The sequence below is a fragment of the Plecotus auritus genome (assembly GCF_963455305.1).
Source record: "Plecotus auritus genome assembly, chromosome: 5".
NCBI classification, from domain to species: domain Eukaryota; kingdom Metazoa; phylum Chordata; class Mammalia; order Chiroptera; family Vespertilionidae; genus Plecotus; species Plecotus auritus.
Window position 1 is genome coordinate 7,194,744 of NC_137776.1, and position 72,089 is coordinate 7,266,832.

Genomic DNA, 72,089 nt, shown 5'->3' on the forward strand with positions numbered 1-72,089 from the left:
GCGTCCATACACGTGGCAGGCCCGGGGACAAGTGTATGATCTACGGAACTCTCCTTCCTTCCGGGTGCTGCGCACACATGCACTCTGTAGTTTACCCCTCTGGCTCCTTCTCTCAGGGAAGAGCCCGGCACGTCCGCCACGTCGACCATGAGGTCATCACTTCCCTTCAGGGGAATTCGTAAGAGCAGACACGACTTCAGAGCACTAGGCATGAAGTTGGCAAAGACAACAAGGGAATCGACCAGACCTGTCAGTCTCAGAAAAGACAGCCAGACCCTCGTTAACGGACGCCAAAAGGGCAAGGACCTGAGGAACCACGGAGAAGTGGGGACCCTGTTTAGGCAGGAACATGGGGGTAACCCTCCACAGGCAGTAGTAGCTGAGAGGCTGTGAGGGATCCAGATGCAACGGCAGATAAGCCGGACCCCAGAACATTCCTGGGCTCTGAGAAGGACGCCAGTTCACGGGTGCAGCGTGGCATCACTGAGCCCTAAGGACTCGAGAGGTTTTAGGCATTGACAGCAGCTACAGCTACAGGATGGACTCTACGGGCTGGGCATACCTCCGCCCCAGTTTAGGCTTCCTGAAGGCAAAGACACCTAGCTCCATGTCCTCCCTCCTGCTCTTCCGGCTACAAGTGAGCTGAAGTCTGAAAGGAAGTAGAAATGTTATTCTCTTATCTGTCAAACAGTAATCACCTTGGCAAATTAATATCCCGTCTGTTGAACCTTGTGGCTAAAGCCCCCAATTTATCCAAGTGTACTGTTTATACTTATGCTGTTAATGGGGTCACAGTTTGTCTGTTACTCCATTAATATTATAATTGTAGGCATCAAATGTGGTGCTGCACTTGATCATGCGAATCCCCCCCCGCCCCCCCGCCCAGATAGTCAAAACTGTGCAAACTTAAGAGTTTTTTCTGACCACTGAAATATAGTTCTTTTAACACTCCTTCTTGACCTGAGGCACTTTTGGCAACCATGGTCAACGGCTAAACTGGTCAATCAAGTGGTATAGATTGAACACGGACCTGCTATCGCGGCCTCATATTCACCAAGAATAAAACTAAGATCTGCATTTTGAAACGTCACGAGAAAATCTCATTACGTTTTGAGTTTGAATTATGTTTCCATCCATCAGTGTTGCATTGGTCTCTAAGAAAACGTGCCTCCTTAGAATAAAAAGGTGTATTTCCACAGATGTAAGAAAAAAAGATCTACGCTGTTCGCCGTAGCTGCTGAGAATTAGTTGTGGCCACTTCATTTTTGAGAAACCACACAGCTGTGGATTTCATCCATCTTTTAAGATTTCTTTCACCATAGCGCACTGTGGCAAACACAAAGTAACCCACTGCTCAGAAGGAAGTTGGATAAAATGAGCAGAAGCGTCACCTTTTCTGAGTGTTTAGCGGACGATCCCGACCCGCGTGGCCAGTCGGACTAGCTGATGAGCAGACAGGCCCCACAGACCGTGTCCACCCTGTCCTTTTACTAATTAAAAACCAACGGCTAGTGCACAGATGCCACACCACAGAACAAAACCATGCTTCCGCGACGCTCCGCAGGCATTACAAAACTAATCTCCCATCTTCAACGTTGTGAAAATAGACGCGTCTTCTCCAAAGGGTCTTGTCCACGTCGACGGATCTGCGCGGTCCCTCTGACCGCGGGGCCCAAAGGCAAAGGTCAGACTTATTGCTGCCTTCGTCCTCCCTCACATAAAGTTGCACAAGGCGTGGAGTGCGAGAGGGATGAAGACGAAGCAGGGGACCCTGTACACGTGTGTGGACCCAAAAGCAATGACACCGATAGCCAGAGGAAGCGGGAACTGGGAGGCAGTCTTCAACAACTTACTGTGAAGAGAGAGAAACACACATCACATAAAGCACACGCCGAGCAAACACCAAGCGTGCTGGTCCTGGATGCAGTTTTGAGCAAGCGTTCTCAGTGATTTTAGATTAAGCCGTTTTTCACGTAATGAACTCAACTGTCCATAATTTAAAAAATGATCCATCCAAGCCGTATTGTGGTTAGAAAAAAGAAAAAATATTTCCATAAAGTAAGTAACTATAGTTTTGTTTCATTTTTTTTCTTTTAACAAAAGAAAAATACTAGCTGGACTTTCATTCAGCGATTCTACCTCTAGAAATCTATCCTAACAACAATAATCAATAATATTTATACTAAGACTCAGCTACTGAACTATTTAACCCTACTTAAAATAGCAAAAAAACCAAAAACAAAACCCCACCAAATAAAAAAGGAACCATCCTCAATTCGTAAGAGGAGCATATAAGACAAGACATAAATATTTTTAAAAGGAAAATACTGCTAGTCCCTGACTTACGATGGTTAGGGTTATAATTTTTTGATTTGTCGATGGTGCGAAAGCAATATGCATTCAACAGAAATTATAATTCGAATTCTGATCTCTTCCTGACTGGCAGGAGGTGGTAAAAAGCCCTCTGGTGATGCTGGGCATCAGCAGGGAGCCATAGTCCCCTCCACCCCCAATATTCTCTGGTTGTAGTATTAAGTGCATTTTCCGCTGACGGTTTTCTCAATTTGTGCTAAGCTGGCTTATCACGACGGAACCCCATCATGAGTCAGGGAAGCATCTGGACAAGCAGTGTCTGTTCTATCAGGAAAGACCTTTAATTTTGCAAACAGAGAAACTGAGGAGTAAGAGGGGTTAAGAAACTTGCCTAAGGATACAGAGCTATTCGATAGCAGAGCCAAGACTAAACCCCAGGCCCGCCTGATTCTAGAATATCTGCCAGGATCAACAGAAAAGGCTCTGAGCACAAACAACCAGCCAATGAAAAGTCAAGTTTTACTACAGAGTTTTAAACATAAACAGACACAAGTAGACTAATGGTACAATGAACCTCATGTATCCAGTTTCAACAATTATCAAGTCATGGCCAAAGTTACTTTACCTATATTACTATCCACTTCCACTCCCATATTTTTTGGAAACAAATCTTAGACATCTTATCCTTAAGGGTTAACTTTTTAAAGAAAAAACATTATTATATCGTAATAAGTAAAACCCATAATTAAGAAAACAAATATAATATACTTTCATATAAACTATATTTGCATTTATACCATAATTACTATTGTAGTTTTCCCTATAGAAATAGTCAACATATTAGGAAGAGCATGCTCCACACTTTATCAAAGAAAGGGTGATGAAGCCAGGAGTAGATGGGAGAAAAAGAAAAATTAAACAATCATACCTTGATTTTATTGAAACATTGTAAGTATTTCCAAGAATTGCCATAGTTGGAATAAGGATAAATGCCAAAGGTTTACATGGATCAGGATTAAGTTTAAAGTAATACCTATATCAAAGAGAAAAAAAAAAAAACATAAATCAACAAGGCACACCTGAGCATCTCACAGGATCAGAGTCAATCAACTTCAAAATATTTCAAAACATTCCAGTAATAGAGGCACAAGAGAGCTCTAAGCAGCTCATGAAATCTTTGATAAATAATTTTTTTCTCTAGGTCATCTTTATACCCAAATTTTATATGGAGAATTATGTTCAGAAACTACTACAGGAAATAAAAATATTCATTATGAATGCACTTCCTTTTTATAAGTATATGCCTGAAAGTTCATATAAAAATTTTATAAAACAAATTACTGAAAATTTATTAAGGCTGCTTAGAAAGAAAGATGAAATAAAGGTTTATATAAAGTAATTGTTCCTTATCTTTTTAAAATTCAAATTCTCATCTCTCATTTATTGACAGTGAAATGTCTGTAGCCTTTCAGAATCATAAATTTGTGCTCCTTCAATAACTCTCCCCAACTATGTGAACAAAAATCTGATCTTTGACTAAAAGTAAGTACAAAGGAAGGAGGTTAACATCTGGTAACCTGTGATTTAACTTATCACACTTATTTTGTTTCTATCAATTAAAAAAACAGTATTTCCAGTATTTAGATAATCTAAAAGTTTTATATAATTTCTGAAAACTATATTGAGTAGAGGTTCAATGATTAGATAGGTAGCCTATTTTTCTGAAACAATTTATCAATAACTAAATGTCCTAGAAATATCTTAGAGGACATTTCAAATTCTTATTGACCTAGGACACTTATCAAGGTAGCAAAGCAAATGATGGTTTTCATTAGTAAGACAGCTGATCATTTATTTTAGTTCAATGTTTGGGCCATGTTAGAGAAATACACACTTCTTTCATTATTTCTAGTATTTTTAAATGGAAGGATTTTTCTTCCCCCCAAATTTAAGAAAACGTGAAACTGACCCTGGGTTGAAAAATACATGGAGCACTAGCAGTCTGAGTACCTTAAGGCAACCAACCAAGTGAAGCACGTTTTCGCATGCCTAGATCTAAGAAGGTGAACGGTGACCATTTCCTCTCTGGGGGACAGGGTTTGGGGAAGTTTATCTCCCCAAAGTCTATATTCTCACGGAAAGGGGGAAATGTGACTGTACTGAAAATAAGTTCCAGGGGCTGACAGCCTCCTGCCCCTGAGGGCCATTTGTGTTTGAGCCCGTCCGCGAAGGTCAGTGAGCAGCACACACCGCAAGTTCTTGAACCAGTAGACGAGCGAGGGCACGCAGAGCAGCACGACCCAGGCCAGCAGGGTGGCCACGGTGATGTGCATGCGCAGGCTGTCCTCGGCCTCGCTGGCCGACAGGCGAGGCGGCTGAGCCGCCGCCTCCTTGTGCTGATTGCATCTCTTGTCACTCCTTCGAGAGTGTTTCGGATTCTGTAGAGCAATCAGGTAAAAACATCAAGACGTTACGTAAAATTTAAGCTTACTTTATGTAGAATCAGATTCAAAGACTCAGTAGCTAAATAAATAAATGCATCTGTCTATCACCAAATGGATAGAAAATACTGAAATCACCTCGTTGTAAAGAGGTTATCAGTGATCAAACTTTTATTCCTTCGACTTGCCATTTCCACTGTTGAGAATATATTTTCTAAGTAATTACTTAAAATAAAATTTAAAATATAGTTTGTAATAACAAAAATGATACTGACAAATTAAATTAAACTTAGAGAATGCAACTCTATTTTAATATTCATTAGGTTCACTTTTTAAAAAAATATTTTTATTGATTTCTGAGAGGAAGGGAGAGGGAGAGAGAGATAGAAACATCAACGATGAGAGAATCATTGATTGGCTGCCTCCTGCATGTCCCCCAGTGGGGATGGAGCTTGCAACCTGGGCATGTGCCCTGACCAGGAATAGAACCGTGACCTCCTGATTCATAGGTCAATGCTCAACCACTGAGCCACACCAGTCGGGCCATTAGGTTCACTTTTTATAAAATTACTTAAATTTATAAAATCATTTAAACAGTGTGAAATCCCAATATTAAAAAAAACAACCTAATCTTTAAAAATTTCCCATGTTCTTATATATGTCCCCCATATTAAAGTGATGTAGAGTTTTGAAAATAAAACTTACCACAGTTTGGCTATTTTTAAAATTTGTTACACTGGCTTGCAGATGAACAATCTAGGAAAAAGAAATGATCATTTAATTTTGCTTTCTGTTTATATCAAAATTGAGAAGCACTGTAATCTAAAATTTTAAAAAATCTAAACGATTAAAAATTCACTTAAACATTTAAATTTAAAAGTATTCTTTCAGAAAAGATAAATAATAACTACACATGCTTGCTACCATGGATTAAAAAACAAACAAAATAATACAAACTTTCAGAGTATGTTGGGGCCAGGATATATTGTTATACCTCTTAGACTCAGAAGTCTCTGTTTAAATGCCTTGCTGCAGCAACTTAAAGTGTCTTGTGAATAAAACATCTGATTATATTCAGTATACTATAAAGTGTAACATGTTTTATATATTGCAAATCTTTGAAAATCTGAACTCAATTATATTTGGTGGTGCAATGTTTCTAAGAATCTGATAATGTTTGTAAGTTTAATTTACTAGATTTGCTTAAGTAATTTTTAAAATTCTTTATTGTTGAAAGTATTATATATGTCCCCTTTTCCCTTCACTGTCCTCTCCCATACTTACTAGTAAGTATTTGAGAAAGTTTTGTGTACTGGGTTAGTTGTTTAAAATATTCAATTAAAAACTCAAAATATTATATTTATAAGTCAGAGTAGTTCTAAATAGTTTTTTCTGATGAAAATAATCTATAATGTGCATGTATTTGCATGAATTAGTGTTAAAAGCAGATGCAAATGAACCTTTGTTTACAAAAAGAAAAAAAATATTATCTATTCTGGAGTCAACCATCTCTACATAAGACTAACGTGAAGAGTATGCAGTGTATATTTTCCTGCAAAGCTATCAGCTTTCCTGAAAGTGTTACGTCCCAGTAGAATTATCAGCCAAATTATTTTTATCATCGTCCTCTGATTCTTCAGCAACATATGTAACATTATGCAAGATTTCAGCATGACTGAAAGCTGGATCCTACTGACCTAACGTTTTGTTTTGTGTATAGCCCCTGTTGAGAGGGGGGTGTGAATAAAAACTGCTCTAGTGAAATGTTTTGTACAAGTTAACATTACTTGCAAGAGCAGGAAGCAGTTTGAAACAGATCACATCTTCTCCCCCCCCCGCATTTTTTTAACTAACTCAACTCAGACTAATAATTTCAGTTTTACAGTTAACTATATATTTTAAGTACCAAAGATGTTAAAAACCTTTACACTTCAACCAGTTACGCAACTGAAAATTACTGCAGTGGCAATTAGGAGTGTTTGTTAACAACACACACAGGAAAGCGTACGGCTGCCTGATACCAGGCCCAGCCACTTGGCCGTTACGGGTCTGCTGTACCTTAAACACGTAGTAAAGGTAAGTGAGAAGTATGGCAAATGCCCCACACGTCGCCCAACTAATTATGATCAAGACAGTGGTCAACAGGGGCAAGTCTGGCGAGAGCATCTTGATGTCTTTAGGAAGTTCGGAGGGCCTGGGAAGACAAGGAAACCTCCTCAGTTATTTACACAATCACACACACGCAGCAGCCAGGACCGTCCTCCGCCAGGCTTCCCTGCTTAACATGCACGTGCCATAAGGTTCAGAGTAAGCTCTCTTTTAATACAGGCAGGGGGGACACATGTTTGATTGCACATTCTGTCATCTACCGTGACAGCTCCTCTTCCGTTTAGATTCGGTATGGCCGACCTTTGTACTGAGGAAGAAGAAAACGTTGCTAACGGTAATCAATAATTACAGGCCCCGTGCCACACGTTTCGGATCTGGACAGGTGGAGAAAGCAGCATCACCCCGCAGTGCCCTCGGCGGCAGCGAGTCACGGGACATGTTTGGTGAGGGGCGTGGCAGAGGAAACCAGGCCAGTGGTTTATCAGAAAAGCCTACCTGTCCTTTCACATCACGTCGGTGGGCCTACAATAAAGCCACAGGCAACGCTGTGGGAGCTCTTACACACCTCATCTCACCGGAGCCCAATCTATCGATGGAGTCTGCTGCCCCCAGGGCTGACTGAAAGTGAGCAGGCATTACTGCCTCCTTAGAGAGAGTTTTAACAGCGAAGTTTAAAAACACGTGTGCCATCTGCCTAACATTTTTTACTAACTCAAGCAATAAGGTACAACGCAAATGTAGTGTGTAACTTGCAAAGATAAAGTTATCTCTGACAATGACACAACTTTCAACCCGAACCCACACTGTGCTCGTTATAACCTCTTCCTGAGAAAGGACAGGCTAATGGAAGCAGGTTAACGTTAAGGTTCCTCGTCAGAGAACAGTTTTCTTCTTCATTAGGAGCAGCGAGAAAGCTTTCCCTGTTCCCTCTTTACCTCTTCAAGGCGAGCCACAGCGAGGACAGGAGCCTGACGGCCGCGGACGAGAGCAGGCCACCCCAGTAGGCGGTGCACGTTCCAAAGAGGAAGAGAATCAAGGAGACCAGGGGGAAACACATGCTCTGACTGGTCAGGACGATGACATCTAACTCTGGCAACAGGAAGACATCCCATATTTCCTTAAACCACGTATACCTGTGGACCAAAGAAAACAGACACGTAAGAGCGAGAAGTGAAAATAAACATCATCAATGACATTCAAGGATCCAACAGGGGAGGTGTGTGACCATCCCCTAGAGTCCCCACATTGCCATGATACTGGATTTGTCATTACACGAAAACACACTTGAAGTCATTTATCTTCCCAGTGAGTCTGCTGCTCTTTCTCTGAGCCATGAGTCTCAGTGCAGCATTACTGCTCTTACTGCTCCTTGTAATGAAATCATCAGTGGTGTGTGTGTTTTTTTAATGTTAGAAAGCCAATAGCTGGTTTTAATGACAGAAGAAAAAAGATCTAAGCAATGGTTCTTAAGCAAAAACCAAATTTATATAAATTAAGAGCAGGATGTTAAGTAGGGTAGAGAGATCTACAATGTACTTTGTATGGGAAGTAAGAAAAAGTAATCTGGCCCCATCTCATCAGTAGCCTACAATGGTTTACTCATGATCTGGGCTATTCAAAGATCATATTCATCCCTCCACAAATGTTACAGGCCTGGTGTATTTAAGTCTAAATTTATATATATATATATACATACACACACACACACACACACACACACACACATGTTCAATGATTATACTATTAAAGTAAATGTTGATACACTTATCAGGCCTTTGTCTAAGAGAAAAATCCCATTTACCAGAACAAGTCAATCGCCATATTTGTATGAAAAGGTATAATCCACTATGGAAACAAACATCATGTTTCATATACAATACAAAATTAAGAGCATTACCACAGGTCATAAAACTTACCCCAACAGAAACTTAATCATAATTACAAAAGGATCAACTTTGTACGGTTTGGCTTCTTTATCCAACATAGTAGCATATTCTAAGCAATGACCTGAGGATTTGAAGACATTACAGGTAGTGAAGCATTCATGGCAATTACAGGTGGGACACGCTATCTCCCGCACTGTCGGTAGGAGCACACACTGTGTGGCTGAGAGGCCAGGTCTGCACACACCCTTTCCCATTCCCACCCGCAGTGCAGGAACGCCCCGATTCTCCACGCCTCATTACCACTGAAATCATCTCTTTTTCTATTTACAGTCATTCTAGTGAGCACGGCCCACGATAATTTTTGATAAACATTCTTGGTTCAGAATTACTTCTGTAATTGGTTTGAGACATAATCCCATACATAAATCCTCTAGATTAACATATATACACTGAGTGGCCAGATTGTGATGATCTCTGAACGCGTAGTAATCTGGCCACTCAGTGTATATCCTATATAATAAAAGGCTAATATGCAAATTGTCCCCTAGACCAGGAGTTTGACCAGCAGGCAGGCCGGACAACTGCCCATGTCCCCTCCCCATGGCCAGGCTGGCCGGACCCCACCCATGCACGAATTCATGCATCGGGCCTCTAATATATACACACGCACTCTGAGTGGCCATATTATTACGCGTTCAGAGATCATAATAATCTGGCCACTCAGTATATATATATGTATATATCTTTGGGGTCTCTATGAACTCTCTAGAGCAGCCGTGGGCAAACTACGGCCCGTGGGCCGGATCCGGCCCGTTCAGCTGTTCTATCCGGCCCGCGGAGCCGAAAGAGCGGAGGGTTCTCTTGCTCTCCCCTCCGCTCCTTTACTTTGAATTTATATTAGTTCACACAAACACTCCATCTATGCTTTTGTTCCGGCCCTCCGGTCCAGTTTAAGAACCCATTGTGGCCCTCGAGTCAAAAAGTTTGCCCACCCCTGCTCTAGAGTATGTCTGAGAATCAACTATCAAGTCACTTAAAACTCAGAAGGATGAGACATCGCTTTCAAACTTTCTAAAAATATTTACATTCAAGTATGGTGATGTCATATTCCCAAAATAACCTCTTAACTGAAAGACTGGACTGGGCGGAGCGCAGCGAATGTTGCTGCTTTCTCCCTGGAATGTAACTAAACCAGGTTCAAACAAACACTTAGAGGCAGACTGGAAACTGTACCAGGCCACGTTAAAGGGGACGAGTCCCTGCGGAAGGCCTTGGCATATGGAAACCAGGGAGATCTCTGACTGCTCCTATGTATTTTGGCCCTGTCTTCTTTTCCTCTCGCTTGCCTCCCTTGATTACTGTCCAAACACAAGTGTGTAAGGACCTTGCGAAGGTGAGTCTCCTGGGAAACCATCCTCATGGCTGCTCGCTGTGGAGGCCTGTCCAATGCACTATATATTTATTCTACATTTGCCTCCCCAGGTCCAGTCTCCGCTCCACTTGGCTCTGAACGCTGGGAAGCTGCCTTTCATGGACTGGCTTCCACGCAGGTTCAGTGAATGAGAGGCGCTGGCAGACAGGAGAAGGGGTGGAAACAAGGTTAGTGTGTTTGCTTCCCCGCCTGTTCCCGGCGGAGACCCAGCGTTCCTGTCCGCAGCCTGCCGCTGCCGTCATGCTGTCCTTCCTAAGCTCGCTCGTCTGCTCTCTCCCTGGCCCCGGCACCCACCGTATCAGGTGGCTCTGTTGCTCATCTGGCACTTTATCATGTTCTGTTACCTGCACGTACTGGTACCTTTGAAACATTACACTCTCAATTATTCCATTCAATGTGCCAGCACCCAAGTAAGAGTTGATACAGCTCCAACATTACACTGAATGCCTACTATGCGCCCGGCACTATGCTAAGTACCAGGAACAGAATGGAGAACAAGATCCCTGCCGATAAGCCTCTACAAATGGAGAGGTCCTCGGAACAGAGGGAAGGACTCGCAGGCACAAGGGTATACGATGGAGAAAACAGGTAAGACATTTCCTGGGTATCTGAAAACTTAGAGGATCTCAAATCCCTGTAAACATGAGAGAAATTATAAAGTATCAAGAAATGGATTTTCTTCCTTAGCCACATGAAAGATGAAAAAGTTGTAATGAAGCACAGAGGGAGGGAGGAGGGGGGTGAAGGAGGAGAGAGGGGAGAGGGAGGGGGGAGGAAGGATAAGATTCTTACCGGCTGAGAAAAGGGAGTATAACTGTCCTCCGTAAGCAAGAAGGATGCTCGACACAACGTAAGCAGGAAGAGCTCCACCGTGAAATCGAACGACCTAGGAAACAGGCAAATCCATGAACAACTTCTAAGTCGTCCGCCAGCACAGTAAGTGTACTTTCACACGAAATAAAAATGTCGTTCTGCACTTGATCTCTCTCGTGACGTGGCCACGAAGGTGTCTCCAGTAATGGGTATCAAACTCTACGTAAAATAAATGTTAAAAACATATAGTACACTAGAAACGTGGTATCTGAGTTTCTCATCAGAGGCATGATAAGGAAAATACATAACTGAGTCATAAGCACACACTTCTTTATAAGGCACGTTTGTTGAGCATTTATTTCAGGCACGGTACTCAGCATCTTGTATGCATTATTTCAAGCTCTCCTCCCGCAAACCCTGAGGTGGTTCTTATCCCGATTTTACAGACGAATCTGAGGCACAGGGAGCGCGAGTAACTTGCACAATTAAAAACATAACACAAGCAAGTGACCAAGAACTGAACCGGCAACCTTTCCGTATTCAGGACAACACCCAACCAACGGCGCCTCACCGGCCACGGCTGGTCTGTCCTTCTCACGTAGTGATGCTCGGCTACAGAGCACTGAACTCACAGACTTTTCTTTGTCACTACCCTAAATTATGAGGCACCAGAATGACATGGGAATGGAGTATGTTTTATCCTCAGCCCATACCTCCAGGCACAGGAACATGCCTTTTGAGCATACTAAACATATGATAGCATGGATTCCAAGAGATAAATTTTCTTAATAATTGATCCCTTAACATTTTGCTTATTACAACTCTCCATGATGCTATTTTCCAACTTGTACTAACATTTAATCTTCTCTTCCTAATGTAGCACAAACTTTTTACACTTAACTTGTAATTTTCTAATGTTCACAGATTTAACAATACTTACAATCTAGTTCTCATTAGGTTGTTGTGAGGATCAAGTGAGATATTGCATATACTAGTAAAAAAGTTTCTAATTTAATTTCGACTTGTAAGTTTTATTATCATTATAGGATTAAGTGATTTAAATTAAAAATATTCTGCTATGCCAGGATGGCAAAACATAAAAAATAAAGTGAAAGTAATAAAAGGCACAATAAAAATGTTAATGAATTTTAAAATTATATAACTTCTCTGACAAATCAGTATTATCTATTGTACAATTCTGCAAGTTAGGATGTTGAATCATAATATAGCAGTTCTGCTACTTGATAAATTATTTTTGTAACACTATTTACCTATGAATTATAGAAAGACACTCTCCAAATAAATTTAGTATTTTTCAACATGTTTACTGAATATAATTTACTTTTCACCTTTTACAAACTGAGCATGCACAAAATGAAAAGTTCTTTGAAAATGTTCATTTATATGACGGAGTCTACAGATTTTATTAGGCTACGAATTATAATGTACGAGCAACACGAAATCTTAGTATGACGTCCACTGAGCCAAGGACATGAATTTGTGTGAGAACCAGGAATCAGCCCTCATTTCTAGGAAGTCTCAAACAGGAAAGCGCCCTTACAGCCAGGGCGGCCAGTGTGGCCCGAGTGCCGACAACGGAGTGTAGGTTCCATTAAGGTGGGAGGAAGAGAGGAAAGGAGGAAGCGGCAGCAGCAGCTTCAGTGGTGCTGGCCGCAGCCAGAGGCCAGGGGTGGTCTGCTGAGCATTTATCCTCTGGCCCTTTCCAGAAGTTTGCAACCCCTGCCTTATAGTTCCTATTCACAAGACAATCAATAATCAAACAGGGGTCTCTCTTACCTGTCCGAGTATTTGTGGAAAGGAAGTCTTAATCGTCACCTAGTTTAAAAAAATCATTAAGAAAAATGTTATTTTCCCTAAAGCTTCTCCGGGTCACGTTTTATTAAATTGAGCATTTTATTAAATAAAAATTAACTTTTTTTTATGGTAATAAACCTAAAGGCACTCAAGATCTCAAAAGAATCCTCTGAACCACCACCATTTAATTTGTATCAAGGGCAATTTTACTGTTCAGTAAAATATTTTCCCATATTCTAATTCTTTGACAACTAAATAAATGCCACGGTATACATAGTAACCCTTTACTAACTAAAGTACTTAACTAATTAGAATATCAATTACTCGATCAGGCAAGCTAAAGGAATTTATTAAATGACTGAGTGCAGTTCAGTGGAAGCAAGATATTTCACATAAACTAGAAACCTGTGATGTCACCACAAATGGCTACTTCAGCCACGTCCGTCTGGAGTCCTTAGAACCTGGCCTGTTCTGATACAGGGAGGGACTCTTTTGGTTCATGAACCCGTAGGTTAATAACATGTTACCCTGGAGCTCTATTTCCCTTCCCTCAGCCCAAGGAAATCTACACAACAGCACTAAATTGCACGGATTAATGACTAACAGAAACCAATATAGTTAGTGAAAAGCAAAGGAGGTCCTAAGCTTATCCAAGAGCTAGGAACCAATGTGCATCATGCTGCTTAGTGACTGAAACACCACAGCTGCTTTCAGGATGTTCTTCAATTTACAAAGGACTTTTGCTCCCAAATTGAAAAGGTTAAGCTTCAGTCGCAACTTTAATTTTATTTTCTCTTACTTACTAAGAGGCATACTTTCAGTGGTCCAGCTAAGAAAATACTGAGGTGGTGCTAACAGGTAAAACGGAGAATATTTAAAGTAATATACATATCTATTTATTTTTTATGAATGTCTACTTCCAGTGCTTACTGCCTTCTGCATCACCATGGATCTGAAGCTGCGATAAAATACATCTGCCGTTTATTCTGTAACTAAATCTTAGAAGCAAAGCCAACATGCAGCTTACCTCATACTGACAGTCGGACGACGTGTACATCTTTAACAATGCTACGTGGCTGTCATTGTCTGGCTGGGCAACGTGGAGTTTCAGAGAAATTTCTGTTGACGATGGGACCCTGAAAAGTAACTTCAATTATCAATTTTCTCAAATACAGAATGCTATTAAATAACAACGGCTAAGCCAGTCCTCGGCCCAGCACAGCGTGGTAATGGAGAGGACGCTGGGTGTGAGACGCATGGTTAGGGAGGGACACTCCCGGCATGTCACAGGTGTCTGAATGCTCCCTCGGGGGCAGAGGAGTCGGGGAGAGGGTGGGAAAGGGTTCATGTTTCAAGCAATTGAGGTTTACATTCTGTATCAGTTAAGTAAGAATACTACACATTATATTAACTTATGGGCACAATGCTACATTACGGAGACCTACATTTTACTAAGAGGCACTTTAATGATTCCACTCTGATTTAAATAAACTTAGTAGAATGTGCATGATCAAAAAACAAAAGTTTAAGGTAAATTCTTTCATATACTTACTGTGCAATGGTTAGCGAATCTTCATAAGACCAGGGAATGTGAAATTTATAGATACTAGTTATTTCTTCTGTGAAAACAAAATGAAAACATGTATTACTAACCTTATGTCACACCAAATGTTATATAAACTACTATAATACCTAACTAATTATAGTAGTTATAATTACAGTAGTTCATAAGAAACCAGTAAAGAGTTACATCACATAATAGAAAATTATGGAGAATGATTAAATAATAATCTATATATATATAAAAGGCTAAGTGACTGACTGGTAGCTATGACCCACAATGACCACCAGGGGGCAGAGGCTCTGACTGGTAGCTATGATGCTCACTGACCACCAGGGGGCAGACGCTCAACGTAGGAGCTGCTGAACTGTGGTGACTTGGCAGCGGCAGTTCTCGGGTGACGCACCCTGGAACCAGAGAGGAGGGAGCCCGATTCCGGGGTGCATCACCTGAGAACTGCCCTCTCGCAATCTGGGACCCCTCGGGAGATGTCGGGGAGCAGTTTTGGCCTGATCCCCGCAGGCCAGGCTGAGGGACCCCACCTGATGGAGGGACCCAACTCACTCTGTACACACCCTCTGAGCCACAGTGCCACCCCAGGTGCGGCCAGCCAGGGAGGGGCCGCGGGAGGTTGGCTCCAGGGCATGTTCAGCCTGCCTCGCCCAGTCCCACCCCGCTGGCCACCTTCTAATTAATATCCTTTCAATGTGCATGAATCCGTGCACTGGGTCACTAGTGTTTTATTATATTAGACTTATAAAAGGTATTAGAGCATACGGGAAGGACTAAGAAACTGGAAAAACATTACGCAGCTAATCTGAATTACTATTATAATAAAACAGCAAGCTAGGCAGTATTTTTAAAATGTGGATATTTAAGCCTGGGCTGGTGTGGCTCAGTTGGTTGAGTATTGTCCTGTGTACCAAAAGGTCACCGATTTGATTCCCAGTCAGGGCAATGCCCAGATTTCGGGCTCGATCCCCAACCCCCCGTTGTGGTACGTGCAGGAGGCAGTTGATCAGTGTTTCCCTCTTCCTTTCCCTCTCTCTGAAATCAGTAAAAACATATTTTTTAAAAAGTGGGTGTTAAAACTAAAACAGATGCTTACTATTAACACATTGTGGACGGATCACAAGAATTCTCGCTTCATATTACACAGTGTTTTACAAAGTATCACACTTTAAAAAGGTATTAGCTTGTAAGAACATGTAATAAATAACTTCAAAATGCAATGGGTATTTAATTTTAAAGCGTGCCTTTAACATTTATGTGAAACGTTTTTTGTACTCGTTCAATAGAAACTTATCTGGCCACTGGGTAAAGCTACCAATAAAACTACTGGTCGCAATGTGTGAAGAAAGGGTTTCTGTTAAATCCGTTGGAAATATAAACAGCTTTTCTATTATTACATTAAATTTTACTTCACATAAATATAGAAAATTCAAATGAAAACCTGCTGATTCTTCAAATGACAATACCTTTATATCTTATTGCAAAACACACTTACCTTTGCCTCCTGAGCACTTGCTGTCTACGTTGACTTGAAAAGCTTGGTATATCTAGTAGAGTTTGACCACAAAAACAAAAGCAGAAGTTTACTTGTTTGTTTAACTAAACAGTAAAGTAAAATCAAATCCTCCTTTATACGAGGGATTATCACCTGTCCGAAGTTCAGAAGCTCTATATTATAGAATAGGCCGCTTGTGTTTAATTTCACTTTCCTTGAAGATAATCCTGTTAAATTAAAAGTACCGAATTGCTTAGAATACCAAAGAATAACCAAAGTACAAATTGCTTAAACAACATTAAAATTATGCCAACAGATTTTTAATATTAAAAAAAGAGCTTATAGGTTCTGACTTCTGACATGAAGGCATGAACTCCTAAAAATCCAATCCTCCTTCAAAAAACCCTGGATAAAACAAAACATTTACAATGCCTTTCAATCACATGTATGTGCTTTAAAAAAACCAAATACATATCTCCAGTGTCGATATGGTATGCTTTCTTGGTAGATCTCATTTCATAAACTTGCAATCTTTAATGAGCTAAGTGATCGAGTTGCCATTTCTGTACTGTTCTCAGTGTTTTTCTACCAAAAAAAAAGGTAGAGGAGGGATAAAAATCTTACAGGAAGTTTCCTCTATCAAGTAGAATAGATTCTTTTCATGAATGGCCTAAGAGCCAACCAAAATAGAGTTTCCACTATCCAAAGCCAGAAAAACTTAAACAAACAAGAAAGTAAAAATAGTATTGGATTATAACCCAATGAATAAAATAAATATGCATGGGTCCACTACTGACATACATAAAAATTAAATGAATAAATAAATCAGGAAGAAGGGACAACTTTCTCTTAGGAAGAATTCTAGTAAATATAGAGTGTCAGTGATAATTGCTTCAGACTAGGTGAACTAATGGATGCTAATATTAGGGGGTTATTTTGAAGAAAAAAAAAACAGGTTACTCACAAAGTATCTCCCCCAAAATATTTATTAATTACAGTAACTTCACAGTAGAAAAACCTGGCAGACACCACCTTAACCAAGTGGCCAAGGTTAACAGCACCGGTGATCAGACACAGTGAGTGATAAAACGTGTCCTCCGATATGATCCATGGAGAAGTACTTATCACTTCTGTGATATTCTTGCCAAAAATGCGTAACACCAACTAACAGGAAAGCTTTAGACAAATCCAAATCAAGGACTATTCTACAAAACAACTGACCAGGGCTCTTCAAAGGTGTCAAAATTAATAAAGACAAGGAAAGGCTGAGGAACTATGGGAAGATTGGAGGAGAGGGAAGAGCCATAAAAACCCAAAGCAACGTGTGCACCTGGGGAAGAACAAAGGTGGACAAGCCCACGAAAACCAGAGACAGCCGGCGGCTTGGGGAGCAGCAAGACGCTAACGCCAACTGCTGAGCTGTGACAACTGCTTTGTTTACGAGGCCAACATCACAGAAAGATGAGTGACGGGTACACAGGAACTCTACGCTTTCTGGAAGTCTAAAATTACTTCATAATAAAATGCAAACATTACATGTATTTAGAGAAATCCTGAAACTGTCACAGGGCAGGCAGAAATTTACACCTTATAATAAACCTTTTGAAAAAAGGGCCAATACTGAGTATAAATTCACCCGAGAACACACACACATACACACACAAACCCATGTGATCACGGATACATTTATTTTAAAGTTCCTTCTCAGAAGATGATGGCTGGCCCAGTATTAAATAAGAGTCAAACGATTGAACACATCACATGCTAAGTCTAGGACTACACTTGAAATACACAATAATACTCTTTTACATGGTTCTGCTTTATTGAAACAGCCGTGCGAAAGAAATCAGCACTGTTAAAAAGAAAAGCAAGTCTTAAGATTTCCAAAATCAAAATACTTACCGAAGGAAAAAAGATGGGTTACAGGAAGCTGTATGGATCTTGTCTCTCTTTTAAAGAATTCACAATCTACAACAAACTGAAATAGAAACATTGATCTATTAGGAAAAAAATAACAACAAATTTTAGTAAAACATCTCGATGTTTGAGTGGAAAATAAAAGTCGTCAGCTTTGGGGAAGGTATGATGTGCCACACCCTAACTCTGGCTACACTAAAATGGCAAGCATTTCTCAAAGAGAGATGCTAAACTAAGAAAATTTGATGAGCAAGCTTAATTTAATAAAAATTATTAGTGTATTTTTGAGTACCTCTTTTATTCTTACTCTGCCCCCTGTTTCCAAATATATTTCTCTTCCCCTACCCAAGTATATTTTTAAGAATGGGGTCAGGTTCTTCCTCGTTTGTGTGCTTCCTATATAATTCCTGGCATAGACTCTTGCATATAAAATGGTCTCAATAATGAATAGATTTTGAAAGACTGATGTTCCCACTTGGAATAAAGAGACTTGGGTTTATTCTGCTTAGTTCAAGTTAGACTGGTCCTACCAGTCTTAGGTGGATCACTAAACTGGCATTTAGACAAGCCCTATGCTAAAGAATTCATCAAAAAGGAACAAATATTTATCAGGAGTGGCCCCAAAACATTCTGATGATGACTTTAATCCATTCGTTACCTTACTTCCATGGATAGATGGTACATAAACAACAAGATGAGACAAAGACGGATAGTCTTGAAGTCTTAACGTCAGAGACTGAAAAAAAGGTGGAAGCACAAAGCTGATTTATATAGAGCTTAAAGCACTTTAAAAGAAAAATAAATTACAAACACTATTTCTTATTTAACACGTTATAAAAAAACAGATTTCAAGCTTTATATTCAATACTTCATAAGGTACCCATGTTTATATTTTCAGGTCAATAATCCTGCTGAAAGACAAACTCCTAATAATTATGTGAATATGGACTACCAAAACAGTCCTGCATCTCTTGAACTGTATCTGTCCCTTCCTGTAAAACAAATGACATTTAACACTAAATTTAAATATTTTACGTAATTATTTCCAGATGCTCTTTCCTTTTATAATTTGTCTATTTGTTTCAAACAATGTTACAGCATTATCTCTGCATTTATTTTGGTAGCATATGACAGAGGCTCAACAGTTGATGAATGAATGGATGCTAAATATGATGGAAGAGTTTGGAACCTAATCTCAAATGATTCTGATCAAGCCCAAGCAGTAAAGAGTTGCTGGCTAATGACATATATGAACATCATCCCCTGATTATTCAGTAAAATGGCATGAAGACACAGCAAAGCAAGACTAATAAGGTACCTCACCAACTAACCCTCTCTTCTCAAAATTAAGACCATATCCTATATCAGCCGCGGGCCGGATCCGGCTGTTCTATCTGGTTCTCTTGCTCTCCCCTCCACTCCTTTACTTTGAATTTATATTAGTTCACACAAACACTCCATCCATGCTTTTGTTCCGGCCCTCCGGTCCAGTTTAAGAACCCATTGTGGCCCTCGAGTCAAAAAAGTTTGCCCACCCCTGTTATCCATACTTTGAGGAATAAATAGCTAGGAGACGCATCTATTATTGAAAAGCCAAGTCACCAAATAGTTGTGAAAGCCACTTTTTTCCCTGGAAGTACATGCAGAGGCGGGGCAGTGACCTGTTGCTGCAGTTGGCATGCGCTGAGACATTGCTGCAGATAACTTTCTCCACGGCACAGCAGGGCAGCTATGTGGGCGGCCCCGAGAGGTTCTGAGGCTGGAGAGCTGTCTGTGAGTGGCCGTCTAAGAAGCCAGTGAGATTCCCTCGGGAGAGCGTGTTAAACAAACTCCCGGGCTTCTCCTCAATGTACAGCAATGTTTCTGCAACAGACATCTATCTTATCTCTCTGTATAAAAGCCCAGCGACTGCAATGGCAGAACGACCGAACAACCAGAACGATAGGAACAACCAGAACGACCGAACAACCAGAACGATCCGAACAACCAGAACGACCAGTCGCTATGATGCACACTGACCACCAGGGGGCGGACGCTCAACGCGGAAGCTGGGCTCACGGCTGGTGAGCGCAGCAGTGGTGGCGGGAGCCTCTCTTGCCTCTGCGGCAGCACTAAGGAGCAGCAAGCCAAGCGGTAAGGAGTGAGCAGGCGGGTGGTTAGGAGCAAGGGGGTCCCAGATTGCGAGAGGGTGCACGCCGGGCTGAGGAACCCCTCCCCTACCCTTCCGCCCCCGTGCATGAATTTCATGCATCAGGACTCTGGTATAATATAAATGAAAGGGCCTTGAACCTACCTTCAAATCGAATTTTAAAAATTTACCCAGCTCTTGGTATGATGCAATAACACATACATTTCATTTTATTTAGAGCATTATTAACTTAATCGTTTTTACCTCTGAAAACTAAAAAAATACATTCTTCTCCATTAAATTTCTCCGTTTCTAGGGAAAATATTTCTAAAATGCAGATGAACAAATCTTAACTTTATGAAATACCTAGATGGATTAATAAAATATCGTATTCTAAAATGCCTATAGGCTCAAGTATTTTTTTCACCTAAAGCCACAACTTACCTTAATTGTTGGCAACAGTTCAGCTTTCCATGATAAGTCAACCCCTTGCTGGCTATGGAATAAACAGGCAAATATAATTAAAGGACACACATATTAAGCATCAGAAGACAAAGAAATCACCCACAGAGCTACCAGAGAGAGTTCTAATGACATGAAGTCTAAAACGTTCTCACCCTTTTGGAACCAAAAAACTGTCTTGCTAGCAGCCAACTATTTCAATGTTTACAAAACTTACTGCTATGCTAATTTCCTTTTTCACTTTAAAACCAATACTTTAATTTAGTATACAGAACTAAAATGAGCTTAAAAATGTTTAAAGCTATTCTGAAAGTGTAATCTGTGAGTGTGTTTATGTTGAGAAAAATGAACGATGGAAGGCCATAGATTCAAAAAACTTACCACATAGAAGTGCTGTTTATGCAGCCAAAAATCCAACTATTTGTATCCTGTTGATAAATGACACAAGCAAAGCACACTAAATGATGTGGAAAACAATTATGCAAAACAGACATCTTCAATGTTTTACTGTTGCCTGACAGGGCCAAGGGCACAACAAAAATATAAAATAGCTACTTATTATTTAGGAATGTATCCGAGCTGGTCTAAACAGTGGTCGGCAAACTCATTAGTCAGCAGAGCCAAATATCAACAGGACAATGATTGAAATTTCTTTGGAGAGCCACATTTTTTAAACTTAAACTTCTTCTAACGCCACTTCTTCAAAATAGACTCGCCCAGGCCGTGGTATTTTGTGGAAGAGCCACACTCAAGGGGCCAAAGAGCCGCATGTGGCTCGCGAGCCGCGGTTTGCCGACCACGGATCTAAAAGTCCAATAGGTCAAGGGTAGGCAAAGAAGTCTACAGTCAACAAGATAGGGAAGCAAGTCACCTGGAGTAGCAATGTGAGAAAGAGTAACCCAATGGGCACCTCTCCACAGCACATCACCTAAGCATTTCTAATTTTTAGAAAAATATGTTTTTATTTATTTTAGAGAGAGAGGAAGGAAACGGGAGAGAAACATCGACATGAGCACGGATTAGCTGCCTCCTGCATGCCCCCTACTGGGGGGATGGAGCCCAAACCCAGGCATGTGCCCTGACTGGGGAACTGAACCAGAGACCTTTTGGTACACGGGATGATGCTCAATCAATCGAGTCACACGGGCCTGGGCAAGCATTTCTAATGGTTGAACCAACACCTTGACTTTGGCAATGTTCATAGTTTAATTATGTAGTTACACAGTAAGCTTCCTACATTTTCAGAAAAACGAAAAAATGAACAACTGGACGTGGACTTTTTATACAAAAAAAATAAAAAAATCCAGAGCCAAGTTAATTAAAAAATAACAATTAATCTAAGTATAGCCCTCAGTTGATCATCTGAGTTTGTATTTGACTACCCAACAGGTAACGTCTACGCAGCTGAGAATGTGTTGGGATTGAAACACAACCCAAGGCTGAAGCCAGTTACTGTTTAGTCAGTGCAGCACGGAAATACTGCAGGGCTGGCTGTGATTTTTTAACTCTAGTATGGGTTTAGCTTCAGTCATTTAGGAGAATTCTGACCTAAGATCACTCCAACTTCTAAGGAAGTAGTAAGAGCAGCGCTTCAAGTCTACTGCGATGACCCAACTACTGAAATCCTACCAGAGCATAAGATAATGAGAAACGCTGCTCAGACGGCCACACAAATTCTTCCTTCGTCTACACGTAGGACAATGAAAAAATCAATCCTCTCCTTAAACTAATACTTATAATTTATAAAGTCCATTCTAGGGCCCAGGAATTGTGCCCTTGAGGAAAAGGATAAACCAGGCAGACATGGTCTTTGCTCTCATGAAACAAATGAAATTTTAAGACGTTTTTCCAAGAATACAGAAAAGAAAGCTGAAAGGAAACAAACAAAAAACCATATGGTGTTTTCCTGCCCTCCACGACTGCCAAAATGCCTGTGGGACTTCCGTATCAGCTGCCTACACTTCGCAGAACCCTAATGTGCCCTTCTAAAGCAAGGCAACAAAACAGACCTGCACAGCCTAGACAGAGAACATCTAGAAGCCTCTCAATAGCCAGCCCACTTTCATCCTGGGTTTTTGCAGCTAATAAGGGAGCGTGTCCTCAAAGATAGCCCTTATTATGAAGATTGCCAATATCCCACCACCACTCATTTCATTCAGTGGGCAGGGAATTCTGAATTGAATAAATATTATCAAGCCCACCCTAAAACAGCATTTTTATGTAGCCTAGAAAGTGTCAAGAGAACAATTTCAGGTCATCTAGTAAACATCCCTAACTAATTACAAAAACGGTATTAATAATCTTAGGAAAAGTCACTCAGGAATTGCTAATTCCAGGAAGAAGAAAGAAAAGAAAATGCCACGAGATCATACAATGTATAGTTCTTTAAAAAAAAAAATCTGTCTACAGCCCTCAGGGGCTGCTAGAATCATTAGGTGAAAGATTGTTTGGGAATGTCACGATGGACAGATCACACTGATACCACCTAAGTCCCTGATACGTCTGTCTGCCACGAAAGGTGGGGCAGCCAGCCGGGATATGCCTCCTGATGAGGGAAGTGCCCAGTTCTACTTGTAAAATGTTTTTACCAAACACAATTAATCGGAGTCTAACCGAGATTCCAGATCTAACTACCAGTTTACAAAAAACCGGAGGGATGGAAATACGTGTTAAAAGATACCACAAGAACACAATCGGCTAAACCCACAATGTAGGGAATTTATAGAGCACATCGCCTCTCTTTTATTTATTTATTTTTTTACAGAGAGGATTTTTTTACAGAGAGGAAGGGAGAGGCAGAGAGAGTTAGAAACATCTATGAGAGAGAAACATCGATCAGCTGCCTCCTGCACACCCCCTACTGGGGATGTGCCCACAACCAAGGTACATGCCCTTGACCGGAATCGAACCTGGGACCCTTGAGTCCGCAGGCCGACGCTCTATCCACTGAGCCAAACCAGTTAGGGCACATAGCCTTTCTTGAATAAACAAATGGAAAGAAAAGGGGGCTGTTACAAAAGAGTCTTAAGATCCATGAATCAAATCCAATGTATGGACTTCAGATTCTGATTCAAATAAATCAACTTAAAAAGTAAAACCATCTTGTCTAAAGGCTTTATTCTATATCAGCATCTACCAACTCAGTGATGTAGTAGATCCTGGTATATTATCAGCTACAGAAACATTTGGAGGAATACTTTTCAATAAAAAAAGCTCTTCTCCAGACAAATATTTTTCAACGAATTAGATTCAGTCCTAGTGCATAGCTAAGGCAGAGATCTACTAGATATTTGCTGAATTTAAAAAGTGAGCCGTTAGCCTTTTAAATTTACACACAATGTACCAATCATCTTACCAGCATGGTGCTCTGACAATAGGCATGAGTGTAGATTTTTCTATGATTTGCAAGAGGAAATGTAAAATATATTTTATCAGATTCCTGAAAAAAAAAAAAAGAGGAAAAACACAATAAAATGGTCATAAAAATGGATAATTTCATCCTTCAAAACTCCAGCTAAGGTGATCAGTAATTATTCTGTTATTCCTGGTAGTGTTGAAGACCAGTACCCTAGGAGTGGGAAGAAGAAGAGACAGATGTGAGATAGAGAGATCAGGTATAAACTCTGTAGTCCTGAACTCTGTCTTGAAAGTATCGGTATGAATGCATGTGCTCTGTTTTGGTTTGGTTTTGGCCTTATGATGAAGCTAAAATACCTTTCTTAGCTCTGTCCACGGAAAGGCCTAGAAATGCTAACCCACCAGCCGTAAGTATTGCTATTGCCCTGATTATGGATTTCAGGTGCCATTTCCCAAATACTGGGAGACTTCCTTAGAGAAAAAAGCTAATTCAAGGTCTGGGGCGGGGAATATACAAAACGGACTGCAATGTCTTCTCATACTAGATAGAGAGTGAGAAAACTATCAACGACAGCTAAAGAGCAGCTATATGGAAGATTCTGGAGCCTAACTTGAAATGGCTACACTGGTCAAAGATAGAACAATTTTAATATTTTAGTTTAGATAGAAAGACATATATGCTTAAATACATGAGTTCATAACAATATTAGGGAGGAAAAAACTCAAAACCTCTTTCAGTCACTGTCTGTGAACCAACTCACTATTCTGAAAACCAGTAAATATTAAGATCCAAAGGTCTAAGCAATTAACGTATTTTTCCTTTATGATTTGTTCCATTTTTGATAACTTTACTAGATGAGTTTTTCTATGTAGTGTTCCAATTAATAAAGAAGAAGTAATCAAATTAGAGTATATTTTTGCATCCCCTAAATGAACTGACAATAGGCATTATTCCTCAATACTAGTAGCTGCTAATATAAAAAAAAGTCAGTTCCTTAAAAAAAAAAAAATACTAGTATTCCTCAATACTAGTAGCCGCAAAAACAAACACCTGAATCTGATCGAGCATCTAGACCCAACTACTATGTCCCAGAAAAAGAGAAGGCAAAAGAACATGTTGAATGACACGATAGCAATGCAATCAGTTAATCAAGACTGTGAAACTTCATAGGACAAATGACTTGCTTTTTTCAACAAATAAACTGCAAGGGAAAAAAGGTGGTTAAGTAAGTATTAGAGATTAAAAGAATAAGAGATATATCAACAAATATTATGTGGACCTTGTTGTATCCGGATTTAAACAAATTAAAAGTAAAAGTAATTTAAAAATTTGTTATAAAATTGAAAAACTGAACACCAACTAGATACTTACTTAAAAATTATTGTTTAAATTGTTTTAATGCGGCAAAATGATCTGTGGTTATCTTTTTTAAAGAGACGTTAACAGTTAAAGATAACTACTAAATTTATTTAAGTAAAGGAAGACCCACGGGTGGTATACTTACATTGTAAGCCACATAGGTCCACTTTGACACTTTGACCGGAACCCACAGCGGCGTCACTAAGGGAAAGGAAATTCATTTGTTTAGCTTGGCTTTTTATATTAAATAATTTATCTTATTAAATAGTGGTGAAATATTTCTCAACCAGCAGTTTTTGAAAAAGTGGTTTCCTGAAGACTGAATATTTTAAATTAGAAAGTCTCGTGAGATAGTCTCTATGTGCTCATTACTAACTAGCATTCACATCAAATAAAGCACTTTAAATTGACTTGGTGTCCTTAACTCTAAGGAAGTATCAAGAGAAGAAAGTCAATATTTCATTTCCCAAACAAGACAAGTAATGAAGTACAGTATGACAGGTATTACATATAAAAGCAAAATTTACCAGCTAAAGATATGCCTGTTAATCCAAAAGAAGGTCGAAGAATGACTGATACTGAGAAACTGAGCAGAGCACTTATGTTATGCCATTGTCAGGAGAACAGAGACACTGAGCTTTAGCTTTAAACATTTTCTACTTGTTATGCTATTTTCAGGACAAAAATTTTTTTTACCAACAACACCTTATAAACTGCTTTTCTACTTTTTCCCTTCCCTAACTAACAACCTCTTAGGAAACCATCTTAGAGACATTAATCCTATGTAATAAAGAGGTAATATGCAAATTGACCATCACTCCAACACACAAGATGGCTGCCCCCATGTGGACACAGGATGGCCACCACAAGATGGCCAGCAGGGGAGGGCAGTTGGGAGGGACCAGGCCTGCAAGAGAGGGCAGTTGGGGGGTGACCAGGACTGCAAGGGAGGGCAGTTGGGGGGAACCAGGCCTGCAGGGGGGGGGGGCAGTTGGGGGGTACCAGGCCAGCAGGGGAAGGCAGTTAGGGGTGACCAGGCCAGCAGGGGAGGGCAGTTAGGGGTGATCAGGCAGGCAGGGGAGCAGTTAGGGGTCGATCAGGCTGGCAGGGGAGTGGTTAGGGGCAATCAGGCAGGCAGGCAGGCAAGCAGTCGGGAGCCAGCAGTTCTGGATTGTGAGAGGGATGTCTGACTGCGGGGTCCCAGATTGGAGAGGGTGCAGGCTGGGCTGAGGGACACCACCCCCACGTGCACGAATTTTGTGCACAGGGCCTCTAGTAAAATATAACAGGAATACCTGAAGTATCGCAGTTTCAAAGATTTTTGTCTGCTAATAACAAATTTACCTAAAAATAATAATTAAAACTCTACTTAAATTTAAAAATATGAAAACCACTAACCTGTTAAGTCAGAAATTATTGCTGGTTTTTCCTCAAAGTGTTTTGCTGGGTGTCTTATAAAGTGGTGATTCAAAACCGACAATTTCTTCTTGGGATTTTGAGTTATCTAGAGAGAACATGGATACATTCTGTACCCTTTCATATCCTGGTGATAATTCAAAGAAACTTTGCTTCGAGTAACAAAGCTAAGAGCCAACGGTTCCTTCCTGTTCTAAGTGCTTAACATGTGAGCGCTCTAGGAGACAATAACCTTCTTATCTGTATTTTAAGTGTGAGGAAGTGAGAGCACAGAGAAATATTGGAACCTGCCCACGGTCACGCTCCCAATGAGAGCTTGGACCAGAGCTCACACACAGGCCGTCTGGCCCCAGAGCCCGTGCTTTGAACCATGATGCAACAGTGCTCTCCAACAACAGAGGAGGACGAAACACATTAACATGTACAGAACCAGAGGGGAACGCCAGGGGTTCTCCAGTCTAGTGAATCCAAGCCCCTAGTTTCCCAGCGCAGATCAGTGCCAATCTCACAACACAGAAGTCAAGTGGTCACTAGAGAAAACAGAGCTGTTCTTCCTTGGAAACTCCCCTGCACTCGGTTCTACTGACTTCCCCTGCGTCAAAATATCATGCGTTTCATGAAACGAAAATGCAAGCAGACAACAGGAACTTGCCTGTTGTTTTAAAATATCCCAGCACAATAAAATGTCGGCCACTTTGTATCAGCCCCTCCCTTGAAAAAAATGTACTGGGGCATAAAATTCCTCTGGAATCTACCACTATTCAATTCTCTAGCTAGGGCCTGAGGCCCCGACAGGGAAGTGATATTCTCAGCAACCACACAGTGACCGGATGATGAAGAAATGACGGCGAGGAACCGGGTCTGTTCAGTTCCTCAGAAGGCACTCAGTATTTGCTTTAACGTTTTGAACTCAGTACTTTCCCAAAGAGTACATTCCAATTGTAACAATTCTTACCAGGAGAATGTCCTGCCCTATGTAGAGCAAGTACTGACTCCTTGTTGCTTTGATATATTAGGTTGGGGGACAGTCCTTCAAAAAATTAAAGACTGTTATGTCCCTCATCCAATAAAACAATTCTTGTATAGATCGAACAACTTCAAAAACATCGAGTGTTTTGCACAGAACTGTTTCAGATCCCTCTCCACTTTGCCTGCCTTCCTTCCCGGGATAAACTCAAGTTTGTTAATGTCCCCCCCTTAAAATAGGATGTACAAAATAGAATATAATTCTCTCGGTATTGTAGAGTGGAGGAAAGTGGAATTTAACTTCACTGATGCAAACGCTATAGTTCAATCAATTCAGTCTAATACAAAATTAGTTTTGTGGTTTTTTTTTTTTGTTTTTTTTTTTTAAGCAGCCACATCTGATTGCAATCAATTAAAGCCACAGGTCTTTCAACCAAAATTTCAGTTAAGTCATCTCTCCCATCCTTATTCACTCTCTACAGGGGTGGGCAAACTTTTTGACTCGAGGGCCACAATGGGTTCTTAAACTGGACCGGAGGGCCGGAACAAAAGCATGGATGGAGTGTTTGTGTGAACTAATATAAATTCAAAGTAAAGGAGCGGAGGGGAGAGCAAGAGAACCCTCCGCTCTTTCGGCTCCACGGGCCGGATAGAACAGCCGAACGGGACGGATCCGGCCTGCGGGCCATAGTTTGCCCACGGCTGCTCTAGAAGATCCATCCACTCACGTTCTCAGCTCCGATGTGTCTGCAGATGACCCTCAAAAATGACACTAATTCTGATCCTGGGGACCTTGTGTTTGGGAATGATTATGGTGTGAGTTCTAGTTTCCCTGTATGCCTGCTTTTCCTCCTAGATTACATCCTTCCTGACTAGCAATCATATCCTAACATCTTACTGTCTAACATGTAGTCCAGTCCATTATATATAATGAGTTTGTGAAACAGAACTCCGTTTCATAATATTTTGATTCTTAGCATTATTAGTTATCAAAAGCTTCTCATTTGTCCCTTAAAATGTGTCTATAATATACTTATCCTTACAGAATTATAATTTATTATACACTAGCATTAGAGTTTTCTCATCTTAGAATTTAATGGAACACAAGATTTGATTTATTCAACTGTAGATCTTTGGATCCTATCAGAAAGCTCAAGATGCTTTCTCAAAAAAAGTTAAACAAAAATGTCTAATATGATAGATCTTGAGATCTATAATACATTACTAAAAATGACAAAATAGCTAGTAATAAGTATTTCCCTTAATTAAAGCTAAAAGACTATATATAAAAATTTAAACAGTAAAGGAGCAGAACTGGGGGAAGATTTAAGGAATTTTTTATTTTCATTGCATTTTTTAAAAACTTTTATTGCATTTACTTGGGAGGGAAACATTGGTTAAAGAGGACCTATGTTTCAAGTGTACAATTCTATAATACATCTTCTGTATATTGTACTGTGTGTTCACCACCTACAGTCAAGTCTCCTTCCATCACAATGTATCCCCCTCACCCACTTCTACCTCTCCCACCCTCTTTTTCCTCCACTGCATTCTATTATTATTAGTGGTCAAAGTATTATCAGATAAAAATAGAGATATTTCCATTTTGAAAGTCATTATAAGTCATCATAAGGTGTAGGCTTCTAGTTGCATCAAAGTATAAAATGTATTAATTCCACCACTGCTGCCACCAAGCTCTCACTTTACTGAAATCATTGTTAGTTTAAGAATACATACTTGCTTAGTGTCAGCATCAATCAGATCAAAGAATGCTCGAATTGTAGTCAACTGCAACTGTTTACACCTAAAGAATAAGATGTGTTACAAAGAAAACTTTCTTTAAAAATATATTTTAGATGAAAACACACATAATTCCATTATTTAATCAAATATCTGTGGTTCCTTTAATGCTGTAAACGCTAAAATTATTTAAGAAATAATTATTATCAATCACATATCTTAAAGTTGAAATGTATAAAAATGAAGCAAATTAAATCTTTCTGAATGTTTGACCGTAGACCTGTTTGGGTCCTTCTATCTCCCCTACATTTCCTTGTCTGCCCAACTATAGGTGTATTCTACCCATCTTCACACGCCTGCGCTGGCTGGTTCTTGCAGACACCACTGACCACAGAGCCAGAGGAAGGTGAAAAAGAGGATCTTTAAGCCAAAACACAGAGAGATAAGATCCTAGGGTCTAGGTCAAGCATGTCAAACTCACATGCGGCCCACAACGAATGTTTTTGCGGCCCAACCAATATAACGGTATGTAAGAAACGTTTTAACAGGACTTTTACAATATCCTGTTATACTAACTAGAGGCCCGATGCACAAAATTCATGCAAGAGGAGGCCTTCCTTCCCCTGGCTACCGGCACTGGCTTCCCTCTGGCACCTGGGACCTGGGCTTCCCTTGCAGCCCCAGCTTCGTCCAGAAGGTCATCCAGAAGGATGTCCGGTCTAATTAGTATATTATGCTTTTATTACTATAGATTATTAATAACTCACTACAATGTTCGCTAATGACTGATTACTATAATCATGTTGTATTCATTTCCCTGACTCACCTTACACACAGGCGCACCATTTCTCTCCACTAATACTAGTAGCGAATATTTTAGTAGCGAATATTTTGTGTTTGGTGTGCACAACAGGAAATACTTCGCTTTTGGAGACCAAGAAAAATAGGTTTATTTGTGTTATGCTTATTAATTTGTGCAGTTATTCAGTGTCTGGTAAGAATGTTCAAGAAGAAATATTAATTTTTATTAAAATGTTCTATTATTTTATGTTAAAGATTACTCATTTATTTCAGCCCTTTGTAATCAGTATGCCTCTATCAAAATAAACCTACGTTTCTATGAAAATTGAAGCTTTTGTTTTTTTTGCGGCCTTACACCTTGTTTATTTGGCCTGTGTTAGCCTTTGAGTTTGACGTGCTTGGTCTGAGTATTTCCTGACCTATATTTAACCTCTTCCTTTATTATGTTAAGGGTAAATCTATTTCCTACTAGGTGTTCATGTGCTACTCTAGAATAACCAATGCTGCATCCATCAAGTCCCTGAGTTTGGTGACTGGCCGAGAGCTCCAATGTCCTACAAGTGCCTTTGATTCTGCCCAAATATGACAAACTAAAATTTTGATATTTGACATGAGCTTCATTTGAGACTGATGCTACTGGTTCTGAGATGATGACCTAGATTGTCAAGGAAACCCTGGTCACACTGAGACAAGAACCAAGTTTAGAGTTCTAAGCCCCTAAATTGACCTGTCTCCCAAAATTATCTATACTAATAAAAGTATAATATGCTAATTAGACCAGATGTCCTTCTGGACGACCTTCCGGACAAAGCTGGGGCTGCGAGGGAAGCCCAGGTCCTGGGTGCCTGCCAGCAGCCGAAGGGAAGCCTGGGTCCTGGGTGCCTGTCGGCGGCCGGAGGGAAGCCTGGGTCCAGGGTGCCGGTGGCCAGAGGGAAGCCGGTGCCAGCAGCCAGGGGAAAGAAGGCCTACTCTTGCACGAATTTCGTGCACTGGGCCTCTAGTTTATGAATGAAGCTCTAAGATCGTTAATGAGCTAATCAATGCACCGCTGAGAAAAGAGGACCACCATGAGCCCACAGAGTACGTTACACTGACATACCACACAATGGAGAGGTGGTCTGTGGAGACCCAGGTCTTAGGCACTGCTGAGCTCTGAAATGAAAGAGACAAACAAAAAAATCTAACTTAAGAAAAGCACATTCGTTATCCTCCAAAAGGCTTGAGATGCTTACAAGCTAATATTTAGAAACATGAAGCATTAGTTTCACTACGTTATGATGCACAGACATTTTTAAATGATGCATTCTTTGTAAAAGATGATCCAAAAAATATGAAGGTATCTCCTGCATAAAATAATTCTCTGTCATTACTGCTTAGTCACACTTACATTATCCTTTAAAAATTATTAAAGCACCCAGATTCCTTTCTGAGTTTAATGCCTAACTCTTTTACTCTAACAAGAGGCCGAGTTTATGATTCTTTAAAAATCCTAGTTTATGGGTAAATTACAATAATATTGTAGTTCTGACTAGATTACCACTTGGTAAAGTCTAAGATGTTACTTCTTAATCAGAGTGTGCCTGAGAAATGCTTAAGCCTGAGAGATTTTCCAAAAGGCATAGGTCTGAGATCACAGTAACAAAATTACCAATCAGACTCTCACAAGTGGGGTCCAGGCTTACTTATACTGAAAAATTCACTAGCTGAATTTTTACTCATTAGAGACACAAGGGCAAAGGCTGCTAAAAATGTGCTATTTGCAGAAGGCTTTCTGACAGTGCCATAACACCCTTCAATCAGGCTCTGAAGGGGGAGGAACCTATAGCTTACTTGTTGAACCTAATAAAACATTAGGTATCTTATTCACGAATTCCTGCTGGCAGCTTACTTAACAAGTTAAGAGTTCACTGTAGTTCTAAGACAGTGGTCGGCAAACTGCGGCTCGCGAGCCACATGCGGCTCTTTGGCCCTTGAGTGTGGCTCTTCCACAAAATACCACGTGCGGGCGCACACGTACAGTGCGACTGAAGGAGTACCCTAATTAAGTTAATAACAGTGTAACTACCTAAATAGTTTAAGTTTAAAAAATTTGGCTCTCAAAAGAAATTTCCATCGTTGTACTGTTGATATTTGGCTCTGCTGACTAATGAGTTTGACGACCCCTGTTCTAAGATGACGCTAGGTGCTTAGTAGAGTAAGAACTCAGAGTAGACAGCAACTCAGCACTACCAAGAACATAAAACGGGCTCGCATCAGTGCTGGAGCTAAAAAAGGGAAAGGCAACACAAACCATAAAGGTATTTGCTCATGATCTTGTTGAAAACTTCTGAATGTCTACCCAAATCCATTCCTGCCTTCTTGCACAGCTGGCTAGATACACCTCTTGGCCTCTCCTACTGTAAGGTGCGACTAATTTTCCTCTAATAGCATGTGAACAGGAGTGATGTGTGCCATGTCCAGGCCTGAGTGCTCTTCTTCCCCCTTCTGTGGGTGGAATTAGTGACGATGAGAGCAACCTCAAAAGTAAAACCTTCAGGCAAGGGGTGGCCACTGTCAGCCTAGGTCCCTCAGGAGGCTGGTGCTCCTGGTTCTGAACACCACCCACCAACTTAAATACACGCCAAGGGCAGTTACAGGAGTAAATGTAAACCTCTACCAGGTTGACGTGCCATCCATCCCTGCACGAGTATACATAGCAACAGGTTAGCCTCCCCTACCAATACAGCTGGGCTCTCAAACTTCAGTCATTTTCCTAGCCCCAATGGATGTAAACGTCACTGAACTGTTCTTGAGATAACCATTAAAACACGGTTACATCTTCATAATTGTTTTTTAAGTGAATGTACTTAAAAACCCTAGACTATTTGGGAGCTAAAAAACTAAAGCGAACTCAAGTAATAAAATAACCAGCTTTGAGAAAATGCCCTAAGAGTAAAAATATTTTCTACAGAAATACAAGCTGCCTTGAAAACAATACATTATCAAATGGGTTAGGGAACAGGGAAACACACACACCCACACACAACCACATACACACAGTTGGAAAGACCAAAGCCCTTTACAAAATAAGCTGCAGGATGTGGTATCAGTACAGCACCATGGGCCAGACCACGCCCAGGAAGTAAGCTATATGGTATGACTGACGACTACATCTGTGCTTTACAGAGTTGACATTTCATGTTTTGAGGGATTCCAGCAAATATCTGCCCCAAACATTCAACATCAAAATAAGATTCATACCAATAATGAGGTGTGAGAGATTTACCAATTTTGTTCCAAAGCTACTATGGCTAAACCACAACTCCAGTTATAAGACAATGGTGGGTAAGAGCAGATGAGCTTAATGATTTCTGTTCTAGGTATGGCAGGCACTCAGTAAATCCTGCTTCATGAACGCACAGCAATCTAAGGCAGAGCGAGAGGAGCCGAGCAGAGGGGATCTCCGAAGGGAACGGCCAGGTAACAAAGCAAAAGGAACTATGGATATTTGTAGAAACTAAGTTCTAGTTGAAGATGGCATGTATACTGAGTTTAAAAAGTCAAGATCTTAACTGAAGACTTCAAGGTTAAAAATACAAGAAATAAGTCCTAAAAGGAAACTTGAACTCACTTACAGAGGCTACGTGTCCCAGTTAAAGACCACGTACTTGAGGTCCTAGCAGGGAAGAATAATCAGCAAATGAATTAATCAGGGTTCTGTTTATACTTCAAAGCTAATTTTTTATTTTAGAATTGGTAAAACGTCATTCAAGCTCAGCAATCCAGAGTATGTGGTGTGTTTACTATTCCACTCCCACCGCAGACAGCATAGCACCCATATAACAGAGGCCCTGGGACATCAGTTCACACTTCCTGAAACTTACAACTCTCATCAATGGATGGGCTCTTGTATTTTGAACAAGATGCAATTATTTCTCATAAATAAGAGTTCTTTTCATAAAGTCTCTAAGGTCGTTCTTAGTTTCTATGGACATAGGCATCCATGCCTCTGCCTTCCCAACATGTCATATTCATCCATTCATCTTCTCTGCCTCTGTCTCTCTCTCCTACTCTCTCTCTCCCCCCATCTCACGCACACGTGTGCGCGCGCGCGCGCGCGCGCGCGCGCGCGCACACACACACACACACAAGAGCACAATGGCAGCACTACGCCAACCCAGCAGTCATTTCCAAGCAGCACATGTTACTTCTCCATTCATGCCCCACTGCGTTCACCATGCTACTATGTCAGTAGAGTCTTTAAAAAAGATTACCACAACAGATAAGGCACTGGTATGATGGCTTAGTTTTGGTAGAAAAGTCAGTCCGGAACGAACTTGGTAATCCCGGAATCCTCCAGCTACAGAAAGCGTGGTTAAATTTATGTGTCTAGCATTTAGAATCCAATAGTTGTTTACAGTCATATAAAAATCTGGTAGGAAAAAAGACACATTAAAAATTAGTGGCCATTCCCTGCAACAATATACACTGTTATATCCATTATATGTCTTTAATATTAAGATTAAACAGAATTTCTAAGCCATCTGAACTATAAATAAAAGTTTTACCACAATTAAGATAATGCAAATTTTTATAGGGTAAGAAGTAGAGTAAATTTACTGATCGGGAAAAGAATTATTTCTCTCTGAAGATTTTCTTCTATTCAGATAAAATTGCAACAAGCAGTGAAGATACTATTTGACTTTAATAAAAAGGTGAAGACAGGCATTTAATTCTTATCCCGTGACACTATTTGATTACATGACAGCAATCATAAACTTGTACTGTTCATTTACAATTCCCTGCAACTTTATGGCATTATCCATATTTTATTTCTTCTATTGTAATAGGGTATCTAAATTAAGAAGCAATATCTTCTATAATAATAAAAGCGTAATACGCTAATTAGACCGGACAGCTGGACAACCTTCTGGACGAAGCCGGGGCTGGAGGGCTGAGGCAGCCACCACGGCTGTGAGGGTCGAGGCCCTTGCACAAACTCCGTGCATCAGGCCTCTCGTAGCAGATAAAGTTAAGGGCACAGGGCCAGGAACGAGTCCACCAGGGTCGAGTACCAGCTCCACTATTTTCTTGCCACGTAACTTTAGGCAAAAACGTTACCTTGGGCTTTTTTTTTTCTATCCATAAACAGGGGGATAACAATGGTCCTACCTCAAAGGACTATAAGGATTACGTGACAAATGGACACATCAGGCGAAGTCTTTAACACAATACCCCAAACAGAGTAAGAGCTCAATAAATATTAGCGATTGTACCTCACCGCATGCAGTGTTAGCAGAACTCTTTGTTGAAAAACAAGACATCCCTAGTATTTTACTTAAAAATAAGCTTACTTTGAATTGAATCCTGGCAACTTAACCAAACACAGAAGTTTAAACAAACTTTAAGAGCCAGGGAGTCATCCTTAAGGATAACTGAGCAGAAGCCTATTTGCCTAGGGACGACCAGACCTGCCATCACGTTAAGGTGCCACCGACAGAGAAAACGCACAGCAGTTTCAACGAGGAGCTGAAGCTGAAAGTCAGAGGCAGAGGAGGAGGTGAGCTGCAACAGCTGCTCCCACAGGGATGCACCGGTAGCGCACTCTAAAGGGAGCAGCTGCACGGATTTGTGTTCATGTCAACGACCCAGGAGGCCAGTCAGTGTTTACGTAACCGCACTCACCTGTAATGAACCGGTCTAGGGGCATCACGGGAGCCACATGCGGGGTGGCCTGTGTAATAAGAAGATTCAGCAGATCTTGTTTAAAATTTTTCAGTGTAAGCAATGCCCTTGCAACCAGGCCACCCATAGAATGACCAATTATCGCCACACTTTTTGGAGCAAATTCTTGGCCCTATTAAAAAAAAAAATCACCAACACATAATTAATGGTATCATACAGATAATACTAAATACTTCTAAATATGAGCAATTTTATAGAAAAAACTAGAGGTCTAGTGCACGGATTTGTGCACGGGTGGGGTCCCTCAGCCTGACCTGCGCCCTCTCGCAATGTGGGACTCCTCGAGGGATGTCGGACTGCCGGTTTCGGCCTGGTCCCCGCAGGCCAGGCTGAGGGACCCCACTGGCCAGGATGAGGGACCCCACTGGTGCACGATTCCATGCACCATGCCTCTAGTATGCATATAAGATCTATGGTTAATCTCTTCCTGCCCTCCCCCCTTCCCCCTTCCTCTGAGATTCATCAGTCTATTCCATGTTTCCATGCCTGTGTATTGAGCATCTGCCCCCTGGTGGTCAGTGTGCGTCATAGCTACCGGTCGAACAGTCCAAGGTCGCTTAGGCTTTTATATACATAAACTATTTATCTAACCTCCTATCATAAGATACAGAAACACATTTTCATATACTTATAATTAGTGTGTACATACTATTTTGTGTTCTGCCAAACATTTTTTAAAAATATTTTTTAATTGATTTTTTACAGAGAGGAAGTGAGCGGCATAGAGAGTTAGAAACATCGATGAGAGAGAAACATCGATCAGCTGCCTCCTGCACACCCCCCACTGGGGATGTGCCCGCAACCAAGGTACATGCCCTTGACCAGACACAAACCTGGGATCTTTCAGTCTGCAGGCTGACGCTCTATCCACTGAGCCAAACCAGTTAGGGCTGTCAAACATTTTTAACAGCCATGCTTTGAATTTCTGAACCAAAATCAGAAAACTTGGGTCTAGCAAATCATGTTTCACTATTTGTTATATTGGATGTAAGAGTTGTAATTATATGTGGTGCATACCAGAATATTAAATTTTATAGGGTCATTTATTAACAATTGGAAATACCACAGAAAAGCTAGAAAAATTATGGTTGCCATAGCAATATACTACTGCATCATAATGACACATCTCATCAAATCATTTCCCTATTATGTACCTGGGTTTAAAATAAACCAATGTTCTATAACATTTATTCACTGACATATTTTATTTCTTAAATAAGTAGCCTATCTGCACTAATAAAAGAGAAATATGCAAATTGACCATCACTTCGCGACACCCACCAGCCAATCAGGAGTGAGTACGCAAATTAACCCAACAAAGCTGGTGGTGCCCCCCCCCCCCCCCCGGGCAGCACACATACAGGCCCAGAGCGGCCGGGTGGGGCGGGACACCTGCTATGAGGGGGAGGGCGGGGGGCAGAAGGAGCTACAGGAGCAGCGCTCCGGCTGGAGCAAAGGCGGAAGGCGGCAGCCAGAGCGAAGGCCTGGGTCCCAGGTGCCGGAGGAAAACCAGTGCCGGGAGCCAGGGGAAGGCCTATTGCATGAATCTTCGTGCAATGGGTCTCTAGTGTAATAAAACCCTAATATGCAAACTGACCGAATGGTGGAACGATCAGTCACTATGATGTGCACTGACCACTGGGGGCAGATGCTCAATGCAGGAGCTGCCCCAGACCGGGAGCAGCTCCTGAGTTGAGCGTCTGCCCCCCGAGAGGGAGGCGACCAGTGGCAGAGGGGGCAGGGCCGGCCAGCGGGTGGCACCAGGCTGCCAGCCAAGGCGGGTGCCAGCCAGGCCTTCCGATCGCCCCACCCTTCGGTCGCCCCACAAATTGCCCCTGATCGCCGGCCAGGCCTAGGGACCCTACCCTATATATTGGGAACAGTCTCTTAGAGTTAAAAATAAAACCTGGAAAGGCCGCTCTAACACTGAAAAAACAGGGTGATGCAGCGATGACATGCATGGACTCTGACTTGCACATTTTGTGGTCAGCCCTGCTTCTGACACTTATAACTGTGCGACAAAGCCAATTACTTAACTTCTCTCTGCTTCCGTGTTTCCACCCATAAGATGGGGAAAATGGTTCTACTGCCTCAGAAGGATCACGTTATGTACTACTTTTTATAATCAGGACAAAAAAAATGTAGCTGCCCACACAACAGCAAGATGCCTTTCACCAGTATGGTCACTGGTGCATGCAGCGTCCCGGATGGCGAGAGGGATGTCCGAATGCCAGTTTAGGCCCAACATCCCCCGAGGGGTCCCAGATTGCAAGAGGATGCAAGCTGGGCTAAGGGACACCCCCTGCCCCCGTGCACGAATTTCATGCACCAGGCCTCTAGTCGCATTTAAAAAAACTTCTTCTGTCTCCACACAGTATCCTCAGTTCTACGACCAAACTTCTGCCCCTCCATACCGGTCCTTCATCTCTGCCTTCGCTCCTGTTCGTTTGGATAAATGGGCCCTGTGCAGAAAACAGTTAACACAGCAGGCCTGACACTGCTATCCTCAGAATGGACAGCATTGAGTTTGGCTCTGCTCTGCAATCCGGGACCTTAGATTTTGGGAGGGTTCCCATCATCCCCTAAATCAGTGGTCGGCAAACTGCGGCTCGCGAGCCACATGCGGCTCTTTGGCCCCTTGAGTGTGGCTCTTCCACAAAATACCACGGCCTGGGCGAGTCTATTTTGAAGACGTGGCGTTAGAAGAAGTTTAAGTTTAAAAAATTTGGCTCTCAAAAGAAATTTCAATCGTTGTACTGTTGATATTTGGCTCTGTGGACTAATGAGTTTGCCGACCACTGCCCTAAATGATAAAAATGGCTCACCATGCCAAACCTGTGCAAACAGTATCCTTTATGCTGATCACTCCTGTCCTCTGGTTGGGGTTTTGGTACATGGTGGGCAGAGGGTGTTTATATAACCAGCCCCCAATAAAACTCTGGAGCAGTGACGCTCTATTGAGCTGCTCTGAGACAACATCCTCAGCATGTCCTTCCTGGGGTCACCTGAATGCCCAATGTGGTCAATAGGCCTCTCCGCTCTAGCCGGTCAGAACTCCTATTCCCACACCAGGTGGCCTCTGCAGTCTCAATTCAGCTCACGCTTCCCCAGCAGCTGTTTCCTGCCAGGACTTGTGCTGGGGCACAGCAAGGGAAGAAGTGGCTCTCCCAGGTAGCAGGCATACTTTACCTCTGACACTGTTTAGAGCTGCCGGCACAGAATGACTGTCGGCCTGTTTTACTGCTCTTTTAAACTGCACCTTAGGAGGACACACCCATCGCTTCCTCCTTGGTATGCCACTGCCTGGTACTACTTCCTGACCTGTGCATACACAGCGTAGCATTCAAAGACCGAAAAATGCAAATTTCAAGAGCGCCTATCTCTGCCTAATTTTCTTCTTTCCCACCACGCTGGTCAGAAATCTCGCTAATTTTTCAGTAGCCCCCAACTCCAGTCTCTGCCTTCTTTGGCTCGGTGATTCCATGTGCTGGCTTGATCTCCACCTGTTTGCCCTGTGACCTAGAAAATGCTTCCAGGCAGAAAGCCAAAGCAGTTATGGAACTCACTTCACACGGTACCGTTCTTTCAGAAATCACAGTCCTTTACTGCTTGTGGGTGTCCAATACCTGAAAACATGTACTTCAGATATCTTGACTAGTTTTATAGTTGTTTACATGAGGAAGTGTTCTTCCTAGTACTAGCTATATAGTCATAACTAGAAACAGAAATTCATGCTAAGCGTTTTTGGAAATACACTGCACCCCTCATTTATAATAGTTAAAAGAATTTCCCCCCTAAGTTCACATAAAAGGCTTCTTGTAAATTCAAACTTTAAAAACCACCAATGAATGTAAACAAATGATTTTAAATATGCCGAGTGCCTTTGGAAAGGAAAGATGCTGGCAGGCTGATCACGACTGATTTGCGAGCTTCTCTCTTACCTTGTAGAGTCTGAGAATGGCTTTAATGCACTCATGCACGAACTTGGTCTGCTTCTGAAGACTTCCCCCATACAGTGCCACCAGTTCTTCATTGAAGTTCACACTAAAGAAGTCAAAGTGGTACTTGAAGTCAATGTCTTCTGCTTTCCTCAGTGCAATGGAGCCGATGGACCGCACTGCACAGGAAAGGGGGGAAGTGCACATTAAACAAGGGGTTCTCTGCACTATAGTAACGGTTTGGGGCGATTTTCGAGCTGCTGTCTCTTCTGTGGAGCTTAAGGTGAGTGTTGGTGAGTGGAACTGTGCTCAGGCCCTTGAAGAGGACGCCTGAGTCTACCGCAGCCTTCGGTCTCACCTGAACCGAGTCCCTGATGATTTTCACGGTGAGGGGCTGTGGGGTCTCCTCTCTATGGCACTGGTGCTCCAGGCTGGGGAGCTTGGAGTGGGGCTGGGACCCCTTGCTCCTCCTCAGGGGGGACATCTGCAGCTGAGATAGTCTTCCTAATTCTTAACTGCCACACATGGGTGTGGGACCAGCCACATTCGAATCTCTGTCCCTTCTACCAGTCTCAATGTGGCTTCTTCTTTACAACCTTAGTTACAGGAGTTCTGTTCAGCTGGCCTTCCGGTGGCTCTCAAGGGTGGTGGTTCTATAGTTTAGCTGTAATTTTGATGTGGTCAAGAGAGGAGGCAAGCACATCACTTACCTACTCTGAAATACTGACCAGAAGCTAGAGCTCTCTAACTTCAAGCTCTGAAAGAATGAAACCCGTCTCCTCTCTTGTTCAACATCAAGGAAACCACTGATTCACTTCGCTAGTCAATGCCTCAGGTTCGGTGCTCTGCACCCTCCATTCCCAATATAAGCTTCTTTCTTCTGCTAATTCCCGAATCCCACTATCTTCTATTTATCCCACCCACTCCATCTTCTTTTTCTCCTTCTTACGTTTTGCAAAGTGGTCGTCACCATTCTTTTCTACGCATTTCTCACATCTATTTTTCTAGACACAATGTTTGTGTGTCCAGTATGCCCAGCACAGGACTTAACAGAGTACGTATGTGTTGCAGACTTACCCTGTTTATAACTTCCAGCATTCCCAGGAAGAAAGAGAACCGGGATGCCCGTTAAAGGGAGGACCTTGTGTTCTTCAGCGTAGGCTCCTTCTCCGTAAAGATATAATTCATACGAAGGATAGCGTTTTGCCAGTTTCTTTGGAAGTTCTATTTTCTACAGCAAAAATATGAATAAATAAATAAAATATGCAATTTTACTTGAAAACCAACTTTATTACTACTACAATTCAGCCACACCATACCCAATTCTGAATTATACAAATAGTGCAATATAAAAACATTACTGATGATAAAACTGAACTTAATGCACATGACAAATTTTAGTTTATTCATATGGAGAATTAGTCTTGAATTATGTGAGTTCTGAACCATGTGGTCTTCGGGAAATCGTAAACTAGGACTATCTTAAATTCTAATAAATATAAATTACTCAAAATAGCCACTGACAACAGGGAAACACTGGTAGATGTCAGCAAGTTACAGGTTAACATAATTGAAAATGCATTTAATTTAGTATCAGTATCAATTATACTCAAACTTAGAAATGATGAAAGCTTTCCATTACCAAATCAATTCTCTTTTGCTATGTTAAACTGTATGTAATGCCTCTCCTTTTACTCAGGCCCAACTACATATTCTGTCTGTTACATCATTCCACAGAAAGCACGTGTGTTTTACAGCGCAGCGTCCTGACCTCTCCACTTCATATGCTTTGATCTACAGTGCGCTTAACAAATTAATCTGAACCTCACAGCCATGTCTCGGTCAAGACACGTACACTCCTCGCGCCATAAACATTCCAATGAATTAGCATGGGTTTCGGTTTTCGCAAACCAGGTGCACGGGTCCGTCAGCAAGCGCTAACCTACTCTGCAGTTCATATGCTCGCATACCAAATGCGCCAGTAATTCACATAAAGTTTTCCCCCACAAAATGTAAGTTAGGTCTGAATGTCATCCCCCAAAGCTAGGCACCCATAAAAGTGGTAGTAAAGTGTAAACTCTTCTTCTGCTCCTTTTTTCAAGGAAAGAAACCACTAGAAATGGAACCAGTTACTCTGAACGCTAGATTTTAAGTGACATCAATAGATTTAACGACCTCGCAATGCTACACATATGCTTGATACAAACTTCAACTACTGAATGGATTTCTGAAACTGTAAATGATAATGACTGCTGGAAAACCTCGCTGCTGGAAAAAAACAGAATTCTGATTATTCTCACACACACACACACACACACACACACACACGCACACACACACTCCTGAATATCCCTTTGAGGATATTACCATACTCAACCTGTGCCAATAACATCATGAAAACATCGTTAGGGAGTGTGAGCTTATTGGATAAGATACTAGCAACTTTTTATCTCCTCGCATATTCAAAATAGAGAAGTACAAACCCCACTATTTGCTTTATATATGTACATGTACTTTAACTCAAATTAGTTCCAGTACTGATCATGCACTGTACATAATAAAAAATGACATAATGTACTTTTTTTTTATATATATATTTTATTGATCTTTTACAGAGAGGAAGGGAGCAGGATAGAGAGCTAGAAACATCGATGAGAGAGAAACATCGATCAGCTGCCTCCTGCACACTCCTTACTGGGTATGTGCCTGCAACCAAGGTACATGCCCTTGACCGGAATTGAACCTGGGACCCTTGAGTCCTCAGGCTGACGCTCTATCCACTGAGCCAAACCAGTTAGGGCCATAATGTACTTTTTCTTTAGGTACAAATTAAGCAAAAGGAAAACGTGAGAGAACCCCTCCCAATTTAGTGACCCATTTGATAGAATACTAGTATGTGCGCATTAGACCATTATTCTTTTTAGGTCAGCAGCTAAACAAAGTTTTTTTGTGTGTGTTGTGGTTTTTTGGTGTTTTTAAAAAATATATATATATTTTTATTGATTTCAGAGAGGGAAAGAGATAGAAACATCAATGATGAGAGAGAATCATTAATCAACTGCCTCCTGCACGCCCCACACTGGGGACCGAGCCCAAAACCCAGGCATGTGCCTGATGGTAATCAAACTGTGACTTCCTGGTTCAGAGGTCAATGCTCAACCACTGAGTCACTCCTGTTGGGCTAAACAAAGTTTTTTAACTAGTTGAAAATTAACTCAGAAAAACAGAAAACTATTAAATATACCAAAGAAATATTTAATTCCCTGGAGACAGAAAAACAAGCAAGAGACTATATTTCATAATATATTACTATGAAAGCAATTTTGTAGTGAGAAAGAGTACATTTTTAAAAAATATGAATGCATACAATATGGAGTAGCAAAAAAGTAGAAATGGAAAAAAAGGAGATAGAACAAAAAAAAAGTGCGAGTTGTAGGCAAATGACAGAACTGCATTTTCAGACAGAGTTCAAGTTGGGAGTGAGGGGCGGGAAAAAATGGGAAGGGTATTGACCAGATTGAGGACAGAAAAGGAACAGGCATACAAAAAGGATGGTGACAAAATTTAACAGAGAGGGATCTGAGAAGAAAACACGTATAGCAACAGGACTCCAATCCATTTTAAACTGATTGTTTTATAGAGCACCCCTCCCCCCAAAAGACCTCTAATTAAGATCAATTACTTTTACACGTGAATAGCATCTCCACATTGCTGCCCTGCTTCCATCCTCTCTTCTCTGCGGTAGTACAGGTTCTCATCTCTAATCCAGACCCCTTTCTTTCCAAAGAAAAAATTTCCAAGTGCTAGAGAAATACTGATTTAAGAAACTGAAGTCTTTAGATATAGCTCTTTTAATTGTGATTTAAAACTGCAAAATAAAAAAGGTTCCACAGTTAACCAAAAAGAAAAAACACGATTTTGATCAAAACGAATGCAGTTTGTAAGCTCTCACAAAGAGCTAGCCCTCAGCCCTTTGCCCCCCGTCACTGATAAGAGTGCCCCAGCTGATAAAAATGACCTAGGGACAGCTGACTCTCAGGCGACTCTCCCTCATGATCTCCCTGCTACGCTCCACAGTCCATACTGCTGTCAAGGAAATACCTTGTTAAAACATACATCTGTGCGTTTCTTCACTGCATATAGAGTTGATAAAGGCTTAAGAGAGAGGCCATTAAAATCTGGCTCTACCTATTCTTACCTAATCTATAATGATAAAAGCATAATATGCAAATCGACTGAACGGCTGAACAGCAGAATGGCCGTCTGGATGACCATGCTATGACATGCGCGGGCGCCAGGCCAGCCAAGGCAGGTGTGATGCGATTGGTCTGGGGGCCCCGCCATCGCCCCACAATGGCCCCCAGAGAGAGGCCCAGGCCACTGGCTGGCAGGGCGATCAATCGGGGGTGGAGGTGGGTGGGGGGGGAGGGCTCCGCGATCGCCCCAAAGAGGAAGGCCAGGCCACCCTCTGCAGGGCGATCGATCGGGGGGGCTCTATGGAACCGGGGAACTGGGGGTGTGTGGCGGCAGACACGGGCAGCGCCAGGCCAAGGTGGGTGCAGGCGGGGGGCAGGGCCACGAAGCTGGGGCCCATGAAGTTGGCAGCTGGGGCTGTGAAGCCGGCAGCCGGGGGAAGGAAGGCCTACCCTTGCACCAATTTCGTGCATCGGGCCTCTGGTTTCTTATAACTTACACATGCCAGGTTTGTTTGTTTGTTGTTGTTGTTAAACCTCACTCGAGGATAGTTTTCCATTGATTTTTAGAGAGAGAGGAAGGGAGAGGGAGAGACAGAGAGAAACACTGATGTGAGAGAGACATCGATTGGTTGCCTCCTGCATGCCCCCGACCAGAGCCAGGGAACCTGCAACCGAGATACATGCCCCTGATCAGAATCAAACCCGGGGCCCTTCAGTCTGCAGGCCGATGCTCTATCCACTGAGCCAAACTGGCTAGGGCAATATGCCAGGTTTTAAAATCTATTTTTAATATGTTCCAAAATTCAAGATTCAATAGGATATACGTTGAATGGGGTCTCTCTCATACCCATGGTCCTTTAGCCTTCAGTTTCCTACCACGAAAGCAACTAATGTTTGCAGTTTGTGTTTCCAGAAATATTTTACACATGTGCATACAGGAAAACACGTTTGTAGGTTTTTCTCCTTTTTACATAAATGGTAACATACGATACATACTGCTTATGCAGTGTCTCCTGGGGCCTTCTTCATTCACAGCTGCTATTCTTTCTTCCAGCGATTTTCCTGTTCCTGCTCCTTATGAACTATGTACCTTCCATGGCCCAATCCACTACCTCTTTTCCGTGGCCTCTGACTACCAAGATGAACCTGCATGCTTCCCTCTGAAGAGCTCTGTACACACGCTCTTATAGTGAAATTATAACATGCAGCACATTTTAACTATCCATTACATTCCCCCATTGTATTATAAAGAATAAATGAAAGGCACAAGGTCTGAGTCATGTAATTCCCTCTCACCCATACCCAGTATCTAGAATATACCTGACACAGTCATTCAATAAACCATTTGCTCAAGAATATGCAAAAGGCAGTAAAAAAAGAAGAAAGGCATGAAGAAAGAGAAGAAAACCAACAATTAGGACATCTCATCTAATGGATAGCAATTTGTGAACGATTAGAGCGTTCACTGTAAAACATAATGAAAAGTAAGCAACATATAAAATAAGTTTAGAACACTTTTATTCATTAAAAAACATGGTCTCTTAATGGAATGACCTCAGTTCACCAGAAACCTCACTGTACTCAAAAGGATTCATTTCTACAGGCAGGTTTCAACTTATTTTAAAATAGCACAACCTAGTGTGCACAACAAAGGGACTAAGGCTCAAATATAAATAGCACTGTAGAGAATTAATGTGGCTTTTTACATAATAAAAATAAAACTCTACCAAAAAAATGTGGATCCAAAACTCCTGCCACTATAATTAACATTATTAACAGAATGTAAAGCCTCAAAAGGGCGATTTGAATCAAAATAAGCAAATACAGACACAATAACAGAAAGAAAGCCAAACAGCTCTTTCGCATTAGCCACACTAGTTTTCGGTGTCTTTCCAGTCAATTTTACGAGGCACGAGATGCATCTGTGAGGTCCATATGCTTTGTTCCTAACACTAAGCAATTTCTACTACTGCAAATGTTAAAATAGCTTCCGTAATTGTGGGCAATCTAAAAATAAATGGGAATCAGTACACTTTCACAATAATTTTATTTTAACCAAACTCTTCAATGCAGTACAAACCTAAGTTGACCTTCTTCCATCTTTTGGGAGTTTCCTAATTACTAAACCATATAAAAATCAAAGGCGATTATAAGGGCTCTATTTTCACTTTAAAAAAAATCTACACTAGAAGCCCAACTACTTAACTATATACAGACTCTGATAAAAACAAACCAGCATATTCGCTTAGAAATTAAGAGACAACAGTAACGTTATAATCTCCTTCAGTGGTATATCACACCCCCTTATAAGCATGGATGCAAAACGAAGGTAAGAATCTCAAAACAAATACAATCTAAACTAGAATTTTGCCCATGGGAAAGGAAGCTCACCAGCAATTTAAACCTTAAGCAGTGTTAACATCTGAATAATAGTAGCATAATCAAATATCTCCCCCATCATGATCTGTACATAGAAGTAACCAGACCGGCATACTTCACCTTAAAGAAAAAAAATCTGCTATGGTTTTAAAAGTATACTACCAATGCATTTTATCAATATGTATTATATATAGTATATACACATCTTAGGGTAGGAGGCTATTATGTATTCCTTAATTAGGAGATGCGTTTAGAAATAAAAGAATCATGGGTGGGGGGATGTCTTCGGGCAGTTTTGTCATTAGTCACAGCCTCTTCTTACAGCTGGTCATGAATGGAATTCTCGAGTCTCCTATGCTGAACTGCTAAGCGATGGAGACTGAAAATGGTCAAAATGGACCGGAAGAGGTGGGGGCGGAGGGAGAGGGAGAGAAGGGCCCATCTCAAATAGCAAACACGGTGAGAGAGGGGAAAAAACAAACACGAAAGAGATTTTGGATGCCATCGGTAAGAGGCGACACGCATAAACGCAGGCGTGCACGCACACGCACAGACCCACAGAGCAGGGGGCTCCGCAACACCTGTGCAGGCGGGAACCTCGCTCTTTCCACGCATTTGCTCCTCGGGTGAGCCCTGCACACGGAGGGGAGCCCGGGGTCCCGCGGGCAGCCCTGGGGACCATGCAGCCACTACCCACTCTGCAGAAGCGCGGCCCCCTCCAGAAAAGCGCGAGCTGACACGCACCACCGGGCGAGCGGGGCGGCATGCAGGCGCGAGGAATGTAGGCGCACCTGTTCCGGCAGGAACGCGGGGGAGACGGGGTCTGGATTTAGGGAGACGGTCTGAGAATGGAGGGGGTGGCGCTGGACCAGCCGGTAAAGCCTGTGCACGGCATTTGGGGTCTGGCAGAGGGCAGAGGGGCAGGGGACAGTTCCGAGTGGGGCAGCGAGGATGCTCGGGGAACCACCTAGGAAACACCCCATCGTCGAGAAAGGACACAAAGGGCAGGTGAGGGAAGTGATGGGGTCCCGCAGTCTTCCGGGGCCGAGAAGACACCGGCCAGGTGGGGAGGAGGAGGTCGGAGAGGCGCGGGGAGCCCCGGCAGGGGAAACGCGCAGACGCGCCAGGCGGGAGGCGCCCGCAGGCGGGAGCGCCCAGGTGAGCGGGGGCGCCTCACCTGGAACTCCGGGTACTCGAACATGTAGCTCATGCTGCACTTGTTCTCCTCGAAGCCGAAGAAGACGTCCCACAGCCCCAGGGTGGCCATGAAGACCATGAAGGCGTAAAACGCCAAGTTCCCGAGGTTGACGGAGTGCAGGAACATGGTGCCAGGGCCGCCAGTACCGCCGCCGCCGGGCACCCAGCCCGGACCGCGCGCGCCCCAGACGCCTGGACGCTCCGCCGGAGCCGAGCCGAGTCCGCGCCGCGCGCGCCTGCGCGGATGCCCCGCCGGCCGCGCCACCCCCAGTGCGCCTGCGCGCTGCGCCCTCCGCCCGGCGCCGCCCGAAGAGGAGGTAGAGATTGCAGCTGGAGCGCAAATCTGAGCGCAGAGGCGACAGCGGGCGGACGGCGGGGTGGGCTGGGCTGGAGGGAGGGGGGAGAGGGGCGGGGCGAGGACAGGGAAAGGAGCAGGGGGGCTGGGAAGGGCAGGGAGAGGCAGGCTGGAGGGGGACCCGGGAAGTGGGGGGGAGGGGGAGGTTGGAGAGGGGTGGGAAGGGCGCGGGAGCTGAGGAGGCGGGGAGTGGGGAGGGCTGGGGTGGGTGAACCCCGAAGCGTTGCTGATGCTGAGCTGACCGGCGAGGGGAAGGGGCCTTCAGAGCCGAAACGTTGAAACACCTCGCCCTGCGCAGTTTAAAAACCCTTCTCGTTCGTTCATTCATTCGTTCGTTCATTCATTCATTCATTATTATTTATTTATTTACTTATTTATTGATTGATTGATGGATTGATTGATTGATTGATTGATTGAAACGCCCCTGGCCTCCGCCATGTGGGTTCTCCCCGCGGTCCCGGCACCTTCGCAGCTCTCAGGACCCCGTAGCTGAGGCCCGAACGGATGGCTTTTTCCTCTCTTGGGCCGCCCGGTAGGGAACAGCGCCCAAAAGCAGCGGCTCCTAAAAACCCACCAGCAGGCCCACAACTTTCTGTTCTTGGTGTGAGAGGGAAGACGGCACCACAGAAACCGTCGCTAATCTGGAAAAAGCCTTACCAAAACGTCCTTGAGCCCCGAGGCCCCAGCTGGTGTCTGCGAGACCAGTTTGAGGCCGACCGCCTGGCGCCCAGAACCTCCACCTCTTGGGCCATGGGTTGCACGGTAACGGAGGGAGGCGGTGGAGCTGAAGCATCCTCAGACCTAATCCGTTTTGAGGAATCTGGGTTTGGCTTTGCCCGAAGGAGGGGGTGAAAGCAGCTCAAACACCACCCATAATCATGGATAGCAGCATCAGAACACAGGAATGTTATGAGGAAAAACAACCACGTTGTCACTCTTTAAAGCTGACCCCCAGAGCAGCTGGTGTGTGTGTGTGTGACTGCAAAATTCTCCTTAGAATTGTTTTAGGCGCCGACAGAATTGCATTTCACTCGGGCTGATTCCCTGGTGTTTTGTTTTGTTCGTTTTTTTCTGTGCAGGGGAAGTTTGGCTATTTTATGACACATAAAAATCAAAGAATTTTAAAAACGAAAAGCTTATAGTTTATCTTATACAGCCCCCTGATATTCAGAGTTGAGAACACCTAGGATGTGGGGTGGGGTTAGGGGGGAGGCCGTGCCAGGGATGACAAATCATCTGGGGAAGGGGTTAAGTTTTACAGTAGAAAACGGCATGCATTGAGCCTGGGCACTTGAGAACATCGCAGACGGAATGTCCGCCCGTGTTTCTCCTGCCGTGTCATGACCAGCACAAATAAACCAGGGGTGAACCTGCAGCTCTCACCTCGGTGCTGCTTAAACTTCATGCGCACGGGAATCACGTGGAGGTTCTGTGTGCAAGCAGATCCTGACTCAGTCCTGTGGGCGTGGGCCCTGCCTTTCTGACAAGCTCCTAAGTGATGCCAGTGATGTGGTCAGGGGACTGCACAGAGGGACACGGATCTCCCTGTCTGCGGACTCCACCACACGGAGAAACCCTGACCCTGATGACAGAGCTTGCTCTTCGGGGAGCTTTCATGAGTGTGGCCACCTCCTGCCTTTGTCGTCCCCCCAGACAGCAGCAGGGGAGAGAGTCAGTGGGTTCTTTATGTTTGTCACCTTTGTGTTCCTACTTTTTAACTTTCCCTTTTCCTACCCATCATTACCCCTCCTGGCTCCCCTTCCTTTCACATCGAAACTAACCCTACTGAGCAAGACTTACCACCCTCAGCCAGTGCTGTCAAATTCCCGAACCTGTGCCTTTCGACCCCACTCGCTCTGCTTACAAACTTCCAGCCTTGCCTGAATGTGCTCTGGCTCTGAGCCCTGACACTGTGTACCTGAGCTCGGCTGGAGGAAATGGCAAAATTATTTGAGTTACCGTTCAGAAATATATGTGTGTTTCTGGTCAGCTTTCCTCTTCTGCAGACCACTTCTTTGAAGCTCTCTACATCGCCTCTTCTTTTTCTGTTAGCGGATTATCAGTACATCCTTCTATCTTCATATTCATGCACAGAGATTTTGATTTTGATTTTCAGGTGCACATTCCTTCAACTCTTAATTTCCAAGTTCCTCATGGCCATCCATCCCAGTTCAGTCAGAACATCTAAAGCGCCGAGCACAACGGCTGGCACTCTGGGGAGCTGCTGTTGGGAGAGGACATCAGGGGCTCATCCCTCTGGTGCTGTAGTGATCTGGTCAGCCTCCACCTCCTTCCTCTTCAGGGAATTGGTTCCATCACGTTGGCGTCTCCATCCAGCTTTCCCCTTCTGTCCCCCCTCCCCTGAAGCATGTACAGTATGCTCAGGCCTTACTAATTTTAAAAGAGACAAATCTCCCTGCAACTGTCACCTGTAGCTCTTGCCTTCTCATCACAGTCAGAGTTCCTACAGGTGTGGCTTTTAAAGCTTAAATTAATGCCGCCTTTCATAAAGGAAAAGGCCATGCAATCATTTGATAATCACCCCTCCACTGAGATACTTCGTAACTGCATTAATGGAACAGTTTTTCGGAAAACCTGTTAGGTTTGTTTAAGTTCCATTAGCTTTTTTTTTTTTTTAAAATTTATCTTTATTGTTGAAAATATTACAAATGTCCCTTTTTCCTCACCCATTGACCCCCTCCACCCTGCTCCTGCCCCCTCCCCAGACCTTCACTGCACTATTGTCCCTGCTCATGGGCTATGCCAATATGCATGTAAGTGCATTGGTTAATCTCTGCTCTCCCCTTCTCCCCTGAAATTCATCAGTCTGCTGCATGCTTCTATGTGTCCGGTTCTATTTGGTTCGTCAGTTTATTTTGTTCATTGGATTCCACACATAAGTGAGAGCATGTGATACTTGTCTTTCTCCGACGGGCTTTTGTTTGCTTGCTTTATTTACTGGAGGCAAAGACTGACTTTTCCACACATAATAACCTCCTTCATGTTACCTAATTTTTAAAAAATACGTTTTTTTTCATTTTAGAGTGGAGGGTTGAGGGAGCGGGAGAAAGAAACATCCATGAGAGAGAACCATCCATGGGCTGCCTCCTGCACACCCCTCCTGGGGACTGAGCCTGCAGCCTGGGCATGTGCCTTGACTGGAATCGAACCAGAGACCTCTCCATGCATGGGGTGATGCCACACCAGCCAGGGCTTACCTGGTTTTTGTACAGAGGAAGAAGCAATTGTTCTGTCTAGCGTGGGAATCTAGTTGTTTTTTAAAATTAATTCTACTAAACTATACTGGTCACAGTGTACTACCCTCACACTAGAGTTTTTAAAATAAACATTTTTTTTCTTTAAAACCTCATAAATATAGATTGGCTATTAGAAACTAGAATTTATTTCAATCAATTGTTTTAAAGCCATTTCTTAAATTTGTTGGTTTTACCTCCTACCGCCTTATATGAATAGGCATTGAATAAATATTTGTTTTTAATTTATTTGAAAGTAAGTCAGAGTCTACAGATTATAGTCATAAAACCTCACCTTTTCTTTGATGCTTCAAAGCTAAAAAAAAAAGAAGAAGAAAGAAAGAAAATAATGCCAGCAATTCTGTGCCTGCCAGCTCTGTTTCCAAGGAAACAGAGAATAGATCATCAAAAACAAAATAAGGGTTTTCAACCTGATTACCCTTTTTCCACCAGTCCAGTCTCCTTTGCTGCAAAATGAAAGGCAACAGAGCCTCCGCCCTACAATTCCGAGTTTTAGTTGTGCTGTCCCTTAAAACCAGGCCCCCCCCCCATTAATATTTTGGATTATATGTTGGTTTTCTTGTAGAGACAGTGTTCACAGGATAAAGAATGCCTTTTAAATATAAAGCACTATGTACACTTGCTGAATAAGCTAATATATTTTTAACTTCAGAACTGTCAAATGTTTAAATTCTTGAATCTCAGATTTGACATTTCTTTGGAATAATATAAGGAAGTAATGGGAATATATAAGTAAAGGACAAAGACTTCTAGAATGAAGTGTTTTATTTAGAGAAGAAAGAGCAGCGACAGATTGAAAAAAATATAGGTGTCCAGGGAAAAATAATTGGACTTCCTTCAGTAGAACAAAATACCACTATCACATTGCTCTTTGTCTCCATGATGGTTAAACGATTCTGAAAAATAACAGCCAGAGAGCACAAAAGTTTGGTTTAGCTTTATTATATTATATATTATTTTATTATATATTATTATATTACTAGTGGTGCTATATGTTTTATAAAAGCAGTATTTTTTTTTCAAATCAACATGTTTTATACCTTAAACTCATACAATGTTACATGCCAATTATATCTCAATAAAGCTGGGAGGAAAAAAAAAGCGGTATTCCTCTATTTTAGAATTTTAGTTAAAGCCAGAGTGTTCCCTTTGGGGTAAAGCGCACAATAGAAATTTGTTTCAAGGGAAGTACTATTTAAGAGGCTTTAGAAGGCATATTAATACTTTCAGATAATGAATTCTGAAATTCAGATAATAATTCTAATGGTAAAGAACGATGGATGTAATCATTGCTTGGGGTCTTCCTTATCAGTTTTCTGCTTATATATCCATTTCCACCGAAGGGTTGTAGCTCTTCAAAGGCAGGGCTGTAAGAGGGTCTTGGTTAATTTTAATGCATAACCCCGGGTCAGGCCTTATAAGCAGAGGTAGTCTATAAGTGTTTTTGAATAAATATTTTTTAATTTAAGTAATACACTATACTTTAGTTAAAGCTTTTAGCTACATTTGTGTCTTTTACTACAAAATGCAAATTGTGTGATGTTCAAATACATTTGTAAACAGTCATAGCCAAGGGAGACTACTTATTGTAAAATAACTTAATTGAAAAAGTTTTTGAAAAAGAGTTGGAGAGTAAAATATTAATTCAGAAAACTAGCTCAGCTTCTGGACAGCAAAAGAAACCATCTGCAAAACAAAAAGGGGAAAGATATTTGCAAATGATAGCTCCTATAAGGGGCTAATATCCAAACTATATACAAAGAACGCAACAACTAAAATACAAACAATCCAATTAAAGAATGAGCAGAGAACCTGAATAGAAAAATTTCCAAGGAAGACACAGACATGGCCAACAGGTATATGAAAAGATGCTCACATCTCTAAGTTATAAGGGAACTGCAAATCAGACCCCAAGGAGAGACCACCTCACACCTATGAGAATGGCTATTATCAGTCAGACAAGAAATAACAAGTGTTGGGGAGGATGTGAAGAAGCGGGAACCTGGCCCATTGCTGGAGGGAATGTAAATTGGCGCAGCCACTGTGGAAAACAGTCTGAAGGTTCCTCGAAAAACAGAGCTACCGGATGACCTAGCAATCCCTCCTGGGCAGGCCCTGGCCAGGTAACTCAGTTGGTTAGAGCGTCGTCCCCATACGCCAAGGATGCGAGTTCAATCCCCGGTCAGGACACTTACAAGACCATCATCTTTCTGTCAAAGAGGTTAACGTGATGATATGGCACAAGACTGACATTCAGAAATCCTGACGCAAAGAAGGTGGGAAGTCCTTGAAAGGAGAGACGCGTCTGCTTTGCTCACAGGCACGGAACGCTAGTGGAAGGCCTTCTGTCTGTTTCCTTCGTTCAGGGCGAGGGAGTCCTCCGAGGGCAGCCCGTTTCAGCGCAGGCCCGGAGTTCCTGTGGCCTGTGATTCGGAGCCCCTGCCACCCTGTGGTGTGAGGCAGCAGGCCAGCGCGTTTCTGTTTTTCTGATCAGTGGCTCTGCCTGAAGCCGGGGGACCCTTCCTCCCGCTGCCCCTCAAGGCCTGTGCAGACCCACAGCTGCTGCTGCTGTGCTCCCCAGGCCTCTCCAAGGGGCTAAAGCCCCATAGGAAGCACGCGGGAAGCCTGCAGGCCACCTGCTGGGTGGCAGAGGCGTGTGCCCTGTGCCCAGATGGGGACACAGAAGGGCCCCTGGCTCTGCTGTCCTCAAACCCTCGTCAGTGAGTCACATCACAGAGGCTGCGGGCAGTCCCCCCTGAGAGCTTCTGTGGGACTAATTCCCACTTGGATTTTTGAGTAGAGACAGAGCCAGCAGAGTCTGAGGGGAGTCAGCCTGGTTTTCAAGCTGTTCTCTCTTTTCCGGGTCTGGACGGGCTCGGGCAGAGAGGTATGTGCTGGTGCCGTCTGCTCAATCCAGCCAGCAGCTCCTGCCCGTGTCCCTGCGTGACCCTGATGCCCAGCCAGATGGAGGATGACGGATCCTCCTCCTTTCTCATCGTTGGTGCCGAGATGGGCCCCTTCAAGCAGTAGGGGAGGAAAAAATCCAAAGCATACAGGTCAGAAACCGAGGTGACCAGTTGTCAAAGTTCAGCCAATCAAGGCAGAGGGAGGGCAGAACAGTCAGGAACCGAGACAAGGGCCACAGACTCCAAGTCTGCGCGGAAGAGAAGGAGAGAACCGGAGTCGAGCCGCAGCATGAAGATGACCGCTGGCGCGTGGGGCAGATAAGCAAGAACAGAGAATGGAGAATACACTGGCGGCGAGCTGGCTTAGAGCCTTCCACGAGGTCAGAGGCCAGCGCGTCATGGAGGGCCTCGCCTGTTATCCTTCCTTGTGGGCCTCGCCTGTTATCCTTCCTCGTCACATCTACCTCTTCATGCGAAATACAGGGAGCACTCCTGGGTTAAAAGTGCTGATGTGATGTGTAAAAGTGGGTGATGGGCCTGGCTGGTGTGGGTCAGTGGTTGAGTGTTGACCTATGAACAAGAAGGTCACAGTTCAATTCCCGATCAGGGCACATGCCCAGGTTACGGGCTTGATCCCCAGGAGGGGGCATGCAGGCGGCATCTGATCCATGATTCTCTCTCATCATTGATGTTTCTATCTCTCTCTCCCTCTCCCTTCCTCTCTGAAATCAATAAAAACATATATTTTTTAAAAAGCGGGCAATGGTCCTCAAACAGATATTTGTACACCCATGTTTATAGCAGCCTTATTCACAATGGTCAAAGGTAGAAGCAACCCATGGGTCCAGAACAGCCGAATGAATAAGCAGCATGGTGTGTGTGTGTGTGTGTGTGTGTGTGTGTGTGTATGTGTGTGTATGTGTGTATATGTGTGTATGTGTGTATGTGTATGTGTGTGTATGTGTGTGTATGTGTGTGTGTGTGTGTGTGTGTGTGTGTACACACAGACACAGTGGAATACTATTCAGCCTTAAAAAGGCAGGAGATCCTGACACAGCCACCACATAGATTAAGCTTGAGGACACTGTGGGAAGTGAAATAAACCAGTCACAACAAGACAGATGCTGTCTGGCTCCCCTCGGAGCAGTCAGAGCTACAGAGACAGAAGGCAGAGGGGGGCTGCCAGAGCTGGCGGGGGCGGGGGTGGGGGGGTTGTTAGTAAAGGGGGGCAGAGTTTCCGTGTTTCAAGGTGAAGAGAGTTCTGGGGATGAATGGTGCTGGTTGCACAGCAATGTGGATGTACCCGTGCCACGGCCCCGTACACGGATGATGTAAGAATATAGAACGTGTGTGTGTACTACCACAGTTTCAAACAGGGATTTTCGCCTTTCACAGCAGTGGGTAACTGGTGTGAATTATGCATGAAGCCTGCCGTCAAAGTGTTTTCAGTTTAGCGAGAAACCCAATGATGCTTGTTCTCAGGAAAAAAAGAAAGCATAAAAAAATATTTTTAGGAATTGTAGGAATTACTTGTAAGTGGAAGTGTCTTCCTTTTGGCACCAGGAAGAACCCAGCACTTTTCTGCCAAAAGTGATAGTTTCCCCGAGGAGCTATTACCAGCCTGTCCTGCTATGAGAGAGAGAGAGAGAGGGGGGGGGGGGAGAGAGGGAGCAGGAGAGGGGAAGGAGGTAGATGAACACTACGGCCATGTGAGCACAGGGTGCTCAGGGAAAACCTGGGGGAAAAGGAAAAGAAAGAAGGGGGAAGTGGAGATAAATGGAAAGTAGAAAGCAACCTAAAACCAGAGGACACAGAGAAACGGCAGCAGTGGGGCTCCCCTGAAGTCCGTGAACCCCAGCGGCGAGCACAGTGCGGGGACCGGGACACGTCACGGCACTGGTCCATCCGCAGAAGAGCTCAACGGAGCAGACACAGAGCCCAAGAGAGGCAGCTGCGCTGATGCCCAGGGCTTCTGGGGAGTAGATCTGGGTTGGGGACTGGGAGTGTCTGCATTTCTAGTAAGTCCCAGGGGATGCCAGGTCCTCCTGGTTTGGGGACCATGCTATGAGAACCATGGCTCTAGATTTTAAAAGGTATAGAATGTAAGTGATCAGTTGTGTACATGTGGGTGTTATTTTATGCTTCAACAGGAAGGCCTAAGTCAAAACCTGTAGTAAGGGGCTGTAGGGAAAATATTTAAATCCAGGTAGACTTTGCCCACCATTTGGTTTCTCCGTGCAGTGGTTAAGAGTGTGAATACTTGCCCTAGCCGGTTTGGCTCAGTGGATAGAGCGTCCGCCTGCGGACTGAAGGGTCACAGGTTCGATTCGGGTCAAGGGCATGTACCTTGGTTGCGGGCACATCCCCAGTGGGGAGTGTGCAGGAGGCAGCTGATCGATGTTTCTCTCTCATCGATGTTTCTAACTCTCTATCCCTCTCCCTTTCTCTCTGTGAAAAATCAATAAAATATTAAAAAAAAAAAAGAGTGTGAATACTTGAGCCCTGGCCGGTGTGGCTCAGTTGGTTGGGCATTGTCCTGTACACCAAAAGGCTGCTGGTTTAATTCCCGGTTAGGGCACATATCTGGGTTTCAGGCTCAATCCCTGTAGAGGGCAGTGCAGGAGGCAGCCAATCAATGTTTCTCTCTTTCTCTCTCCCCCTCTCCCTTCCTCTTTTGAGGGTGGGGGGCAGGCGGGGGGGGGGGGAGTGTGAACACCTGTGTCAGACAGACTCAAGTCTGTAAACCTTCGGGCAAGTTTCTTAGCCTATATCCTATGTCTTTCATCTGTAAAATTAGGATAACACAGCACCAACTCAATGGGGCTGTGGAAAGATTGACGGATACGAGTATATGCACAAAAATTTAGCACAGGGCCAGGGCATCAGGAAATGCAGCAGGCATTTGTTTTGGGCAACCCAGCATCAATCTCTGCCACATTTGCAGCAGTCCCAATTACCTCTCCATTACTGCGGAAAGCCTTCTGAAATCTGAATCTTAGGAACAAAGCCAAGATAATAACCTGCCAGACTGATCCTCCCGGCTCACCATGGAAACCACTTCATCCCATGGCAGGTCATTTACAAGCAAAAGTAGAAGGGTATGAATTGCCTTTCTGGAAATGTTTAATCCTTGAAAACTGCCTCCAGTGTTACCAGAGAGGGAGAAGATGGCTCCCAAGTTTTCCTAAGTGAGTTAGTTTGCAAGTGTAATATTATTCTGTATCTTGTATCCATAGCCCTGTGCTAAAAGCATTGCGAAGGAAACAAAGGGTTTTTGTCCTTTAATTTGTGATGAAAAATTGAAGCTAGCTGATAAGATGGAAGGCTATTTTTTTATTATCTGTAAAACAATAAAAACTATTAATTTGGGATGAAAATAATTGTGATTTCACTAAAACAAATACATGACCAATTTCAGGATTGTTCAGTTAGGGGATACGTTTATGGCAGCTGAGAAATGATGGAGTTTTTCCTTTCTCTCACATACATCACAAGGGAACACTCTGGACCATGGCTTCGGCTAGTTGATGAGCTACCCCCTCTCAAGGATGGAAATCTTTGCCCCTGCACCTCCTACTCTCTTCAGAAGACAAGCCCTGAGATGATTCCATTACCTGCGTGAAGCACACAGTGGGCTATGTGCCCTAAAGGCCGGGGTGTGCTGTTGCTGCTGTTTTAACACTTCTCTTTTTTTTGTTTAATATATTTTATTGATTTTTTACAGAGAGGAAGGGAGAGGGACAGAGAGCCAGAAACATCGATGAGAGAGAAACACTGATCAGCTGCCTCCTGCACACTCCCCACTGGGGATGTGCCCGCAACCGAGGTACATGCCCTTGACCGGAATCGAACCTGGGACCCTTCAGTCCGCAGGCCGACGCTCTATCCACTGAGCCAAACCGGTCAGGGCAACGCTTCTCTTTTTATTGTGTCTTTTGGATGGCTCACAGAGAGACACCTTCAGCTGCTACCCACAATCCTCTCCTCTTTCCTTGGGAGCCGTCCCTTCTCTCCTGCATGGCCATATGCTTCAGGTAGACCACCAGCCCCATTGCCAGCCGAGTGAAAGGAGGGGAGAGGGTGGTATTTCTTACCCTAGACTGGGATGTGACAAGGGCTTGTGAAACAATTCTGGAGATGAGGAACTGAGAAGTCTGGTGGAGACGTGTGGGAAACCTTTCCTTACTCTTAAAAGGGGTCTCAATTGGCCATTTAAGTTTAATAGTAAAAGACAGGTTACCGATAACAATGCATTGTAAGTCCTTCAGAAGGAGAATGTTTTGCGGATCATTTGTGTGTGTGTGCGTGTGTGCGTGTGTGTGTGTGTGTGTGTGCGTGTATGCGTGTGTGTGTGTGTGTGTGTGTGTGTGTGTGTGTATGGCCGTTTTACATTATTAGCTTTTAAAGTCAATACTTTTAAATGGAAACAACTTGCCAAAAATCTGTCACAGAATTTAGGGACCCGTTACAACAAAGTTTAATGAGAGAAAAATAATTCTGTATTCAGCTCAATCTAATTGAAATCCCATCAGAGAGATTACCAAGAACATGAGGAATCTTTTGAGTGATGAATAACTTAATTATCTTGATGGAGTGATGGGGTCACCAGTATTTACAGAAGCTACAACTTACCAGATTGTACACTTTACCATGTGCAGTTTAACTGTCAACTATATCTCAGATAACTTTCTCTGATTACAATGCAATTAAGTTAGAAATTAATAATAAAAAATCTAGTAAAATCCATATAGATATTGTAAAATTTCTAAAAATTCACGAGTCAAAGAAAAAATTATGATAAAATTTAGAAATTCTTTAAAATTGAGTAACAAAAACGGTACATAACAAACCTTCTGAGATGCAGCTAAAGAGTTGCTCAGAGGTAGACTTATCTTAAATGCTTACCCAGAAAAATAAGGAGGACTTCATATTATTACTGCAAGTTAGAAAAAAGACTAACTAATGAATAGAAGAATATAAAAATAAAAACTGAAATTAATGATATTGAAAACATACATATAAAAGGAAAGATCCCCAAATAAAAGTTGTTTACTTCAAGTGACTAGACAAACCTCTGGCAAGTGTAATGATGGGGGGGAAAAGAGGAGGAATTAAAAGAGAGGAAAAAGGAAACGATGCTGTAGACATTAAAAACATATAAGAATATCATGATCCACTGCAGCCAGTGGAGTAACAGGAGCCAGATTTATCATCCTGCCTAAAACAACCAAAAAGCCAGACAAAATAAGTGGAACAATGATTTTAAGACACTGGACATCAGAGAACAAAAAGACACTGTAATTCCTGAAAAAATGAACAACAACAACAACAACAAAAGAAAGCAAATGAGGAGAGCCCTGTGAGTGGCACAGTATTCTGAGAGCTTCAGGCCACAGTGCAGGGGATGGGGAATCCGGGTGGGGCCCAGCAGGTTGCCTGAGTTGCTGAGTTGATTCTCCAAGAACATAGAGCTGAGTCCAGGGCGACCAAAGAAGCCAGAGTTCGCAGGACAGAGCACCAGGCTCCGGAGAGCTTCGCAGAGGCAGCGCGGGGGCATCTGCACAGGCGTGAGGACACTGCATTAGGCCAGAGCACGGAGCAGCCGACGGCATTCAGGGAAAGAGTGTCTGGAGTTCACAAAAAGCCAGAACCACTGCCTGCTTCCACCCGCCAGTCTAGAGAAATCTCGTAACTCATGGGCCCTGGATCAAGGACTCTGCAGAGATGACAAAGGAACATGAGGAAACTTTCTGAGGGTAGAGTGTAGGGATGGAGAGGGGTCAGGGGGATTATGCTAATGGCATCCCTTCAACTAGAACAAACACCAGGAGTAGGGAACAGTGTTCCCACTAAAGATAGCATTTTATAGTTAAGGCAAAGCAAGGTACCCCCACAATGGTACAGATATTTTTACAGGGAAGGGTAGCCAGCATGTAGAGCAGTTTTCACAGCAATGGTAGATTACTCGAGGTTTATCAGCACCATAACCAAGCAGGTTCAAGTTCAACAGCAGGACAGAGAAAGATGCCAGAATTTGCCTGGCCGGTGTGGCTCAGTGGTTGTGCGTCGACCCATGAACCAGGAGGTCACAGTTCAATTCCCAGTCAGGGCACATGCTCAGGTTTGGAGCTCGATTACCAGTAGGGGTTATGCAGGAGGCAGCCATCAAGGATTCTCTCTCATCATCGATTTTTCTATCTCCCTCTCCTTTCCTCTCTAAAATCAATAAAAATATATATTTTTTAAAAACATGAAAGATGCCAGAATTTAAACAGTATATAGGATGTCCAAAAGAATATATATATGTGTGTGTATATATATATATATATATATATATATATATATATATATATACACACACACTTTGAATAATTATAAAGGCAGTATTATTCAAAGTGTGTGTATATATATATATATATATATATATATATATATACACACACACTTTGAATAATTATAAAGGCAGTATTTATTAAAATACATTTCATTTTCAAAACTGAGCTATCAGCTGTTACAATGTGCATACATTTTTGGGGGACACCCTGTATATTCACTTGCATGCTAGAGAAATGTTCTAAATATATAATATGGCAGTAAATTTTAACATTTTAAAATGAAACAAATCTTACCGGGAGAATAATTATCTCATGCACATTGTACAAAATTCAAAGGGTATAAAATAAAGTGAAAAATCTCTCCCCTACCATGGCAATTACTTGTAAGTTATTTTTCTAATTACATATCATCAGAGATGTGCTTTATTTCATTTGCCCTTTCTTCTTGATTTGATGAGTACAAAGTTCTCAGTTTGCAAATGAACTCTTGGAACACAATTTGCTTGCACGTCCTGTGGAAGTCAGACCGCAGGGTAAATGTCTGTTTCTGGTTTCTTAAGGAGGCTCACTAGCTTTCCATTACACTGCAAATGTAGCACAGGGAATAGTACAAAACCGAGCACATTTCATCCGTGGTTTCTATGCTGAATGTGTTCCAAGATTTAACGAAGACTATGAGAAATATATCGAATTCTCTGCATGTTACTCTCCTCTAAAATCCTAGTGGAGAGCCTCTCTCTTCCTCCCCAATCTCTACACGAGAATAATAATAATAATAAATGTGTCTGTGGAGGTGGGTCAGGTAGTAATGGAAGTTCTGGGAGGGTAACAACATACACCATGGGATCCCCCTGTTGACTGGGGATCAGGCGATTGGACCCCGTAGCACCAGGTCAGAGGTGGCAATGGCTTTTAACTTACAGACACCATTGAAAAGTTGACCATCTGTTTCATTCTATACAAATGGTACCTGTTCTACCTTTTAGTTTTAATAAATACAACTTAAAAAGGAAGTCTTTTTCATGGTCATTTTTCTTATTTTACTTCCAGGAAGTACAACTATTTATTCTACAGTATGTTTCAAGGCCAGCTCACCACCATGATATGTGACAAATCTTTTGGCTGGAAAACCAGAATAGGTATATTTATGGTCTCTTACTTCAGCAAGCAAGCAACTGTCAAGTAATTAAACCAAACATTTTCTTTTCTCTCTCGTTCGATTTATTGACTACGTACATTAGGGCAAGGAACATGCTTAGAGAAGAGTCAGACAGCCTCCCAGGATGAAGCCCACATGGAAATGAGCAAGGTTCACAGAGGGCTACAAAGAAGAGGGCAGTCCATGCTCTCTGCAGCCGGGGGCGGGGCTTGGAGGGTGACACTCACAGGAGACTGACAACCTCTTCCGGGTCTGCCTGGCACAGAGCCTGAGGTGCACAGAGCAAAGGTGCAGAGCTGGGCAATACCCCCCCCCCCCGCACCCCAATGCTGGGGAACTGCAATTAGGTGGGGCGTGGCCGGCAGAGGGGATGTGGGCGGGGAGGTGGCCAGGGTTGAGTCTGGAGGTTCCAGATCATCCAGGACTTATAGGTTCATGCCTTGCATTTGAGCTCATCCATCATAATACTCTGGAAACCTTTTAAAAAAAACATTACTAGTCTTTTTACTCCCCTTACTAACTAGTTATTTTTTTAAGTTCTATAAACTTTAAAATTAAATACACTCTAAATGATAAAACTCTCAATAACGTAAATGGAGATTCTAAGATGAAAAGTCAAAGCTGCTCTCTTCACCGTCATGCATAACCCCTCATCCTACTCACCTGTGGAAGTGTGCTTTTTAATTGATAACTATATCACAAGAATATATCATCCATACAGATAGGTATCAACTATTTCTTTACAATTTATTTGAGATCTGCAGGATCAGAAGCAGATCTGTCTTATTTCCTCAGGAATTTGGGTTTTCTTTTTAGTGTGTGTGTGTATTTAAAAATACTATACACATGCCATTTATTGGTTATGGAAGCCGATATTTTAAAATATTTTACTTCATGGAATTTTCCAAACCTATACAAAAATGGGTACATTAATACAGTGAACTTCTATATTCAAATCATCGAGCTATAACAATTGCTAATGCTTTCCTTTTTAAATTCTATACCCTCTACGCGCTCCCATTTTTGCTAGAGTTTCAAATGAATCCTGACTATATATTATGTCACTCACAAATACTTCAATTTATATCTTTCTTAGCTAAGTATTTTAAATATGTTCACAATACTGTTATCATACAAAGCAATTCTGTGTACAGTTTTTCTCCATGATCTCAACAATGCCTTTTACTTTGAGTTTTTTGCATTAGAACCCAGACAAGGTCTATACATGACATCAATCTGAGACACAACTTGTATTATTTATTAAATTTCCATCTTCACTTGAATCTGCTTACAAACTTGCTTCCCATTTCCATGGTCTTTCTGCCTAATCGTGTACCAAAACAACATCGCTTCAATTACACAGATTTCTAATATGCTTTAATATTTGGTAATACTTTCCCCCCCTCAATACTTTCCTTAGGGATTCTCTGACTCTTATTTTTGTTTGTACTCTTAGATAAAGTTTGTAATCCACTCATCTAGATTCAGGGGGAAAAAAACCTGATGGTAATTTCATTAAATTTATAGATTAACTTAAAAGTTTACATCTTTATGATGTAAGTCATAAATGTATCTTATTTTTTCCAATCTTTTTTGTGTCATCAGGAGTGTTCAATAGTTTTTATTATATAGATGTTACCATTTGTTATTAAGTTTATGCCCCAGTATTATATCTGGGCTCTTCTAAAGAGAGTTTGCTCTTCCATTTTTCCTTTTATCGGCTCACTGGTTGTTTATAAGAAGCTGACTTATTTATATTAATTTTACATCCCACTTCTTTACAAAGCTCTCTTATAATTTTTATTAATTTTGCCATTTATTTTTTGTTTTCTTAATATATAGCCATGTTATCTGCAGAGAGAGAGGGTTTTTTAAAAATATATTTTTATTGATTTCAGAGAGCAAGGAAGAGGGAGAGAGAGATAGAAACATCCATGATGAGAGAGAATCATGGATCGGCTGCCTCCTGCAAGTCCCCCACTGGGGATGGAGCCCACAACCTGGGAATGTGCCCTTGACTGGAATCGAACCTGGGACCTTTCAGTTTACAGGCCGATGCTCTATCCACTGAGCCAAACCGGCTAGGGCAAGAGAGAGTTTTTTATCTTCCTTCCAATCCTCAGGCGATTAAAAGCTTCCTCTTGTCTAAGTGTGTCAGCTAATACCTCTGTTTCCAATGGCAATGGTGATGGCCGTGGTGGTCATCTCTGTCTTCTTCCCGCCTCCAGCAATGTTTTCCCATCAGCTAAGAAGCTGGCCATGGGCTGAAGCATCCCTCAACCCCTATTTAATTTAGTATTTTTAACATGAGTGGCTGTTTCATTTTACCAAATTCCTTTTTGGCATTTATGAGAGCACTAATCCGATTTTTATCCTTAGCTTTATGAAGATGACGCATCATATGAATTGATGTCTTATTATGGAATCACTCATATTCTTGGAACACATTTTGTAAATATATATTCTTTTTAAAATATGTTATTGGTTCTTTTGCTAATAGTTAAGATTTTTTACATCTTACAAGTGGGCCTGGCTTGCTTTCTTTTCCTGAATTCTGGGTGGGATTAAACAGCATTGGGACGATCTCCTCTTCCATGGGTTGGCAGGTTCCTCAGCTCTACCCACTTCTCCAGCGTGGGGGACCCGGAACAAAAATGGAAAGCCCTGGCCTCCCTCCCCACCCCCACTCCCGGTAACTCTCATCCACAGATGGGGCATTTTGGAACCGCCATTGGGTAGCGGGTGCTGGATCTTTTGAGAAACGAGCATACTTTTAACACCAAACCTGACAAAAACTTCTAATTAGGAGAACTTCAAGGTCACAGAAGCCCAGCTGCCAAATGGGCTGTCTGACCCCAAATGCCAAACAGGATTTACTTTCTTTCCCATCCTTCTCCTCCTTATTCAAAATGTGATCCAGAAACACATTTTTAAATGTGAACACAAAGCTCCGAGATAAATGAGCTTGTTAGTTATAGTTTAACAGCCTCTGAGGCCCATTCAGTCTTAGATCCAAGCACACATTGTCACAGGTCGCACATTTGGCTTCAGTCTCGACTAATCCAGAGAGAGGCCAGGAATATTCATAAGCCATATTGTGTCCACTGAGCTTCTGTCCCTCCCTTAAGCATATTTACATTTTTTAAAGCAGGGTAATTTCAGTCTGGAGTTACAGATCCCATTGCCTTTAGAAAAAAACTAGTCAAGACCACTACCATGGCCCTAGCCGGTTTGGCTCAGTGGATAGAGTGTCAGCCTGTGGCCTGGAGGGTCCCAGGTTCAATTCTGGTCAAGGGCATGTGCCAGGGTTGCGAGCTCGATCCCCAGTGGGGGGCGTGCAGAAGGCAGCCGATCAATGGTTCTATCTCATCATTGATATTTCTCTCTCTCTCTCTCCTTCTTCATTCCTCTCTGGAATCAATAAAAAAATATATATATATATATTTTTAAAGAGACCACTACCATGGATACTGCCCAACTTTAGAAATGCTGTTATTCCTGGGTGTGTGTGTGTGGGGGGGGGGAGGGGCGGTTTGAAGATCATCTGTTTAATACGTTATTTTAGCCATTGTGGCTTAGAAAATATTCCTAACCCCATTTTCACCTGTCTTTACCAGTCTGTGGATGCAAATGTGGTCACATGATACCTATACCTATGTATAAATGGCAATGGATTCAAATTTCACCCTCGTTAAACAGGAGCTATTTTTCTCCAAAATGGTCCTGATTATGTCTGGGAGTCCCTAAGGAAGTGTCTTCCCCATATTCACAAACCAATCTCTCAGCTTTCATCATGACATGACATCATTCATTCATCCATTCATTCCATAGGTGCTGAGTGCCTACCTTTGAGAGGATATAGCAGCATCTTCCAGACATCTCTGTCCTCGTCCTCCTGGGGCATCCATCCCCTTTCTCCGGGTCTACCCCAGTTCTCCTCTATCAACATTCACTGCTGGCAAGCGGCTGGAAGAAATGTTCACCGCGGCCTCTGCTGAGGAAGCTTGCTGCGAAACTCCTGACCAAGAATGTGCCAAGGCTGCCGCCTCCTACTATCCCCACAGCCTCGGGTCTCACGTGGCAGCGCAATGCTGGGTTCCACGGGGCGGGAGAGAACGGGGCCCTCCTCAATTGGTGCCACTCTTAGACGTGTGGGCTCCAGAGCAGGGATCCTTCTTTGTGGGGAAAAAAAAAGTTTCTGTAACTGCAGGGGCTCACCACAGTCCAAGGGGCTCAGTGTCGTGTGTTCTTCTCTGTAATTCTCATCACCCCTCTTTCCTGCCTCACCAACAGGTAACCGACCACAGCACCCAGGCATGTCAATGAGGACAAACACTTCCATGGGGTGAGGGTTGTGTTTATAGTAGGGGTGTCTGGATGTTAGCTGAGAGGGCCTGTTGAATTATGTAGCATACTTCCAAAACGTGGTCCGCAATCTAGAATATAAAATTCAACTACGGCCTGGCCAGTGTGGTTCAGTGGATGAGCGTCAACCTATGAACCAGGAGGTTATGGTTCGATTCCTGGTCAGGGCACATGCCAGGGTTGCAGGCTCAATCCCCAGTGTGGGGCATGCAGGAGGCAGCTGATCAGTGATTCTCTCATTGTTGATATTTCTATCTCTCTCTCTTTCTCTGAACTCAATAAAAAATATATCTAAAAAATAATAATAAAATGCAATTACTTGGAGATTTTCTCAGACGTTGGTATGGTTTGCTTAAATGTGGTGGAAAATATGGATCGTAGGGACCTTAAGGTTGCCTAGAGCTGGGTATGATACTGGGTTGAAAGTGGCATCTAATTCTTATGGGAATTGAAAAGAGTTGGGTGGAGTTACCTCCAGAAGATCTGAAGCAAAGTAGATGATGTGATCAGAAAAAAGATTCAAACTCTAGAATATTGAGAAATCCTGTTGCCAGGGAAAACGTGTGGCAGCTTCTAAGGGCAAAAAACCCCGCACACAAATACAAACAAACAACAGACATGAGAACAATCAGAAACTGCTGAGGGGTTGGCTCTGGGAAGGCTAAGGATAAATAAAAATAAATCCAACCACCACCGAGTCTGACCTGACAAGTGGGTGAGTATCCATGATAGCCTTGCGTATTTTAAGAACAGTCTAGTTCAGATGTTTCCAAACTGCTGTAAAAATAAAAAAGAATCCAACACAGGGCTGTGCTGTGTATCACATCTGACACCAGATACTACTTATGACTGGAGGGTGGATAGGTAGCTCAAATTGTGAAATTTCTGGCATTTTGCTCAGTTCCTTCCATTGCTTAAATTCCCTCAGAAGGGCCTGGATGGCATGGTTCAGTGGTTGAGCATTGACCTATGAATCAGGAGGTCACAGTTAGATTCCCAATCAGGGCACATGCCCGGATTGCAAGCTCAATCCCCAGTGCGGAGCGTGCAGGAGGCAGCCAATCAATGATTCTCTTTCCTCATTGTTGTTTCCATCTCTCTCTCCCTCTCCCTTCCTCTCTGAAATCAATAAAAAATATATTTTTAAATGATCTCAGAAGGAAATATTTATAAACATAAGTCTCAAGAGCAGGTAAGTTCTCAGCCTAGGACTTGAAAAAGTAGAAATTAATTATTTCTTTTCCTTTTAAACTATTTATTTAAAAGCTAGCGTTCGTTATGAATCATTATTTTTTAAATACAGAAGTAAATGTCCAAGACACAGGGAAAGGAGTCTTACCCAGTCCCCACTCCGCAGAGGCAGCCCCCGGTACAGCGACAGTGTATTCTCCTTGCCTTTCTCCTGAGCGTGCACAGGACATCCTGTTTCTTGAATGTGGAATCATCCTTTTCTGTAAAGTGTTGTACAGTTTGGCCTTCATCACTAAATAATTTAAATGGGATCTCTTTGCACGTTAGTAAATAAAGGCTATGTCCTTTTTTAAAAGTCCCGTGTCATATTCCACTATACTGATGCAACATTACTTATTTATCCACCCCTTACTGATGGACATTTGGATTACTTCCAGTTTTTATTATTACAGAGAGTGCTGCAATTCACAGCTTTACACATTCATATCTATGCAGTTATGCAAGCATTCTAGGACGTAAACCCTGGCCGTGGAATTGCTTGGTTAGGTAGAATGTGCATTTTGAACTTTGGTAAGTATTCCCCAAATCACCTCTAAAACGCTTGCCCCGATTTACACTCCTGCGAATGGTAAGTAAGCGTGCCTGCCTCCCTACCAGCTCCCCCTGCTGTGCATGCAGGCACTCAGCTACATTAGAGAATGCGCCTCTCCCTTCAAAAGACTAAGGATGAAGGCCTCACCTCACACTCTTACTTTCCTTTATTTTCTCTTTACTTTTCATAACCGAGCTTTATTCCTAGGAGAGGAAAGAAGAAATATGCTTATTGGGGTTTCAGGATCTTCCTCATACACACAGGCATTCTCCAAGTCATGAACACCGATTTTATAAGCATCGGTGCCTTATAGAAAAACTGCTCAGGTAGACACTACATGTAATCACCCCAAGGCAGGGAGATGGTTCCTTTCAGAGACTAGAGAAGGACAAATACATGCCCCACGTCTCCTTATCAATACTCATTCCCTCCTCATTCATTCCCTCACAGATGCACGAATCCACACATTAATTTCTACTTGTGTTCATGTCTTCACTCTTTAAAAAATATATATATTTTTATTGATTTCAGAGAGGAAGGGAAAAGGAGAGAGAGAGAGAGAGAGAGAGAGAGAGAGAAACATCAATGATGAGAGAGAATCATTGATCAGCTGCCTCTTGCACACCCCCTATTGGGGATCGAGCCTGTAACCTGGGCATGTGCCCTTTACTGGAATTGAACCCGGGACCCTTCAGTCTGCAGGCCAACGCTCTATCCACTGAGCCAAACAGGCGAGGGCCATGTAGTTGCGCTTAGTCTGCTAAGTTTTGGGGACCATGCCAATCATTGTAGTTATAAGGACGGAATACAGCCTCTGCCTTCAAGAAGGTCACAATCTGGTCCTGATGGAAAAGACAGAGCAGGAAACCCACAGTGATCACAGGGTGGGAGAGAGTTCTCTCCCGCCCGTGCAGGCCCAGCAGCGATGGGGCGGGGTAGGTGGCAGAAGAGAGGAGAGCACCGTGAGGACCTAGCAAAGGCCGCTAAACCTACCTGAGAGGGAGGGCGGCTGAGAAGGGCATGCAGCTGAGTCAACGTGCTCCCTACTTTCCTCCAGTCCTTTCTGAGAGGACATGCAGCATCTGGCCACAGCAGCTCCGTGGCCGGAACCGCCCCTCCCAGCCTGCGCCTGCTGTCTGCCTCTGCCTCTGCGTGTTCCCCTGTGGCCAGCGTCCTGACTGGTCTGACCTGTCTCCGCGGCTGGTTCCACTTTGCAGCTTCCAGGTATGGCTGATGGGAACACAATTTAACAATCAAAGAAACCATTGGTGTGCTCAGAACACTTACCGGGAAAGAATGCCAAAGTATTCTAGAAACACAGCCCACTGCTCTCTAATCCCCACAGCAAGCGACCTGTCTTCTTCTTCGTAAGTGAAGGGACTTCCAGGGCCTGGCTCCGGGTGGAAGGTGAGGGGTGAGTGCTCCCAAGCAGATTGGGCCAGGAAGCCTCTCCCTCCCCAAGGGCCCCGCCCCGGCTTCCTGCAGAGGTAGCCCCTGGCATCTCTGACTGGGATAACATCTCACCCCTAAGTCCCTCAGGGCCCCTGTTATGCCGCTGCACCACGTTCTTAGATCCTGAAGGGTTACCAGCCTGGGCTGCCCTTTAAAAAGAGAAAGAAAATGAGCAGTTACGTTCATTTCCTCAGAATGGGGGGTGGGGAGGGCTCAAGTGAAAAAAATATTTGCATAAACATGATACCAGGGCCTGATTTAATTTGGTAGAAACTAAATCTTTAAAAACAAACTACACAAATAATTGTATGCAATCCATAACGTAGGACTCAATTTCATATGGCATCCAAAGCTGATACTATAATAGAATTATCTATATGGAAAAAAATTCAATAATAAAAAGTGCTAAAATTAAGGATGTGAAAAATTATTCTCACAGTTTTATGTTGTTTCTTATACCAAGTCAACAGCAACTTAAAAGACTTACCCAAGCCAGGCCAGCATGGCTCAGTGGTTGAGTGTCGACCCATGAACAAGGAGATCACAGTTCGATTCACAGTCAGGGCACATGCCTGGGTTGCGGGCTCGATCCCCAGTAGGCGGCATGCAGGAGGCAGCCAATCACTGATTCTCATCATTGATGTTTCTATCTCTCTCTCTCCCTTCCTCTCTGAAATCAATAAAAATATATTTAAAGAAAAAGTCTTCCCCCACAAGGAAAAGTAACTGCGGAAGAACAGAAAAGACCAAATGTGGAAATGAGAAGGTTGGCTGAGAACATTCGATTTCTTTAAGGATCCAGGCTCTGGTTCCTCACAGGCCATCGGCTGAAAGAGTGGGAAACCAGGCTGGAACACCAGGGAGTCTGTGTCTTACTTCAGAGATAACCTTTACCGCATCCCTTCTTTTCCTGTGCCAGCGTGGAACACAGCGACTACCAGTACACTAATGTGATTGATGCTTCAGCACCAACAGCTTTACCCACCGTGAAACCTACCTTGGCTCCCAGGACTGTCCTGCTCGGTGGGGGGAGGAGTATGCAGGGAGATGCTGCACAGCCTGACCCAGTGACTTTACACAGCGGCGCCTGCCCCGGCAGAAGACATTCCGAAGAATGCCCGCCGCTCAGGTCTCTGAACACATCTCGCTCATTTGGCACCTGGGACCTGGACGTCGTCCTGTGGACTCTCCTGGCCGCTGGTCTCACAGCTTGTTTTACTCTCGATAAGCCTTTGCCTCGTCTTTCTCTTGGCACCACATTAATAGCTATCCTCCTGATGGCTGCCATATTCTCCTCACTCTCATGATTGTCCTTCCATCCTGAGCTCTTGCCCAGGCCCCTCGGTCTACATTCCCATCAGTGGGCAGTCCTCTAACTGCTTGACCTCAAGGACCGCTGGGGCTTGAGCATTCAGCAAAATAACACCACCTTGAAATGTCCCTGAATGCTCATTTGGAAACCTGGGGCATTTCCTTGAAAAGGGCCAGAGACAACATACTCATATGCATGTGCCATCCATACATTCACTTATTGTCATGTAGGCACTGTCAGGGACTAGAGAAGCAAACATGGAGCAGAAAAAAAGGCCACGGTCATAGGTAACCTAAAGAAGTCCTAGGGCTCAGTGTGTTTTAATCTCTGTATAGGAAGCGCACTCTAATTTCCAAGTAATAATTACAGATATATTTCACGATCCTATCTAATAAAAGAGTAATATGCAAATTGACCATCACTCCAACACACAAGATGGCCACCCCCATGTGGTCAAAGATGGCTGCCCGTCGGACATCCCTCAAGGGGTCCCAGATTGGAGAGGATGCAGGCTGGGCTGAGGGACACCCCCCGCCCCCATGCACAAATTTCATGCACTGGGCCTCTAGTTTCTTTATATTTTTTAAAAAGTATTAATGGGGTCCCACCTCAATTCCCCACACTTAGAGACTTTGGTTACTGAGAGGTCTCACGGGCTCACCCTCCCAGCTTTGGAAGCAGCACTTCCTTCCTCGGCGCTCTTCATTCATTGGTAGGTTTAGCTGCCTTTGCTAGGTCCTCACGGTTTTCTCCTCTCTTCTCATTCCCTGCTCTTCTACCCAGAAAAGACCCGATTGTCCTTTTGGATCGTGGCAGGGAGGAAAGGGGGATCGAGGGGCCTAGACACAGGAATATTTCATCTCCATCACACATATAATCAAATAATTACGATGGAAAGTGAGCTGATCAGCACTGCTATTGGCATGTTCAGGGTGCCCTGGAAACATAGAAGAAGAAATGACTATTTCCACCTTTTGAGTTTAGGATAAGTTTAGGAAACACTTGAGAAGAGGTGACATTTGGCCTGGGTCTGAAACCAGTTTAAACTGTTGGGGAGCACACGAGACTTGGTTGGAAAGTTGTCAGGAGGACATTCTGGTAAAAGGGAAGTATGTGGAAGGCCGCCTGCCCTGTTTATCGGAATTCCGACTTAGGGGAGACTTAGGGGAGTGTCGAAGGTGGGGCCCCTGATTATTCCTTGACCTTTCCAAACTAGTCTGTGCATATACAGACCCCAGGGTATTTACTGGAATCCTTATGCCTAATCTTTGGGTGCTCTTGCCTTGAGGACAATGCAAACACATGTGTCCTCCCAAGATTACTCACCCTACTGATTGTATCTAAAGATAAAAACTGCAGTAAAAGCCTAAGGAGGCAGGCAATCGAGGCTGCCTGGTCCCTTTGGCCAGGCCGTCCCTTAGCCTCTCTTTCACAGCAAATGTGTCAGAGTAATCCATTCATCCATTGCTCAGGGTCTGCTGGTCAGCCCCGGCATTAACGGCATACAGGAGAGGTGTAGTCTAGGTAGAAGGACTAACACACATAAAGGGAAGAATATAAGAAAGAGGAAGATTTCAGTCTTTCCAAAATGTCTATAGTTCAGGGTGGGTGAGTGGTGCAAGTAATGGCAAATGAAGATGAAGAGATGGGGCAGACACTTTTTCAGGCCAAAGAGCTTCAACTTTAAAA

At 42.9% G+C, this 72,089-nt stretch overlaps 1 protein-coding gene across 2 annotated transcripts; it reads right to left on the reverse strand.

The window, feature by feature from the left end:
* Positions 1–1,592: 1,592 nt before the first annotated feature.
* Positions 1,593–47,622, reverse strand: PGAP1 (post-GPI attachment to proteins inositol deacylase 1). 2 transcript variants are annotated; one of them, XM_080670080.1, is made up of 27 exons: positions 47,439–47,622; positions 40,764–40,917; positions 39,690–39,865; positions 35,689–35,860; positions 34,278–34,435; positions 31,124–31,176; positions 29,221–29,287; positions 26,500–26,605; positions 25,247–25,302; positions 23,740–23,823; positions 20,766–20,812; positions 20,367–20,418; positions 18,453–18,530; positions 17,780–17,855; positions 16,031–16,104; positions 15,878–15,929; positions 14,362–14,428; positions 13,837–13,945; positions 12,792–12,830; positions 10,974–11,067; positions 8,780–8,870; positions 7,799–7,996; positions 6,813–6,948; positions 5,460–5,510; positions 4,564–4,751; positions 3,242–3,346; positions 1,593–1,852 (listed from the first exon to the last, which is right to left on the reverse strand). In XM_080670080.1, the coding sequence occupies exons 1-27, from the start codon at positions 47,583–47,585 to the stop codon at positions 1,714–1,716; spliced, it is 2,769 nt and encodes a 922-aa protein (XP_080526206.1). In that variant the 5' UTR covers positions 47,586–47,622; the 3' UTR covers positions 1,593–1,713. The 2 variants fall into 2 exon arrangements, with proteins under 2 accessions (XP_080526206.1, XP_080526205.1); XM_080670079.1 differs by lacking the exon at positions 47,439–47,622 and having other exon boundaries at positions 39,690–39,792; positions 40,764–40,780.
* Positions 47,623–72,089: the final 24,467 nt, after the last annotated feature.

Bases quoted from the DNA above. Each gene is read 5' to 3' on its own strand.
- PGAP1 (XM_080670080.1), bottom strand. From the start codon at position 47,585: ATGTTCCTGCACTCCGTCAACCTCGGGAACTTGGCGTTTTACGCCTTC. The intron at 23,824-25,246 runs GTAAGTATACCA...TTTTTTTTTCAG, and splicing joins GGACCTATGTGGCTTACAAT to GAATCTGATAAAATATATTT. The intron at 4,752-5,459 runs GTAAGTTTTATT...ATTGCTCTACAG, and splicing joins TTAAAAATAGCCAAACTGTG to AATCCGAAACACTCTCGAAG.